We start from the raw sequence: 72,089 nt of genomic DNA on the forward strand, positions 1-72,089 counted from the left end.
ATGACAACGTTCAATCCATGATTCTTACGCCAATTGCGATTGATAAAACTGTAAGCTAAATCTCAATTTCCAACTTTCCATTGAATAACAACATCACTTCTATTTTGTAACATCACAAGCCGTACTAGAACCATTTTTCTGAATTTTCCTCGTGCATTAAACTTCCACAACAACAGCACATTACTGTTTCCACACAGTCTTCAAAATATTATCCTAATTATGATAATCTGCCCTTAACCTTAACTAGCAAAAAATTTGCCTTTTGAAAGGTATAACACGGAAATAGACCGCAAGAAATGAAGTGCAGCTATTGAAAGGTGGCTACACTGTGCCACTGCGCCAGAGAGTGCGCCAAAGAGTACTATTAAGCCGCCTCCACAGTGCATGTTAAGAGATCGTAGAAGTCAGTGCTTGGAGAGAACTCGTTGAGGAGAGTGCTTGTTAGGAGATCGGAGAGGACAGTGCTTGTTGAGAGTTCGTGAAAGTCAGTGCTAGTAGAGAGTTCGTGGATGTCGTGAAGTTGGAGTAAGATGTTGTAGTAAAGAGTGTTGTTCCATGTTTTATGCAGTTATTTGATGGGAGAGATAGCAGATGTTATTGTGTGCATTTCGTCAATATATATGAAGGTAAAAATTACAATGTTCTTTTATTATTTGTGTATCTGAAATAATGCGTCACTACAGGTTCAGTCAACAAAGCATCTGGCTTGTGTTCTTGTATTAGAGTGAATTCTGGTTTTCTTGCGTAATTATAGTTTTTCTAAATTTCTTTTGTCACGTCAGTATAGTTGGTATTTAAGATTTCTTGTCTTGTTGGAAAAGAACCGTGCCAGATGTGGACGTTGAGTCACACTCCCACATACAGAACAGTTACATTTGTGCTTGGATTTTGTAGGTTTTATAGTTGCTGGGGACTTAATTAATTAATTGTGTTTACGAAAATCTACTTCCATTGTTTGTTGCAGTCAGATAGCGTAATAATTCTAGTCAGGGCCAGCCGATTACGAGACACTGCGTAATCGGACGGACAGACAGCTACATAAATCATTTTCAATCAAATTTATTTAATTAAGCCCCCATGCACGTGGCGACCCTGCCAGGATACGAACCTGGAATCTTAGTTAAATTTGTCATTAAGAGTTCGCGTTATGATGGGTTAAATATCGTTTACGCAAAACCGAATTAACACCATGAACTATGAATATTGCCGTAGGCCTACTGATTGTCTGTGTAAAACATTTAAGAGGGTAAACCACATGAGGAGGCTGATTGAACGAGCATGGGGGCTTAATTAAATAAATTTGATTGAAAATGATTTATGTAGCTGTCTGTCCGTCCGATTACGCAGTGTCTCGTAATCGACTGGCCCTGACTAGAATTATTACGCTATCTGACTGCAACAAACAATGGAAGTAGATTTTCGTAAACACAATTAATTAATTAAGTCCCCAGCAACTATAAAACCTACAAAATCCAAGCACAAATGTAACTGTTCTGTATGTGGGAGTGTGACTCAACGTCCACATCTGGCACGGTTCTTTTCCAACAAGACAAGAAATCTTAAATACCAACTATACTGACGTGACAAAAGAAATTTAGAAAAACTATAATTACGCAAGAAAACCAGAATTCACTCTAATACAAGAACACAAGCCAGATGCTTTGTTGAATGAACCTGTAGTGACGCATTATTTCAGATACACAAATAATAAAAGAACATTGTAATTTTTACCTTCATATATATTGACGAAATGCACACAATAACATCTGCTATCTCTCCCATCAAATAACTGCATAAAACATGGAACAACACTCTTTACTACAACATCTTACTCCAACTTCACGACATCCACGAACTCTCTACTAGCACTGACTTTCACGAACTCTCAACAAGCACTGTCCTCTCCGATCTCCTAACAAGCACTCTCCTCAACGAGTTCTCTCCAAGCACTGACTTCTACGATCTCTTAACACGCACTGTGGAGGCGGCTTAATAGTACTCTTTGGCGCACTCTCTGGCGCAGTGGCACAGTGTAGCCACCTTTCATATGCCCCTCCTCCACAGGCCAGAATTTGATGGTATTTTTGCCAGCATTGGTGGTGAAAATACCACCAAATTCGTCCACAAAAATACAGACAAAAAATAAAAGATAATATTAATACCTAAATATCACATAATTAGTTAAAAATTTTGGCTTTGCACTGACCTTTTACTAACCTAATATATAAAGTACAGTAGGCAATACAAATTCTTTTCATACACGTGGCTTTACATAATAGTTTACACAATATACAAAAAATCAGTTTATACAAATGTTCACATAAAATGCTTTCAATGATTAGTTTATACAAACAAAAGGATACTAATAGGTGACATCTTTTCAGTAGAAGCAGTCCATCAGTTGCACCCAGTAAAGTTTAGCAGGTACAGACACCAACAAGTGACATCATTTCAGCTGAAACAGTCTATCAGTTGCACCCAGCAATGTTGAGAGCAGGTGCAGACACCAACAAGTGACATCATTTCAGTAGAAGCAGTCCATCAGTTGCACCCAGTAAAGTTGAGAGCAGGTGCAAACACCAACAAGTGACACCATTTCAGTAGAAGCAGTCCATCAGTTGCACCCAGCAATGTTGAGCAGGTGCAGACAGCAACAAGTGACATTATTTCAGTAGAAGCAGTTCCATCTGTGGCACCCAGTAAAGTTCAAGAGGTACACACAGCAACAAGTCACATTAGTTCAGTAGAAGCAGTCCATCAGAGGCACCCAGCAATGTTGAGTAGGTGCAGACAGCAACAAGTGACTTCATTTCAGTAGAAACAGTTCATTAGTTGCACCCAGCAATGTTGAGTAGGTGCAGACACCAACAAGTGACATCATTTCAGCAGAAACAGTTCATCAGTTGCACCCAGCAATGTTGAGCAGGTGCAGACACCAACAAGTGACACCATTTCAGTAGAAGCAGTCCATCAGTTGCACCCAGCAATGTTGAGCAGGTGCAGACAGCAACAAGTGATATCATTTCAGTAGGAGTAGTCCATCAGTTGCACCCAGCAATGTTGAGCAGGTGCAGACACCAACAAGTGACACCATTTCAGTAGAAGCAGTCCATCAGTTGCACCCAGCAATGTTGAGCAGGTGCAGACAGCAACAAGTGACATTATTTCAGTAGCATTTCAGTAGAAGCAGTCCATCAGTTGCATCAGCAATGTTGATCAGGTGCACACAGCAACAGGGGACATTTTTTCAGTAGAAGCAGTCCATCAGTGGCACCCAGCAATATAGAGCAGGTGCAGACAGCAACAAGTGACATTATTTCAGCAGAAGCAGTCCATCAGTTGCACCCAGCAATGTTGAGCAGGTGCAGACAGCAACAAGTGACTTCATTTCAGTAGGAGCAGTTCATCAGTTGCACCCAGCAATGTTGAGTGCAGGAAAGACACCAACAAGTGACATTATTTCAGTAGAAGCAGTCCATCAGAGGCACCCAGCAATGTTGAGTAGGTGCAGACAGCAAAAAGTCACATCTCTCAGCAGAAGCAGTTCCAAAAAATTCACTAGCACTGATCACACTGTTCATCAGAGTTTATGAGCAGAAATTAAACATGTCCTAGTGGCACCAATCATGTAGAAAAGGTACAAATAACAGTCCATAATTTTTTAGAATCACTGATCACACAGTTCTTCAGCAGAAATTAAACATGACTAAATGTCACACATCATGTTGAAAAAGTGCAGGTAACAGTTCAGAATATTTATCTTCACTAATCAGACAGTTCAGGCATGAACAATAGTTTGAATGCACATACAAATGCTTTTACAGTAACATACAAATCATAACAAACACACAAATGATGTCAGATAATTGTCCTATTAACTATTACAATACACAAATACCAGTAAACCTATAATATTTATGGGTGTCAGTGCAAGCCACTACAAACAAATAAAATAATATTTAGGAGATAGGTGGGTAGGATTAGTAAAGGAAAATACACAAAACACACTCACTCATCTTTCATCCACATTAGTGCTACTGTGTAATTGAATAGTGTTAATTGTGTAAATGTAATTCTGTCAAAATCTGATGTTCATCATGTGTATCAAGTAGTACTGGCAGCAATGTATAACAGTCAATAATAGTTAGTCAACGTCATAGTCATCATGTCAAGACCAATGTTTGCCAAGCCAGATCAAAATGTATTGTTGTTGAACAACTGTCAGCGAGCCAAGATATGCAATTACTTCCTCTCTCCAAAAAAAAGTATATACTGCTTAGTTATTTAACAAAGTGTGTGTATAGACTATCTTCCTTCTATTTTAGTGTTCTAGTCTGCTCTCTTCATCCTCCTTGTTCCATAAGACCAACAAAAAAAAATATGCTCCTCACTTACTTTACCTCTTATACACCAAAACTCCAATAATCATCAACTTAATCTCAATACGTCACTAATACTTCTTCAATACGTCGATACATATAACTCTTATCATCAATATCATTTACCTTACCTCTTGTCCACAAAAACTCCAATAATCATCAACTTCATATACTCTCAATACCTATAATAATACGTCGATAAATATAAACCTCAGCACCAATATCATTTCACTTCCATAACAACTCTTTCCTCTAGTCAGTCTCCTCGAACAAGTACAGATAAAATCCTAATGCAACTTCAATTCAGCATCCCATACAATCCGAAGACACAGTGTCCACACACAACCTCTGTGTAATCCATCTGACCCAAATTTTCTACTCATTATAAATTATAAGATACATTTTGGTTCCTTGTCCATCATTAAATAAAAGAAATGCATACCTGACCTCTAACAGACTTAGTTCGAATAACTCTCAGTAATTAAGTACGATTACGGAGTGTGAATAATCATAATATTTCACAGTGTGTACACCACTTCAAGAATCATAGCAGAAGCAAACATGTGGAGTATTTTTTGTGTCAAGTGTCACTTCCTATTTCAATTGCTCACGAAAAATGCAGTGTAATGACTGTCAATGGTCTAAACCTAGTTTCGGTACGTCATGTCGTTAGCTTCCTTCCTATTAGCATAAATTTATACAGCTTCCATAAAACCTCAGCTCATGTCACTTCCACGAAGTTCTTTGTATCAATGTCGTTCGTCGAATTATAGCAGTTCATTTTCTTATCTTAAAATATAAGGCACTGAGCGTAAGCAAAACAAGCAATAGCGAGTAAATATACCAGTAGTGAACAGAATGTCAAAAAGTGGATGCAGCACAAATCTTACAACGAGGCTCTGCCAAGCGAACAATCTGTAACCTATACCATAGTGTAACCTAAACTCTATGTTCATACACTGTACATCAGCATTGCTATATACCAAATTAAAGAGTAGTTGTGACAACAAACAGAAATGTATAAATATGCAATCCACACGCATAGCAGCAAACAGGCCATTAGCATCATATCAGCATAAGCAAATAAATGTTCATATGTCATCTTAGCAAGTAAACATGGAGGCGCAAGCAGATAAATCACAAAGTATAACTTACATACATATCAGCACAACTAATCAGGTGACAATTATAATTTAAATAAATAAGCACAGCAGGCACATAAAAAAAAAAACATGACATCAGTGAAAAAGCATAGCAGCCAAGCGATGCATAATATATACAAATAACAATCCTGTTCATTAATAATCATTGTCAAAATCAGTTAACGTACGCAAGCACGTCGCTTCACACGTAAATTCATAGAACATGAAATTAGCACAAAGTATGAATCACGTAATTGCGAGCAGCAAATTACGTCTAAAGTACGTACCTAAGTGGAAATATGTTACCTGAAAAATGAACTCAATTAATAGCTACCTTTTTTAGTTTATTAGTTTCTTCTTCGAAATTACATTCTTCCTGAAAATTTCTCGATAGCAAGTCCTCTTAACGTCGGAGACACACAGAATTTACCTGAAGTTCTTAAATATTTTATAGAACCGTTGTTGTTGTTGTTGTGGTCTTCAGTCCTGAGACTGATTTGATGCAGCTCTCCATGCTACTCTATCCTGTGCAAGCTTTTTCATCTCCCAGTACCTACTGCAACCTACATCCTTCTGAATCTGCTTAGTGTATTCATCTCGTGGTCTCCCTCTACGATTTTTACCCTCCACGCTGCCCTCCAATACTAAATTGGTGATCCCTTGATGCCTCAGAACATGCCCTACCAACCGATCCCTTCTTCTGGCCAAGTTGTGCCACAAACTTCTCTTCTCCCCAATCCTATTCAATACTTCCTCATTAGTTACATGATCTACCCATCTAATCTTCAGCATTCTTCTGTAGCACCACATTTCGAAAGCTTCTATTCTCTTCTTGTCTAAACTATTTATCGTCCATGTTTCACTTCCATACATGGCTACACTCCATACGAATACTTTCAGAAATGACTTCCTGACACTTAAATCAATACTGGATGTTAACAAATTTCTCTTCTTCAGAAACGCTTTCCTTGCCATTGCCAGTCTACATTTTATATCCTCTCTACTTCGACCATCATCAGTTATTTTGCTCCCCAAATAGCAAAACTCCTTTACTACTTTAAGTGCCTCATTTCCTAATCTAATTCCCTCAGCATCACCCGACTTAATTAGACTACATTCCATTATCCTTGTTTTGCTTTTGTTGATGTTCATCTTATATCCTCCTTTCAAGACACTGTCCATTCCATTCAACTGCTCTTCCAAGTCCTTTGCTGTCTCTGACAGAATTACAATGTCATCGGCGAACCTCAAAGTTTTTATTTCTTCTCCATGAATTTTAATACCTACTCCGAATTTTTCTTTTGTTTCCTTTACTGCTTGCTCAATATACAGATTGAACAACATCGGGGAGAGGCTACAACCCTGTCTTACTCCCTTCCCAACCACTGCTTCCCTTTCATGTACCTCGACTCTTATAACTGCCATCTGGTTTCTGTACAAATTGTAAATAGCCTTTCGCTCCCTGTATTTTACCCCTGCCACCTTTAGAATTTGAAAGAGAGTATTCCAGTCAACATTGTCAAAAGCTTTCTCTAAGTCTACAAATGCTAGAAACGTAGGTTTGCCTTTCCTTAATCTTTCTTCTAAGATAAGTCGTAAGGTCAGTATTGCCTCACGTGTTCCAGTGTTTCTACGGAATCCAAACTGATCTTCCCCGAGGTTGGCTTCTACTAGTTTTTCCATTCGTCTGTAAAGAATTCGTGTTAGTATTTTGCAGCTGTGACTTATTAAGCTGATAGTTCGGTAATTTTCACATCTGTCAACCGTATCCTGAAAAATACTGAATGTTAATAACATAATTCATCAAGTCACTATAGCTTTATACTGAATTTAATCGGAGAGATTAGACTGTGTGTTTGTTTACGGCTGTCAGTGCATTCGCACTGAGCGCTCGATCAGCTGTGGGCGCGTGACGTAGGAAGCTATTGTTCGCGGTCAACGACTGCCTTGTGCGGCGCGCAGACTTCACTGTTGCTTTGAGTATGTGCCGCCGCCAAAACACAGCGCGGTATCCTTGTACTCTCCGCATGTTTACATGTAGCTGTTACTTTCTCACAAGTATGTCATTCCACAAAAATTTTAACGTTTGATATATGATGTATTCCTTTAGAGCGTCCTGATTTAAGAGTCTCTACTTCGACAGTGTTATCATGAATAATTATGCGAATTCTGTATGGACCGTTATAAAGCAGAAAAAATTTGCGACACAAGCCTTTTCCTTTGTGCGACAAACGGTGGGACTTAATTAATACCTTCTGACCAACTGACAAGATTTTTAAACGACCAGGACGCTTAGCTGATTTCTCTCTTCTTGCAGCCGCAGACGCAATATTTGGTAGAGCCAGGTTGACAACTTCAGAATGCCGCAGTTTCCGTGAAGGCGGAAAAGGAACGATTTCAGAAATACGATTTGTCGGTGCTTTATTTTTTAGTATCATTATAGGCGGTAAAGAAGTTGAATCATTAGGAAGTTCATTCAGAATGTTTTGAAAAATATGAAGATACTGATCCCAAGTTCTGTGATTCTGATGACAATATAGACGACACAATTTATTGATTTCCTTCATCCATCTTTCTGAAGCGTTAGATTGAGGGTGAAAAAGTGAGATGAAGATTGGTTTAATTTTACGACGGTGTAAAGTACGAAGCCAAATTTTAGAACGAAACTGTGATCCATTATCTGATATAACCTTATCAACATGACCAACTTCTTTAAGAAAATGTTTGATGAAAGCGTTAGATACTGAACGAGCTGTTGCTTTGCGTAAAGGTGTAAAACACACATATTTTGATGTCAGTTCCACTGCTACGAAAATGTACGTAAAACCATTAGTAGATCGAACCACTGGACCAAACAAATCGACTGCAGCCATCTCCTTTAATTTCGCTGGAATGATGGGAAACAACGGTGCTCTGTGAGAAATCGTTGGAGGCTTAGCCATTTGACATAATTTGCATTTGGCAAGAACAGATCGAATACGTTTTTCCATATTACAGAAGTAGCAATTTTCTCGTAATTTGTGAAAGCATTTTCGGGGACCAAAGTGTGCATAACTGAGATGCTTATACCAAATCAATTTATTGACCCACTCATCAGGAATACAAACTAACCAAACGGAGTTGTCGACCGATTTTCGTTTAAAAAGAATGTCATTGCGAACTAAATAATGCTGTCTAATCGCTACGCTTTCCTTTCTCCTCCACTTCTCCTTAATGTCCTTCCAGATTGGATCCTTATTTTGCTCCTTAGCGATGTCCTGGAGCGAAGACGAAATAAAGTTCTCAAACGCAACACCTTGAATATACATCAAACAATAATTGTTTTCCTTGTAGTCCTCTTCAGCACTTTGTTTCAAACCCATAGGTGCACGTGATAAAGCATCGGCAACAATATTTGAAGAACCCTGTATGTAAACAACACTAAAGTCAAATTCCTGTAGGTACAACGCCCATCGTGACAATCTGCCATGAGTTAATTTTGTTGACATAAGAAATTCCAGAGCTCGATGATCGGTGTAAACCTTAGTATGTCTGCCAAACAAAAATGTACGAAATTTTGTAAAAGCCCAAACAACAGCCAAGGCTTCAAGTTCCGTAATCGAATAGTTCTTTTCGGATTTAGAGAGAACGCGACTTCCAAATGCAATAGTCTTCTGTACTACAACGCCGTTTTCTTCTATCTCTTGAAATAAATGTGCACCTAGGCCTTTGTATGATGAGTCCGTTGCCAAACAAAATTCTTTAGATAGATCCGGATGTGAAAGAAGTGGAGCAGCAACTAAAGCATCACGAAGCTGTTCAAATTCTGACTGAGCTTCCTCATCCCAACACCAATTAGATTTCTTTCCGGATAGTTCACATAAACGAGGTGTGGCCAAATCGTCCAAACTAACAAAGCGTCGAAGAAAATTACAGACACCAAGAAAACTACGAACATCACGTTTTGTGGTAGGAACAGCATAATTACGAATAGCGTCTAATTTTTCTGGATCAGGAAGAATACCTTCTGTAGAAATAATGTGACCGAGAAATTTCACCTGAGAACGACCAAATTCAGATTTTTCCAAGTTCACTGTCATGCCAACTCGTGCAAAGATACGTAATAATGAGTCCAAAATTTCGTTGTGCTCACTCCAAGAACATTTAGCAATAAGAATGTCGTCAACATAAGAAGTAATGTTGTCACGAAGATAAACAGGTAACATTTAGTTTAAACTGCGAATGAATGCTGCAATAGGTACAGTAAGTCCAATCGGTAATTTCCAAAGTCACTTTTGAGTAAAACAGTCATATCCGGTTATTGTTCACTTACTGTCTAGATAGATTGATAGTCGAAGAGTTGTTTTGACAGATGCAAAGAATAGTGAAAGAGTAGGCAGCGGTGCAGAAAACTAAAAGAGAAATAGCACCACTACAGCTCGGGGCCCTATGCTCGCTACGGCACATATTCACTTAGAGTAGTGAATCCCCTGAGGACATTAATAACTGCACATAATTTCTAGTTTGTGACTTTGTGGCACATCTGGCGGAAGTGCGTACATAAATTGATCTAACCATGCACATTGATGTATGTCATTCTTAGAGTTACGGAAGATCTTAAATGTCCGGACAGTCAAAAGGTGTTTATAGTCAAAGTTTTCGCCTCGTGTCGACAAAGACCTACCGCGTCTGTCCCAGTCCGAATGTCGATTATTGTCATGTTCGCGCGCCTGGCGCTCTCTTGTTGCATCTCGTAAATGAAATAAATTATTTTCTTCAAACCCCTCTGCTACCTGTGATTCTAAATTTCTTCTGCTATCTTTTCCTACAATTTCGCCTTCGATTTGTTTGACTTGCTTCCGTAATGCCTCAAATTCCTTTTTCACGCGTTCATTAAATTTTCCCTGATTCTCAACATGCTTATTTATGTTCTGATACTCTTCGGTTTCTGCAAATGGTAATGGGGCTGTATCATCCGAATCTCTGTCCCCATGTAAACTAAGATTTGTCAATTTATCTGAAATTTCCTCAACTCTTTCCGATAAGTCACCTATTTTTTCTTTCTGTTTGTTTACATCTTCCGTAAGTGTCGCGACTCGGGTTTCAGTATTGACACATTTGGTAGTTAACTGTTCATATTGTCGTGTTAGATTATTTATTCTGTCATTTGGTACGGATTCCTCGATTCTTTCAAATATTTCTTCCTTGTCTTGTGCACGTTGTAAATTTAACTCTGAAAATTTCTGTACTATCACGCGATCTCTTTCTTCCTGTTCTCTATCCTGTTCCCTTTGTCTGATTTCTACTGCAATTAATCTATTATTGTGAGAATTCAGAATCGGTTGTACTTCTTCCCTGATTTCTTTCTTTAATTCATCTTTCATATCTTTGAAACATGTCCCTATTCGTGAATCTAACCGTGTTTCCAAAGTTCCCATCTCTGTTTTAATTGTTCCTATCTCTGTTTTTAATTCAGATCCTAACCGTGTTTCCATTGTTCCCATCCGTGTTTCCATTGTTCCCATATCAGTTTTTAATTCAGATCCCAAAGTTTCCATTCGTGTTTCCATTTTTAATATAGCACTCATCAACTGCCCCATGGTAACTGTTTCAAAATTATTTTCGCCCCTAACATTTCCCGCAAAACCAGCTTCCTTCTGCATGGCTGTAAAGCTATCTGTGTTCGATACTATTTCAGAATCTTCTGTCGTTAATCTCGGATTCTGTGAATTTTCTGATTGAGAAAAATTTTGAAATAGTTCCGGACTATTTTCCCGACTTATTACATTGTTTTCAACTCCATTATCCACCATACTGTTGTCCTGTGTTGGCGAGTTCGCCATGTCAACAATTTCGTTATTCTGACTATTCATCATTTTCGCCTTTTTCATTGATCGCGTAATCATTTACAAAATATACAAAAGATTCGTCACTGTACAAAAATTACACACGGTGACTCTTTATCTCAACAATACCATTCAAATGCAATGACTCCCTCAAACACGATCAATCGAACAATTGAAATAATTGCACTAAATTGTCAAACCCGTTGACAAGACAACAAATTTAATTCTGAGAAAAAATACCATTAGAAGAATGACAATTACCAAATCTACACATGCAAAATAGACTACAATTACTAACTACAAATTACTACAACAATACTACAGTCTACAATTTTCACAATCAGAAGAATCCAAGGGACGATCCGAAGCAGCGGTCGCCACGTGCATGGGGGCTTAATTAAATAAATTTGATTGAAAATGATTTATGTAGCTGTCTGTCCGTCCGATTACGCAGTGTCTCGTAATCGGCTGGCCCTGACTAGAATTATTACGCTATCTGACTGCAACAAACAATGGAAGTAGATTTTCGTAAACACAATTAATTAATTAAGTCCCCAGCAACTATAAAACCTACAAAATCCAAGCACAAATGTAACTGTTCTGTATGTGGGAGTGTGACTCAACGTCCACATCTGGCACGGTTCTTTTCCAACAAGACAAGAAATCTTAAATACCAACTATACTGACGTGACAAAAGAAATTTAGAAAAACTATAAATACGCAAGAAAACCAGAATTCACTCTAATACAAGAACACAAGCCAGATGCTTTGTTGACTGAACCTGTAGTGACGCATTATTTCAGATACACAAATAATAAAAGAACATTGTAATTTTTACCTTCATATATATTGACGAAATGCACACAATAACATCTGCTATCTCTCCCATCAAATAACTGCATAAAACATGGAACAACACTCTTTACTACAACATCTTACTCCAACTTCACGACATCCACGAACTCTCTACTAGCACTGACTTTCACGAACTCTCAACAAGCACTGTCCTCTCCGATCTCCTAACAAGAACTCTCCTCAACGAGTTCTCTCCAAGCACTGACTTCTACGATCTCTTAACACGCACTGTGGAGGCGGCTTAATAGTACTCTTTGGCGCACTCTCTGGCGCCGTGGCACAGTGTAGCCACCTTTCACTATTCATGGAAGAAGTTAAATAACACACTTCTATTACTGCCGAGTTACTAACTAACTGTGTAGGGCGGAAAGCGGTCGTCACTCCAATGAGCTTCCACTACAATCTGTCAGACCAGTTAATTTTTGTGGGTTAACAGTGGTGGAGACCACGACTGTTGAAGGTAACATTAGGGGAAAACTGTTTCCACCTCAGTGTTGCTTCAGTGGTTTGTACACAGGGGCAATCTACCCTTAGGGAAGAGGGCAAGTGCAGTTAAAAATCGATGGAAAAAAATGCTATTTTGAGATGGAAAAGCTCATAAGAAAGGAGAAAGGACATTGATATCAAATTTGGAAACGATTTCCTAATCCACTTTCCGAGCACTGTTGGTTTCAAATTCCAGGCTGTCTGGCGTTGTAAAAAGCATACCCGTTGTATGCAGAAGAAACTGTAAAAACAATCTTCAGAATTTTAGTTTGTTTCCAACTAGTCGACTGTTCAATTACACTCATTGTGTGAGTACTTGTATAATGCTAACACGCTAAAGCGCTGCTCTGTCAAAGCTTGATCTCAGCTCTTCAAGAAAACAACTGGCTGCTCCATTCCGTACAGTGTGTTGTAGCGCAAACTCGGCTTAATTCCATTCGTCACGTGACTTACGCGTCGTTTCCAGACCTGATCACGAGTGATACTGTGGCGTGATATTATCTATTTGATAAGAGGAGCTTAACACCGAGACTTAATTTTGTATGTTTGAATAGTGGTTCAAATTTTCTTCGAGAAGTTCGGGCAATAACGTACACATTTCTATCCTGTTCTTATTTTTGGTTGACCGTTTTGATGCTCCATTTTAGATTAAGCAATATAGGATGTACTGCGTATTCTTGAAGCCTAAGGGCAACATATCGGTGGAAATATAATTAATTTTGTTCTAAATAATGTGCTTATTTCCTCTCCAATTTCTCATTTTCGAGGGTTGCCAACAATCGTCATTTGCTAAAAGAAGGTCTGTATCTCTATCTAAATACAACGACAGATCAAATACAGGAAGAACAGCTTAAGAGCTAAGAATACCTGTAGAAACTCCACCCGAATTTATTTTTATTGAATTTAATTTTTTATTTTATTAATTTTTATTTTCTGTGGGATTGATGTTGTGTTCATCTGTGAATCATAAACAAATTTACTTATTCTCATGTCGTTTTACTGTTGTCTACAACAACAGTCGCTTTTTTGTCTTGCCCACCCAGTGAATGTTAATGTACATATTAGGTAATCCACACGCTCTTTGTTTTATATATGATCCCAGAAAATGTTCAGAGTATCTTATTCCCATTACTTAACACAAGGCTTATAGAAAAGTAATCTCTATTAACCATCTGTTCGGTTAATCCCGGGAATTATTCCGCTGTGTAGTATTAAGGATAAAATTAGAGTTAATTTCTTTTGAAAATAAACGGTTCACAATATTTTATGAGTGTAATCCACATATGTACATTTGGCTAATCTATCATCGAACTTGTTCCTTTTTACATTTGAGAGTCTTGATGTAGTGAGTACATTTCTTTCCAGAAAGGAGAGAATATCTTAAGAATGTTATGGTACTTCTATTCCTTATCGCATTCTGGAAAGTAGGGTAAACAGATTTCAATAATTATTTCAAATAATGAAGAGATGGATGTTATTATTAGGAATCGTAAAGTACAGGTTTATATTACCACAAGAATTTTCCTTTCCTATGCTGATGCCCCATTCCGTACTCTGACAGCCATGATGCTTTATATTCCTTCATAAAAAGCTTCGGGTAGTCGTTTCATAATGAAGAAATGACGTATACGAGCATTTTAGCAGACCAATGAAAATAAAACTTTTATGTGGTTAGAAAATATAGTCAGAGTGTAAAATAATACTGTCTTTATAAAATAAAATGCGTGAACTTTAATTCAGTTGAAAAACCTTCAGTGTCAGTAATTACACTGAGCAAGAAATATGTTGAATTAAACTTCATATCAAAGACAAAGATCATATAGTAGTGTAGTTATCCATGGAGAAATGTTTAATACCTCCAGTTATTCATTATAATGTGCGACCCTGACGGTTTCGGAAGGTGCGTCAGTTGGACAGACGTCTCAGTTCCTATCGTTCCACAAACTTTGAAACCTTTGTTTCCATTTTAGGATCTCATCTGCGTACACAAATAACAAACGACACCCAACAACATACGAATCGCTCAGTTAACTATACAGCCATTCCTGTTTTTAGTATAGCAACTCTTCGTAATGTCGTTTTGAAGGAAAAGTTCTTAAATAAATAACGTCTTTCGTTTTTCGTCGAAACATAATTAATAAACACGCAGTGCGCGTTTAATGTTCTGATTTCTAAAATAGCGCACGTGAGAACTAATAAGGAATCAACGAAGTGACAAATAAATTAATATCTCTTATGTTCTTGTTAGAAATAAATATTTCAAATACAGTACGACGATCCAAGTTTATTTCAAAGAAAGGAAGGTTATGAATCAACAATCTTGATGCTGGATGTCGTACTCGTATTGAAGTTAAAAAAGTGAGCACGTTTAAAAAATAAGCCGGAATTAGATGTACGAAATTTTGATACAAGTGAAGGCTGTGTCTGTCTTTAATTTTGATAGACGCAGTACTTGTACCACCATGCAGATACGATTAAATCGAAGGTTCAGGATGACACTGACCCCAGTAATGGGGTTTCTTATTACCGTTAGAGTTGTTCATTAGTATACTAAATTTCACTTAAACTGCAAGAGAAAGAGATACGTATTCTAATGTAGTCATTTGGTGGGTGGAAGGGTGGGGGGTTGTAAGTATTATCTGAGAGTGCAGATTCGGTATCACTTTGTTAAAGAATACTGAAGTGGACTGACAAGGCAGCCATGCCACAGTGACGGGTAGCCGATAGAAAGGCACGCGTACACACTCACGCCGACGGGCGTCAATTCTGGAACAGGATAACTATTGAATGGTAGCAAGAAAAGTACGTAGCTGCTTTATACTTAACTTTATTATTTGATGACTACAGCATTCTTCTTGAGACATTTATACTATAACTCTCAAAGTAGGTAAGGCTAATGGCGCCTTGCTAGGTCGTAGCCATGGACTTAGCAGAAGGCTATTCTAACTGGCTCTCGGCAAATGAGAGGAAGGCTTCGTCCGTATGGTCGCTAGCAATCTCCTCGTACAACTGGGGCGAGTGCTATATCGTCTCTCGAGACCTGCCTTGTGGTGGCGCTAGGTCTGCGATCACACAGTGGCGACACGCGGGTCCGACATGTACTAAATGGACCGCGGCCGATTTAAGCTACCACCTAGCAAGTGTGGTGTCTGGCGGTGACACCACATTCCTCCCCCGCAAATCGGCGAACGGTCGTGAGATAAGGCTTCCGCCCGCCGTGGGGAGGACCCCATGTTGACGTATGCGACGAGGTGGGGAGCCTAACAACAGGCGAGGCTGTGCCACCCGCACCCGGCCATTCGGTCCGAGGGGAGCTAGGAAACGCCTGAAAAGCTAGTCCAGGGTGCACGTCAACATGCGGTGTATGCGCCCGTAAAGAAACATGAGGGGCCGAAGTGTCGAACTCCATTGCGTCGGGGTAGCCGACGCGCGATGACGTCATGTGGTCCGGAGCGGTCGGGAGTTCCATGGCGGAGGACAGCTGGTCACGGGAAGCGATCGGCGGCGCGTGACCCTGGGAGGCGCTTGGCGGCTGCAGCGAAGCGTCGAATGCGGGCGGCGCCGGCGGAAGAACAGGCGGCGGCGGCGGCGGCGGCGGCGGCGGCTGCGGCTGCGGCTGCGGCGGCGCGTCACCATGGGGCAAAATGGAAGGCATCGTCGGTAACACCTGGGGATGAGGCGAGCCAGTAGATGGGTCCCCAGGGCGCTGACGGACGGCACCGTCGCTGAAAGCAGACGGGGAGCGGCAGAACCCGTGCGACGACAGAGGCGCAGCTGATTGAGATGCCGACGCACCTCACCAGTGGCCCCCAAAACCAAATACATCGCGCGGCCGAGGCAGCGAAGAATGCGCCCTGCGAGCCAACGCCGTGAACCGCGATAGTTGCGATAAAATACAACGTCGCCTGGAGCAAAAGCAGGAGTCTGCCGCTGCACAGGAACCTGATGCGGCGGATGCAGCAAAGACATCAAGGTGCGATGAGGACGACCGTGGAGCAACTCAGCCGGCGAGCGACCATCTCGGGGCTGAGAGCGATACGAAGACAAAAAGAGCAACAATGCGTCCTCCCGAGAATGCGACTCTTTCAATTTCAACATCTGTGACTTGAAAGTCCGGACCAATCGTTCAGCGGCACCGTTGGACTGAGGCGAAAACGGCGCGGATGTCAGATGTTGAATACCATTGGCCTGGCAGAATGACTGATATTCTGCGGACCTGAATTGTGGGCCATTGTCGGAAACAATAGTCTGCGGAAGACCTTCAATGCAAAAGATAGCAGACAACGCTTGGATGGTGGCGGAGGACGTCGTGGAAGACATCCGGACAACAAACGGAAAATTACTGAAGGCATCGACCAGAACCAACCATCGAGCATTCCAGAATGGACCAGCAAAATCAATGTGCAAGCGTTGCCAAGGGGAAGTGGCTTTTGGCCATGCAAAGACTTTCCGCGGCGGTGCGGATTGTTGTTGGGCACACGCCATGCAAGAAGAACACATATTCGTAATCGCAGCATCGATTCCGAACCAAGTACAGTGCTGACGAGCAAGTTGTTTCGTTCGCACTATACCCCAATGTCCGTGGTGAAGAAGCCGTAAAACAGAGGACTGTAACGAACGTGGGACCACGACTCTTTACTGATCATTATCAGAACGCAACAACAAAACACCACGTCGAACAAAAAGTCTCTCCTTGTGAGCAAAAAATCGGCGAACCAACGGATCCTCGATCCGAGACTTTGACAAAGGCCATTGCGTAGCAACAAAACGTAAAACAGTAGCAAGGACAGGGTCAGCAGCTGTGGCTGTAGCTACACGACGAAAATCAATCGGAAACGATTCGACCACTTCATCGGTTTCCGAATCAATGAACATGCAAGCAAGTTCGGAAGAATCGAATGCTTTATCCTCAGCAACAGGCAAACGGGACAACGCATCGGCGTTTCCGTGCTTAGCAGTGGACCGATACAAGATATCGTAGCGGTACTGCGAGAGGAAAATAGACCAGCGAATGAATTTCTGCGCTGTACGTGGAGGTACAGGCTTGGTCGGATGAAAAAGCGATGTCAAAGGTTTGTGGTCTGTGATGATGGTGAAGTGACGACCATACAAGAAATCATGGAACTTAGTAACACCAAACACGAGAGCCAAAGCTTCTTTCTCTATCTGTGAATAATTTCGTTGCGCAGAGGAGAGCGATATGGACGCAAAGGCAATAGGGCGATCATGGGAGCCAACTTTGTGCGCAAGCACAGCACCGATCCCGAAATCCGATGCATCTACCATCAACAAAAGGGGTTTCTGGGGATCGAATGGCGTAAGGCACGTATTAGAAAGCAACGCCGATTTCAACTGGCGAAAGGCGCGTTCGCATTCCGTCGTCCAGACGAACGGAACACCTTTACGGCGTAAGCGATGAAGCGGAGCTGAAATGGAGGAGGCATTGCGCACATATTTATTGTAATAGTTAATTTTACCCAACACACTCTGTAGCTGTTTCACATTGCAAGGGGAAGGTAAATCTTGTATGGCACGGAGGTGCTCTGGACTCGGATGTATGCCTTGGGCATTGATGACATGGCCCAGGTATGCTAAGTCACGAGCAAAAAACACACATTTGTCCTTCCGCAAGCGAAGACCATTTGTCGCAAGACCTGAAATAATGTTCGTAAGTTCGCAAGATGATCTTCTTCTGTCTGTCCGGAGATCACTATATCGTCCAGATAGTTTGCTGCAGTAGGGACCGACGCACAAATACACTCCTGGAAATTGAAATAAGAACACCGTGAATTCATTGTCCCAGGAAGGGGAAACTTTATTGACACATTCCTGGGGTCAGATACATCACATGATCACACTGACAGAGCCACAGGCACATAGACACAGGCAACAGAGCATGCACAATGTCGGCGCTAGTACAGTGTATATCCACGTTTCGCAGCAATGCAGGCTGCTATTCTCCCATGGAGACGATCGTAGAGATGCTGGATGTAGTCCTGTGGAACGGCTTGCCATGTCATTTCCACCTGGCGCCTCAGTTGGACCAGCGTTCGTGCTGGACGTGCAGACCGCATGAGACGACGCTTCATCCAGTCCCAAACATGCTCACTGGGGGACAGATTCGGAGATCTTGCTGGCCAGGGTAGTTGACTTACACCTTCTAGAGCACGTTGGGTGGCACGGGATACATGCGGACGTGCATTGTCCTGTTGGAACAGCAAGTTCCCTTGCCGGTCTAGGAATGGTAGAACGATGGGTTCGATGACGGTTTGGATGTACCGTGCACTATTCAGTGTCCCCTCGACGATCACCAGTGGTGTACGGCCAGTGTAGGAGATCGCTCCCCACACCATGATGCCGGGTGTTGGCCCTGTGTGCCGCGGTCGTATGCAGTCCTGATTGTGGCGCTCACCTGCACGGCGCCAAACACGCATACGACCATCATTGGCACCAAGGCAGAAGCGGCTCTCATCGCTGAAGACGACACGTCTCCATTCGTCCCTCCATTCACGCCTGTCGCGACACCACTGGTGGCGGGCTGCACGATGTTGGGGCGTGAGCGGAAGACGGCCTAACGGTGTGCGGGACCGTAGCCCAGCTTCATGGAGACGGTTGCGAATGGTCCTCGCCGATACCCCAGGAGCAACAGTGTCCCTAATTTGCTGGGAAGTGGCGGTGCGGTCCCCTACGGCACTGCGTAGGATCCTACGGTCTTGGCGTGCATCCGTGCGTCGCTGCGGTCCGGTCCCAGGTTGACGGGCACGTGCACCTTCCGCCGACCACTGGCGACAACATCGATGTACTGTGGAGACCCCACGCCCCACGTGTTGATCAATTCGGCGGTACGTCCACCCGGCCTCCCGCATGCCCACTATACACCCTCGCTCAAAGTCCGTCAACTGCACATACGGTTCACGTCCACGCTGTCGCGGCATGCTACCAGTGTTAAAGACTGCGATGGAGCTCCGTATGCCACGGCAAACTGGCTGACACAGACGGCGGCGGTGCACAAATGCTGCGCAGCTAGCGCCATTCGACGGCCAACACCGCGGTTCCTGGTGTGTCCGCTGTGCCGTGCGTGTGATCATTGCTTGTACAGCCCTCTCGCAGTGTCCGGAGCAAGTATGGTGGGTCTGACACACTGGTGTCAATGTGTTCTTTTTTCCATTTCCAGGAGTGTAGTTTGTAAATATTGCTGAAACAATGCAGGGGCGGATGCACACCCGAATGGCAGTCTCTTGAACCTGTACAATCCAAGATGTGTGTTAACCACCAATACGCGCTGGGATTCGTCGTCCACCAGTATTTGCAAGTACGCATCGGCTAGGTCCAACTTTGAAAAATATTTTCCCGGGCACAGTTTAGCAAAAAGATCTTCCGGGCGGGGCAAAGGAAAAGTAGCAGTCACTAGTTGTGGATTGACTGTGGCCTTGAAGTCCACACAAAGTCTCAATTTTCCGGAAGGTTTTGGCAAAATTACTAAGGGTGAGGCCCAGAGAGAAGCTTGCACACGCTCAATTACACCCTGTGATTCTAGATCGTTTAATGTTCTTGCGACCTCATCACGCAAGGCGTGGGGAACATTGCGCGCTCTGAAAAATTTCGGTTGCGCGTTTACTTTCAGTTCCAAATGTGCTACATAGTTTGTAGCGCAACCTAAGCCTGGTGCAAAAATGTCTGCAAATTCGTCACATAAGCGAGAAACACTGTCTGAAGGCACAGTCTGATTCACTGAGAGGACCTGATTTACAATAGACATGTTAAACAACTGAAATAAATGTAAGCCAAACAAGTTCACTGCCGTAGAAGAACGAAGAACGATAAATGACACCAGTTTTGTTTGTCCCTTGTATGTGGCAAGAAGGCTGCACTGTCCTAACACAGATTTTGTCTGTCCTGAATATGTGGTTAGCTTAACATTTGCGGAACGCAACGGAGGTTTGCCCAGTTGTTTGTACGTGTCGTGATTGAGCAATGAAACTGCAGCTCCGGTATCGAGCTGGAATGGTATCACTTTGCCTTCAAAGTCTAAGTCCACAAAAAGTTTATTATTGCGCTGACGACAAGAGCGACTGTTTTGTGCAATTTGAACAGACACTGGTACAGAATCACTTGCTAATTGACGTGATTTCCGGCGACGTCGACGCACAGTTTTTGTGGGACGAACACAGTCACTGTTAGAGAAAGTGTCACTGGACGAATCGGAATTAACGACATGAATGTCCATGGGCGAAGGTCCACAAGCCTGAGTGTCCTTCGTTCGATTCCGGCGCGAAGCAAAGGGCCTGGAATGGTTGTGATTGTCTGAACGGAGCTTTTTCTGGCAAACACTTTGAACATGTCCTTTCTTATTGCAGAAAAAGCAAATAGCTTGGCGTGACGGGCAATGTTCACGCGAATGTCTAGTAGCACACCGCGGGCATGATTTCACTGCATTTGTGTGCTGGCGCGGCACACCTGGCTTAGCGCGCGGCGGCAGCTGTGCGGACGTATGCGAGGGCAGTTGACCGGGCCGCACAGCTCGAGAGCGCCCGGCGGGCCGGTTAATGTTACACACAGCTGGCGAAGTTTCAAAAGATTCCTGAGCACAGTCAAGTGTGTCCTGTCTATCCAATATGTCTATCACTTGTTGAAGGGAGGGATTAACTAGTTTCAAAATTTGCTCCCGTATGCGAACATCAGAAACGTTCTGTGCAATTGCATCATGCACCATTGTATCTGAATAAGAAAGACCACAGTCACATTCAAAGGCACAATCCCTAGTAAGTCCTTGCAATGTTGCTACCCACTCCCTATTAGTTTGACCGGCCGTACGTTTTGTACGAAAAAACGTATACCGTTTTGCAACCACATTAACTGTTTCTTTGAAATAGGCATCTAATGCAGACAAAATTTCCTCGTAGGACAGAGTTGCTACGTCTCGTCGGGGAAACAATTTCACTATCACACGGTAGGTGGACACACCGACACAAGAAAGCAAAAACGGCTGCCGCTCATTACCTTGAATTCTGTAGGCAGCGAGGTGGAAGGCAAACTGGCGGGACCACTCTTGCCAGGTCTCTTGGTTCGGGTCGTAGTGCCTAAAAGGCGGTGCAACGGCAGGTTGTGGCTGCGGTAGCGGTGAAGCGGCGGCGGCCGCATCGGTGTGCAGCGCATGTTGACCCTGGACGAGCTGTCCAAGGGCATTCAATAACGCCTGCGTCTGCTGATTCTGCAAGCGATAAAATTCGGACAGTACATCTGGAGAAGCCATGACACAAATAAATTAGGGTGGCGCCTTGTGGTGGCGCTAGGTCTGCGATCACACAGTGGCGACACGCGGGTCCGACATGTACTAAATGGACCGCGGCCGATTTAAGCTACCACCTAGCAAGTGTGGTGTCTGGTGGTGACACCACAAATACTATTGCATATGTGACCTACTTTTAATAATAAACATTTCATGTGCCTTGAATGGAATAATTTGTTTCTTGTAACTATGGAAATATCCCAAGATTTCATTTATTTTGGTGAAAAGAGATATAGATGCACTTGTGAATACGAACTACAATCATCTGTGTAAGGGAACGATGATAACGAAAACTGGTGCCAGGCCGCGACTCGAAACCGGGTTTCCCGCTTTAGGTGAGCGGCCGCGTCAATCGCTTTGGCTATCAGTGCACGACTGACGACTGGAGCCAGGCTTCCATATTTCGTTGTTCCGGCGTCACAACGTGTACATACATTATGTAATTCTCGTACACGGAACGACACGTTAATTGAATGTCGTTGCCTGGTGTCGGCGGATAAATCCGACAACAACTTCTACATCAACATCTACATCTACATTTATACTCTGCAAGCCACCCAACGGTGTGTGTTGGAGGGCACTTTACGTGCCACTGTCATTACCTCCCTTTCCTGTTCCAGTCGCGTATGGTTCGCGGGAAGAACGACTGCCGGAAAGCCTCCGTGCGCGCTCGAATCTCTTTAATTTTACGTTCGTGATCTCCTCGGGAGGTGTAAGTAGGGGAAAGCAATATATTCGATACCTCATCCAGAAACGCACCCTCTCAAAACTTGGACAGCAAGCTACACCACGATGCAGAGCGCCTATCTTGCACAGTCTGCCACCTGAGTCTGGTAAACATCTCGATAGCGCTATCACGCTTACCAAATAACCCTGTGACGAAACGCGCCGCTCTTCTTTGGATCTTCTCTATCTCTTCTGTCAACCCGACCTGGTACGGATCCCACACTGATGAGCAGTACTCAAGTACAGGTCGAACGAGTGTTTTGTAAGCCACTTCCTTTGCTGATGGACTACATTTTCTAAGGACTCTCCCAATAAATCTCAACCTGGCACCCGCCTTACCAACCATTAATTTTATATGATCATTCCACTTCAAATCGTTCCGTACGCATACTCCCAGATATTTTACAGAAGTAACTGCTACCAGTGTTTGTTCCGCTATCATGTAATCATTGAATAAAGAATCCTTCTTTCTATGTATTCGCAATACATTACATTTGTCTATGTTAAGGGTCAGTTGCCACTCCCTGCACCAAGTGCCTATCCGCTGCAGATCTTCCTGCATTTCGCTGCAATTTTCTAATGCTGCAACTTCTCTGTATACTACAGCGTCATCCGCGAAAAGCCGCATGGAACTTCCGACACTATCTACTAGGTCATTTATATATGTTGTAAAAAGCAATGGTCGCATAACACTTCCCTGTGGCACGTCTTCGGACATGCTTGTATGAAAAGTGGAGTTCACCGCCGGGCAAAAATTTCCCTTGTCGTCATTCCCTTACACAGCTGATGATTGTTCGTATTGGCAACTGTGAATGCTATCCTTGTACTTCATTACGCCTGTAGTAGCCGCAGTGCCTGTTCCTCCAGCACATGCATGCATGTCTGATGGACCATTGCATTGTTTTGGTTAACAATACAGGCGCTCAAATATCATAATTTTGTAAAGATGTTTATTATTAAGTGGCAACTGCCATTACAATATAATGGCCAAATTACATTGCAAGTGCCTTTCGTGTGAAACTTACGCTAATTGGCCAGATTTCGGTGATAGTAGGCTACATTCCCCTGTTTCAGAGGCAATAATAGGTTTACACATTTATTACAGGCACAAATACGTATTTCAAAAGGACTGTAATAAAGTTTAAACAGGTTAGACAAAACTCTAGTGAGAGATTCAAAATTTAATAAAAGAACTAATTAATCTTGTAATACATGAAATTTGAATATATAATTTTCACGATGTTGTCTCTCTGCATGAAAAAGAAAGCCTCGACTGGTGAGAAAGAAGTGAGGAATCAAAGTTCAAAATACTTTTTTCCAAGGTCGCACGTCAAAAAAATAGTTCAAATGGCTCTGAGCACTATGGGACTTAACTTCTGCTGTCATCAGTCCCCTAGAACTTAGAACTACTTTAACCTAACTAACCTAAGGACATCAAACACATCCATGCCCGAGGCAAGATTCGAACCTGCGAACGTAGCGGTCGCGCGGTCCCAGACTGTAGCACCTAGAACCGCACGGCCACCCCGGCCGGCAGCGACGTCAAATATTGATCTGATAACTTTAAATTCGGCGACAGTTGTTTAGGTGTTCGTTAGTCAGTTGAGCCTAAGTAAGCTGGCCGAAATAAGCTGGCATTATCGAAGACTCGTTATTGGCAGTCACCAGCTATTGACAGTGAAGTATCGTTTATGTAGACACATGCGATTGCAGTAGGTTTCCTGTACTTGACTTTTGGACGTACAGGGAATTCGGAAAATCCCGGTATAAACTTCTGGGACTTGTAGAGAATAGTGAGTGCTTGTAATATCTGTACTACCTCTCTGACCTGTTTCGAGCCTCATTCGCGTGTCTATGAGTGTTAGAGCAACATGGTTGAGTACGCGTTTCCAGCGACATGATCCTTCTGAATGGGGAAGATCACGGTAATGGAATAGTTGCTCGTTAGCTTTGTCAAGATCGTTCTCCACTACGTACGACTCGATCGCATACGCTTTTCTCCACGATGACGCAACGATTTGCAGAAATGGTATCTTAAACCGTTAGAAGGAGTGACTGCGAAGCTCCAAGGAGGCGCCGCACATCCTACTCGAAAAGGCCTTACAGCATCACGTCGAAGAGAACTCCTCAACAAGTACACGAGCAATGTCTTTAGTTATTAATGAGTCGAATTGTAAAACAAGTCATGTACTGCGTCAAGCCTTCTCAGTTAACGTGTAAACCGCAGAGACTGGCTGGACAGTGAAGGGGAAGGCGTGTTTACAGCGATTAGAGATGCAATAGTATAGAAGGAAATTGACGGAGATCCGAAATGTGAAATAATTTGGGTAAAGGTCACGGTTAAAGCAGGCTCAGACATGGTAATTGGATGTCTCTATAGGCCCCCTGGCTCAGCAGCTGTTGTAGCTGAGCACCTGAAGGATAATTTCGAAAATATTTCGAGTAGATTTCCCCACCAGGTTATAGTTCTGGGTGGAGATTTTAATTTGCCGGATATAGACTGGGAGAATCAAATGTTCTTAACGGGTGGCAGGGACAAAGAATCCAGTGAAATTTTTTTAAGTGCTTTATCTGAGAACTACCTTGAGCAGTTAAACAGAAAACCGACTCGTGGCGATAACATATTAGACCTTCTGGTGACTAACAGACCCGAACTATTTGAAACAATTAACGTAGAACGGGGAATCAGCGATCATAAAGCGGTTACTGCATCGATGATTTCAGCCGTAAATAGAAATAGTAAAAACGTTAGGAAGATTTTTCTGTTTAGCAAAAGTGACAAAAAGGAGATTACAGAGTACCTGACGGCTCAACACAAAAGTTTTGTCTCATGTACAGATAGTGTTGAGGATTAGTATACAAAGTTCAAAACAATCGTACAATATGCTTTAGATGGGTATGTGCCAAGCGAGATCGTAAGAGATGGAAAAGAGGCACCGTGGTACAACAACCGAGTTAGAAAACTGCTGTGGAAGCTAAGGGAACTTCACAGCAAACATAAACATAGCCAAAGCCTTGCAGACAAACAAAAATTAGGCGAAGCGAAATGTAGTGTGAGGAGGGCTATGCGAGAGACGTTCAATGAATTCGAAAGTAAAGTTCTATGTACTGACTTGGCAGAATATCCTAAGAAATTTTGGTCTTATGTCAAAGCGGTAGGTGGATCAAACAAAATGTTCAGACACTCTGTGACCAAAATGGTACTGAAACACGGGATGACAGACTAAAGGCCGAAATACTAAATGTCTTTTTCCAAAGCTGTTTCACAGAGGAAGACTGCACTTTAGTTCCTTCTCTAGATTGTCGCACAGATGAAAAATTGTTGGATATCGAAATAGACGAAAGAGGGATAGAGAAACAATTAAAATCGCTCAAAAGAGGAAAGGCCGCTGGACCTGATGGGATACCAGTTCGATTTTACACAGAGTACGCGAAGGAACTAGCCCCCCTTCTTGCAGCGGTGTACCGTAGGTCTCTAGAAGAGCGTAGCGTTCCAAAGGATTGGAAAAGGGCTCAGGTCATCTCCGTTTTCAAGAAGGGACGTCGAACAGATGTGCACAACTATAGAACTATATCTCTAACGTTGATCAGTTGTTGAATTTTGGAGCACGTATTATGTTGGAGTATAATGACTTTTCTGGAGACTAGAAATCTACTCTGTAGGAATCAGCAAGGGTTTCGAAAAAGACGGTCGTGTGAAACCCAGCTCGCGCTATTCGTCCACGAGACTCAGAGGGCCATAGACACGGGTGCACAGGTAGATGCCGTGTTTCTTGACTTCCGGAAGGCTTTCGATACAGATCCCCACAGTCGTTTAATGAACAAAGTAAGAGCATATGGACTATGAGACCAATTGTGTGATTGGATTGAAGAGTTCCTAGATAACAGAACGCAGCATGTCATTCTCAATGGAGAGAAGTCTTCCGAAGTAAGAGTGATTTCAGGTGTGCCGCACTGGAGTGTCATAGGACCGTTGCTATTCACAATATACATAAATGACCTTGTGGATGACATCGGAAATTCACTGAGGCTTTTTGCAGATGATGCTGTGGTGTATCGAGAGGTTGTAACAATAGAAAATTGTACTGAAATGCAGCAGGATCTGCAGCGAATTGACGCATGGTGCAGGGAATGGCAATTGAATCTCAATGTAGACAAGTGTAATGTGCTGCGAATACATAGAAAGATAGAGCCCTTATCATTTAGCTATGAAATAGCAGGTCAGCAACTGGAAGCAGTTAATTCCATAAATTATCTGGAAGTACGCATTAGGAGTGATTTAAAACGGAATGATCGTATTAAGTTGATCGTCGGTAAAGCAGATGCCAGATTGAGATTCATTGGAAGAATCCTAAGGAAATGCAATCCGAAAACAAAGGAAGTAGGTTACAGTACGCTTGTTCGCCCACTGCTTGAATACTGCTCAGCAGTGTGGGATCCGTACCATATAGGGTTGATAGAAGAGATAGAGAAGATCCAACGGAGAACAGCGCGCTTTGTCACAGGATCATTTAGTAATCGCGAAAGCGTTACGGAAATGATAGATAAACTCCTGGAAGACTCTGCAGGAGAGACGCTCAGTAGCTCGGTACGGGCTTTTGTTAAAGTTTCGGGGACATACCTTCACCGAAGAGTCAAGCAGTATATTGCTCCCTCCTACGTATATCTCGCGAAGAGGCCATGAGGATAAAATCAGAGAGATTAGAGCCCACACAGAAGCATACCGACAATCCTTCTTTCCACGAACAATACGAGACTGGAATAGAAGAGAGAACCGATGGAGGTACTCAGGGTACCCTCGGCCACACACCGTCATGTGGCTTGCGGAGTATGGATGTAGATGTAGATGTAGATGTAGAAAGTGGTAGCGTTTCGAACATGTTTTCAAATGGGTTTCAGTTCAAGGTATATCTGTCACTCCCCTCTGCAAGCCCTAGAAGTTAGCAAGGGGACTTTCCGAACACCCTGTATAGAGAAAGACTGCCATTTCTCCCTCCTTAACTTTAACAGACAAGTTGTTCGACTAAGAGAGGCTTCATTGTACTCTTTCCAGCTTTCCACTCTCTCCCCTGCGTTTAGCACTCTACGTACCATTGCATTAATAATGTTAATTCTTTCGCTTTTACTTTCACAGAGGCTGTTTCGACTTTTCCGTACACTGAATCACTCCTTCCGACAACCATTTTTTATTCGGCTTCTACGGGGTTTGCTAACAGCCACTTAATCTTGGGTCTCCTGCCCTTCCTATTCACCTAATTCCCAAGTGACTTATATTGCTGTGTTCCTCTGCTCCCTGAAAATTTTTGTAGTTTCTTCTTTCGCCAATCACTTGATATATTTCTACAGTTATCTTAGGTTTATTCACAGTTACCTCCCTTGTACCTCTGTTTGTCTGTGTAGCTTCTATAATAGCCATTCTCGGATATGTAAATTCGTTTTCTATTGAGCAGCCTAGTCTGCTACTCACTATCATAGTATTTACAGCCTTAGAGAACTTCATTATTGCTCATTATTTCTGTATCCCATTTGTCTCTACACAGATTTTTTTAAAACTTAAACCTACTGTTCATCGTTACATTGTTATCCGAGTCTTTGTCAGCTACTGGGTACGCCTTACATTCCAGTATATGATTTCGGAATCCAACTGGAATCCTCCTATGTCACCTGGCCTTTTCATGGTATACATCTTCTTCGCATGTTAATGCATTACTGTCTGAAGGAAAACAGCGTAATAATATCAGGTTTTGATAGTAAAATGGTTCAAATGTCTCTAAGCACTACCCATCTGAGGTCATCATTCCCCTAGAATAAGAACTACTTAAACCTAACTAAACCAAGGACATCACACACATCCATTCCCGAGGCTGGATTCGAACCTGCGACCGTAGCAGCATCGCGGTTTCGGACTGAAGCGTCTAGAACTGCTCGTCCACAGCGGCTGGCGTTTTGATAATATTTCAAAGTGGTGGAAAGATTAGCAACTTACATTCGATTTCCAGAAATGTAAAGTGCACCACAAAATAACACACACGCTGTGCGCTGCTAGCACAATACCGTGATAAAAATTTTATATGTGGATAAAACAATTTGTAGGGAAGAAATGAAATAATCGCATGAGATCTGTCTTAGGTATAGCAAGTGACTGAATTTGGTTCAGTGGTAGAATCCAGGGAAAATGCAGGCAGTGTACAAAAAGGAACTAGTTATAAACCAGAATCGTGATGGATTCTAGATTATTATTCAGGTGTGTGGGCCTCATGCTAAATTCTGCTAACAGTACAGAAACAGACTTGTTTGGCCTACTTGTGAGCGCCTCAGAGCTTTTGGAAGATCTGAATCGGCAGACATCTGAATATAAGCGCCAACTATCTCACGAAAGATTACTTAATAAGCTTGAAGAATCGGTTTCAGAAAGGGACCGCGGATTATAGTGCAACCACCTATACATCGCACTCATAGAGACTGCAAAGAGGAGAGTAACTACAGCCCGTATGATCCCACGACCACTGCGCAGATGAACTTGTTGGGAAGAACACACTAACTGGTACTTTATTGTGGTTTGCGGAATATAGCTGTAGAGAAACCTAATTTCTGTAATAGCTTTACATTATTTGTTTTATATTACATAGCGGCCCACAAGTGCAACACCATCGTTCCAAAACAAAACCCTGATGCATCGAAAGTCGTGATTTGTTATGCAATATGTGGTTCTCGTTTTGTTGCTCACTGCTTCATTCAGGATACACTTACTGCAGTCTATTCTCTTTAGTTTCTTAGACGAAATTGCACTGCTGTCTCTTCTGTCTAAGAACGGGACATTTCCTACATTCTTTCAGCATGACGGTGCCCGACCTCATTACGGGCTAGCTGCCCAGGCATGCCTGAATTTCTAGTCTGCCGGAGATGGGTAGGTGGCCGACATCTGGTGACGTAGTTGCCACGCTCGCCAGATGTAAGTCCACTGGAGGAGTTTTATCCGTTCAGACATGGTTGGTTAGTTGATTGCTTTGGGGGAGGGGACCAAATAGCGAGTCATCGGTCCCATCGGATAAGGGAACGATGTGGAAAGAAGTCAGCCGTGAACTTTCAAATGAACCATACTGGCATTTTTTTTTTTTTTAAAGGAAATGGTTTAAATGGATTTGAGCACTGTGTGACTTGACATCTGATGTCCTCAGTCCCCTAGAACTTAGAACTACTTAGACCTAACTAACCTAAAGACATCACACTCATCTATGCCCGAGGCAGGATTCGAACCTGCGACCGTAGCGGTCGCGCGGTTCCAGACCGAAGCACCTAGAAGCGCTTGGCCATATCGGCCGGCACCGGCATTTTAGTGAGGTGAGTTAGATAAATCACGGAAAACTTAAACAAGATGTCCGGACGCGGGTTTGAACCGTCTTCCTCCCGAATTGGAGGCCAATGTGCTACCCACTGCGCCACCTCGCTCGGTTTTGAGACTTATGCAGGGTACTGTAAATGTGATGAACGTCAGAAACCATTCACACCTCAGGCAGCAAACGGCTGACGTTTGTGTTTGCATTCCGCGAGGAGTTGGTGAGGCGGATGACAACAGTCTTAACAACACACTGGACAATACTTCGAGCACTTCCAGTAGCTTTTGTATTATCACCAGCCTTCGCCTTTGTCTGCAGAAATTGCCACATAGCTCCACATCGAGTAAGTATATGCTCAAATGAAATGCTCCGTTTTTCTCTCGCGTAATTCCCTGTGTGTTTGATACATGAATCATTTTTCATTAGAAAACTGAGAGTGGCAGCTGTAACACCTCGGTTTAGTTTACAGTGATAAAAGCTATAGAAAGAATAATTTAAAATTAAGAAAAGAAATTTTAGAGGGGAAAATAGTGTAGAATCAGAGTTCGGTAATTGCAGATCAAAATTATAGTATGTCAGCAAGTAGTTTAACGTCTAAGTATAGCAAAGCCACGGAAGCTCCGTCATGGAGAAGCAGTGACGTTAAACTCTTGTGATGAAAAACTTATAAAAGGGCCTGATCGTCATTATTGACGCCTTTCTTTTCCTTGATTGTTTCGTTAAATGGCGAGGAACTCGTGTCAGTCAGCGAGACAATAATTAGATTGGACTTTATCGTGTTAAGATTCACGATAAACTGTTAAAATATTACGGAGATTAAAAGTGATGTAGTGTACGATCTCTGACTGTTGGTAGCAACGGATTATTAAGGGGATTTTAGGACTTTAGTGCTAGATTTGAACTTTACGGACATATAGACGACAGAAACTCAAATTATCTGCTGATACGAGTGAATTCAGAGGTGCCGGTATTCAGATATTAACGTGTGGACTTTTGAAAGTGTCGTGTGCCGTTAGTTACGAATCTGTACGTAGAGCACGTGCATATCGGCGTTTTCGGACTTTAGATTCCTCCAGGCTAGGAACCTTTTAAATAGACCATCATCCATCACCATCTTAATCCTTGAATATAGAGTGAAAGTGAAATACAAGAGTGTTGTACTTATTTCATGTACCTAGTACTAATCAGTGAAGGTTTTACGGAACCAAAGCTATTCAGCAGTAAGTCAGCACCACCTAGCGGAAAGCGTAGGCATTAACGAACACGCTCACTGAAGTGAACGTTTACTTGTTATACGGACTGTTTATATGAATTTTTGACTCATTAACGTCCCCACTCCCTCCGAAAAGTGGCGCGGGCTGTCTTAATCATAAAAGAGGAGAAGATTACCCGGGAAAATTACTAAATAAAAGCGATATTTACAAGACTCGCAGTAATAGCAAAACACAAGGCTCGCACCTCATCGGAGAGTCGTCGCTGTAACGTCGGGAAGTAAAACAGGAAAAACTACCGACGATACGTATCTACGAGCAGACGTCGACGTGGAGTACCTAATAAGGGATCCACAAGAGAGTTGGGGATGCTTGACAGCCGAGATGGCTGCCGTGTTAGCAACGTAGCTCCATACATTTTCCACCTCTCCACGTCGGCTGAAGTAGCCGAGCGGTTCTAGGCACTACAGTTTGGAACCGCGCGACCGCTACGGTCGCAGGTTCGAATCCTACCTCGGGCATGGATGTGAGCGATGTCCTTAGGTTTAAGTAGTTCTAAGTTCTAGGGGACTGATGACCTCAGACGTTAAGTCCCATAGTGCTCACAGCCATTTGAACCAATTGAACCCCTCTCCACCTTACACTAATCAACTTTAGATTTATGTTCATCCACTTGATTTTGTTTAAGAGTGGTCGTTTCTCACCTGTACACCACCCCGTATGGCATAAGAAATGGTTGACGCAGTGTCAGTAACAAATGGGCTTGGAACCCGAAGAATTAATGGTCATGAACACGTCACCCCTAATTTTGTAATTTATGTAGTGCCAGAATCATTTTTCTGTTGCTAATTTATTGCCATCTCAGTAGATTTCATGTATCTTTAATTGAGTTTCGGACGTGTAAACTCCACCACATTTTGGTCAAGTTATGCATGATACTTGCTCCTTAATTTAAGTTGAAAGCAAAGTTACAACGCAGAGTGCAGGAGGCGGCTGAGGAGGAGAGACGGAAGAGCACAGGCAGCCCTTTGAGCCGGCCCGCCCGCGGGGCAGTAGCGGCCCTTTAAGGGCGTCCAGCCGCGGGCTTCCAGGCCAGGCGAGTCGGGGCCAGCCCGGCAGCCGCCTCCTCCGCTCAGGAGGGCGCGCCATTGTTTACCGGCCTGTGTGCGCCGGGCGGCGGCGCTCTCGACCCGCGCCCTGGGGTCCCGCCTTCGTTACTGCGCTCCTAATGAGCTGCGACTAAAAAACCGACCCCGCCCGGGCCCGGCGCGCCCGGCCAGCCTCGCGTTCGCGGCCCCTTTCTCAAATGTCGCCCTAATGAACGCTGAATAATTAATCTATATTTTCTTTATTCGTGCAGGGAAACGGAAGCTGCCGCGGTTCTCCGCGCCTCACCCACATTGGTGGGCTCTCATTACGCTAATGAAAAACGACGCCGGCTGAAGACCGCACCCCCAGCCCACCCTACCTAAATGGCTCGCTTCATTAAATTATGCACGTGCCACGTGGAGCAGGTATCTTTTTCCTCTCGCGCCCCGCTTTTGTTATGCGCACGCATAGGCTGGGAGATGAAAGTAAAGGAGAACTACCACAGCACCGTTTGAGTTTTGAATGGCGGCAGTAAGAGTGAACAATTCCTAGGACTGAATGAAGCTAGTGTGCTTACCGAAACATACGTATCTGTGTACTCAGATGAAAGCTTTCCTTTCAGAGCAATCACATTAGCTAACCCTCGGATTTAGGCGATAAACGGCTGCTCATTAAAATTAACACCACATTATTTCTATCTGCGGTTCGCTGTACACAGTCTCGACAGTTAAAGAAGCAATTAAAGCACAGATGAGGCTTATCGAATTGGCTATAAAGTTTTCCTTGTAGTTAATATGCGGCTTCCGTAGTCGAAATTACCTAAAAGACTAAGTTCTGAATAATGTGTCCAGTAACCTCTAATACTGCCACTCACAAAATTTAATTTTAGCTTAAGTCTAACATATGATTTCAAAAAAATTCTGAAACTGCCAGACCTGTTTTTCAACATGAAATACTTTAATGCTTTTTGGTAACTCTTGAATTAATATTGGCAATAATATAGAATAACAATAATGTAGTTCAGTTCATCAGAGATATGGAAATAATAATTTGTGTTTTTTGTGATATAGGGCTTTGATAAAGATTAGAAATGACATTACTATACTTTAATTGCGGTCGATTTCAAAGAATATCCATTAGCCAGCACACAGAAAAATTTTGGGTGACAAGCATATTACCATATAAGATGTAATGGGTTTAAGTGCAGACATTTCTAGTGTTGAGTGCGGACAGTGTACCGAATAACATTACATCACTATTTACATCACTTGCAGAATAATATCTAATGCAATTACAAGTCCCGTATTTTTCTATTGGGTTGTACCACCAAGTGCATGTGGCAAAAGCGTGCCATTAATAATTATTTTCTCCTGGATAGGAGGTCAGGTGTTAATGTACGGACACCGAATAGTTAGTCTGTACTGACAGGCGTCATTCGCATTGTAGCCCAGGTACAGCCAAGCAGAAAACGTCTCACTGTTCGACATAGAGACAAAACAACCAACACACTAATGTGTGTCCATATTAGGTTACCACATACAGCAATCTGCAGTTATATCAGTTACACCCCGTATACTGCCTGAAACTGCCGTATATGCAGTGTTATGCACGACACGTCGCTTCCTGGCGTACTATGGAACGCCAGTGCTTATCTAACTAGCAGCAATTATTTGTTTATTAACCTTTATAATTTCTGGAAGGTTCAGTACCAGTCCGTGTCCAGGAAGTAAGTTCATTTCTATCTGTACGTGGACGATCATGATAAACATGATCCTGTGCTAAGTTATGTACTTCATTGACGACTCTGCCTTCCGTTTTGAACTTGATTGTGGCTCCAATGTAACAATGATTTGCCGTCACGACGGAAGTTCAAGTATCTATAATACCGTGGCTCCAGTTTGGCAACGGAAGAGCTATCGCCTACATGAACAAGAACCGGAATACTAGCAGTAAATCGTTCCTCATATCCATATCTTCCGAGACAGATTGTACTAAACGTCAGTAAGTCACCTGCAGATCATTCATTCATCACTGTTTCCCAGAATGGCGGTGAGAACTTAAAGAAATGGCTGTCAGGATTCGACCCAGTTGCCTAACCTAACAAGTGACATGATGTGCTCGGGAAATGTGTACTTTTACTTGGACGAGAACAAAGAAGAAAAGCTCAGTACTTTGGAAAAATTATAAGGCGGAATGAAGAAGACAGATGGCAACAACCATCGCAAGTACGTTTAGCGGAAGTATACTTGAAGAACACGACCCAGTGTCATGGATAAAGAACCCAGTCGAACATACAGGTAGTTTACTCATCTGACGTATTGAAATGTATAAATATTAAGAGAAATGATTAAGGAAGCTGTATTTTATTGGGAGAAATGATTATGAAAGGCGCGTACATCATCTGAAATGGCAACTTGTTTGCTATTTCACAGTTTAACTGGGAATTTCACCACCGTAACCATCTCTGCATACCGAACACATCAGTAGTACGTATTTCATGGCCACAAGAGTTGGTATCACCGTTGAGTAGAGTTCATGTGAGCGATGGAGTTGGAAGCAGTTGTCAGCCAGAGAGCGAGATAGAGTACTGTGTCACAGTAGAGTGAGGAGTTGGAATGCGGATGTGCCGCACAGATTATTTTTAATTGAGGCTAGCGAAGTGTCCGGCGTTGACCGGTTATGCGGTTTCTGAAATTGTCTGTTAATATGTCTCCTCATTCCCTGTGCGTCCCTCCATCTCCGCCACCCTCTCTGTCTGTCCACCTCAACCTATCCCCCACTCTTTGTCCATTTCTTCCTGCCCCCTATGTCCATCACCACATCTTCCCTCTCTCTGTCAATCTGCTCCACCCCTTCTGTCCCTATACGTCTTCCCTCTTGTCCATCACCTTCTCTGCCCTCTATTTCCATTCCCTCCTCTAGCAGTCCATCTCTGTCGATCTCATCCTTTTCCCTACTTCCGTCCATTTCCTACTTCCCCTTTGTCTGTTCACCGCCTCCTACCCCATCTGTCTATCTCACCCTCCCCCTGTCTCCGACCATCTTCTCCTTTGTCTGTCCAGTTTCTCCTCTATCCATTTCTAACTTCTCTCAGGCGATTTCCCCCTCCCTTGCTTCTTTCCATTCCTCCCTTCCCACTAATTCTGTCCATTTTCTCTTCCTGCTTTCTGTACCTTCTCCCCCCTCGACATGTGCCTATCTCCTCATCCTCATTTCTCTCTCCACATTATCACCCTCATCCCAAGTGAAGGCTGGTGGTTCTTACCCCTACACTATTTCTCTACAGATTGCAACGAATATCCAGGGTGTTACAAAAAGGTACGGCCAAACTTTCAGGAAACATTCCTCACACACAAATAAAGAAAAGATGTTATGTGGACATGTGTCCGGAAACGCTTAATTTCCATGTTAGAGCTCATTTTACTTTCGTCAGTATGTTCTTCCACCTACGCTCAATGGAGCACGTTATCATGATTTCATACGGGATACTCTACCTGTGCTGCTAGAACATGTGCCTTTACAAGTACGACACAACATGTGGTTCATGTAGGATGGAGCTCCTGCTCATTTCAGTCGAAGTGTTCGCACGCTTCTCAACAACAAATTCGGTGACCGATGGATTAGTAGAGGCGGGCCAATTCCATGGCCTCCACGCTCTCCTGACCTCAACCCTCCTGACTTTCATTTATGGGGGCATTTGAAAGCTCTTGTCTATGCAACCCCGGTACCAAACGTAGAGACTCTTCGTGCTCGTATTGTGGACGGCTGTGATACAATACGCAATTCTCCAGGGCTGCATCAGCGCATCAGGCATTCCATGCGACGGAGGGTGGATGCATGTATCCTCGCTAACGGAGGACATTTTGGACATTTCCTGTAACAAAGTGTTTGAAGTCACGCTGGTACGGTCTCTTGCTGTGTGTTTCCATTCCGTGATTAATGTGATTTGAAGAGAAGTAATAAAATGAGCTCTAACATGGAAAGTAAGCGTTTCCGGACACATGTCCACATAACATATTTTATTTCTTTGTGTGTGAGGAATGTTTCCTGAAAGTTTGGCCGTACCTTTTTGTAACACCCTGTATATGTATCAAATTTCATTGAAATCTTTCCAGTGCTTCAGGATGAGCTGTTTACTCGTGGCTTTGCCAGCAAGTGTACATATCAGATATGTTTCTCACATAGTTAACATATTTCACGCTGATTTGTACACATACTTCACCTCTATGTCTAGCAAATTTCGCCCTGCACTTTCATTTTCACACAGCTCAATGACTATATCGTCGTACCTCCAGAACTATGTGTTGTAGAATATTTTTCGTGGTACATTCAGAGGCATATGTGGCAACCGTCTACGAAATGTGCCAAATGGAGTTAGTAGCAAAGAAGAAATAACATAAAACGTCAACCATGATACCGCAATTTTTTCTAACATCTCAGGAAGTAATGATATATCTCTTGAACTATGTGTCATACAATGATACTTTTCTAGGTAAATTCAGTGGAAGATGTGAATACTGCGATCAAAAAGTGTTGTGAATAGAGTTAGTAAAAACGAAATATGATGAAGTAATTTTTCACGCATCTCAGTGTCTACCTCATATCTGCTGAACGAAGTGTTGTAAAATGATGTGAATTTTCTGATACATTCATTGTGTATGCGAATACTGTCTGCAGGATGTGTCTCTAATACAGCTGGTAGCAAAGAAGTAAGAAATTCATACGTCATGTTCCATGTGGCAGTTTGCTGCATGAACAGCGAAAATATAGCAAGCGATTAGCTTTTCTTCTCTCGTCATAATGTGGGAGTCGTCAGCGAGAAAAAGTTTCGTACGTGTTTAAAATTGTGTGTAAAACTTGTTGTGAGTCTCTAAATCCTCTCGTTCTCAAATACTTGAAGACTAAATTATGGGTATTCTTGGGTTATGAGCTACACTACTTTTCACAATCGCCCCCACCCCTTTGATAGGTGGTTGTTTCTTACCTACACAGTGATTCTTTCCAGTGAGTAAATGCTACGCGTACCACGTTTGCTTTAAATCGGTCCAGTGGTTTAAGAGGAGATGTGGAACATTTATAAATTCGAGTTTATAATTTTTATGGATGTTCCATGACGAGTGATTAGGGATAGAGGTTGATGTGACATGTTTGCATAGAGAGACATCTCATTCGAAAGAAAAGAGAATTTCTGTTGTCTCAAATGGCTCTGAGCACTACGGGACTTAACTTATCTGGTCATCAGCCCCTAGAACTTAGAACTACTTAAACCTAACTAACCTAAGGATACCACACACATCCAAGCCCGAGGCAGGATTCGAACTTGCGGCCGCAGCGATCACGCGGTTCCAGAATGAAGCGCCTAGAACAGCAAGGCCACACAGGGCGGCGCTGGAATTTCTATTGAACTCTTGTTGCTGCAAGAACTAATTTAGCAATTACTGTAGGGTCAAGATTTCACCGTGCTGAACAACATCTATGAGTTGGTATCCAGGGAAAATCATCAGTCATACGTTCAGTAATCTAATGACTTTCTCACACCAAGATTAATTTAAAGATATTTGATTAGGCGTCTAGAAGAGCAAATTTTATATGATGTAAAAAGTGTCTGTTTGGTGACTCAGTATGTTCTACGATAATGCTGAGGGGATAATTTTAAGACAGGAGTGTAGTCCACATTAGTTGGCTCTGAGCACTATGGGACTTAACATCTAAGGTCATCAGTCCCCTAGAACTTAGAACTACTTAAAACTAACTAACCTAAGGACATCACACACATCCATGCTCGAGGCAGGATTCGAACCTGCGACCGTAGCGAGCGGGCAGTTCCAGACTGAAGCGCCTTTAACCGCTCGGCCACACCGACCGGGCTCCACATTAGTTCTGGTTCTTTTGTGTTACCAAAAGGTTTCATTCTAAATGCAAAATATCCTCTTATTTATTTAGGCAACATTTCGATGAAGCTTATCCTCGCTGCTTAAATGAAAAATGTGTTTGGTAAAAAGTTGCACTGTCAAGCTTAGCACCGTTGGGTGAAGAGTGATTTTGAAAGTAGAAAAAAAAGCCACTTGCTACAGCAGCTTAATTAATAAGATAAGAAGCAACTTGTCACACAGTGATGTATTACGTTTAACCATTCAGATGATCATTTTTGCAGTGCAGACACAGCAAAGCTGAGTTATCCGTTGCCGGGTGAGGAACTACTGTCAGGCTCACATAAATCTTTCAGAGAATATTAGAACCATTTTCATCCACAAAATTTCACATAAATTGAGTACATGTATTTTATAACAGCGCCTCATTTTTGTTATGCAGGAGTTAGCTGTTGTATGTGTTTCATGACAAAAACATTGTGAATATTACTGATAATCACTCATTAAATTGGTTTACAGACAGTCAGATGAGGTTTAGATTAATTGGCGACACATACATCGAGAATACTTTGCACAATTACGTTAGTGTTTGAACGTAGGTTGCAAAGGCAATCTAGCAGTCAATATAATTAGAACATAAAGGTACTAACTTTCACATCGTTAGCGAGAGGCTTTGGCACACACACACACACACACACACACACACACACACACAGTTTCCAGTCACTAACTAAAAGTAAAACCACGTTAGTTGCAGTAACTCCGTGCTGAATTCGTTACTACACTGCTCATGTCAACAGCGCTTTGACAACATGGTAATATATGCGAAAGGATTACTTTCGGATAACATTTTTAACATCGCCTGTTTTGGTAGTTGAGGCTACTCTTTAATATAGATTTTACACCGGAGACGTCACTTTTGTGATGTGACAGGAAGTGATCAACATGGGCAAGCGCTGATGCGAGTATTTACATGGTTAATACCTGCTAGATTTTTATTGTGGCTCTCCGACGAATGGTGTTTTATGGAGTTGAGAGCAGGCAAGCAATTTGGTCATTTAACAATAAATCTTGCACTGGACGATCTTGGAAGCCGTGTGCAGCTGTTACAGGAAGGAACAACTCGAAACACGTACTGGGGACAGAATGCTCTGGCAGGGATAGGGATGCAAGAGAAATATAGATCAGCCAGCCAAGGCCTTTTGGCAGTTTGTAAATACCATTTATGAAGAGATATGGCAGACATAAAAATTCGCAAGTTTCCACTTTCACCATGGTCCAGATGCTCTTGAGGAAGCTGTCAGGTGGTGTCAAGCCTGTGCCCACTGTTGGGAAGACTCCGGTTATCGCTACAATTTAGAATGTAACGCAACATTTATGGCGGCTCTGAAATGGTATACGTTGGTATGCAAAGGCATTTGCCTTAGCTTAGGCGAGGCCCCTGGTCCGACAGGCTGCACTTTTGGCCTGTCCAGATAGTGATCTCTGTGATGAATGAGTTCTTCTCTTTGGGGCTAAATGGGAACCCAAAACATGCTGTCCAAAGTGGCCATGGGAAAGAAAGACAGGAGCACGAGGTTTTCTTCTCTCTGCACAGGTATTTACGTACCAGAGATTGGTTGCTTCAACAGAAAATAGATGATTACTATTAACTTTGATTGGGATTGACTGACGGGTAGAGCAGACGAGTCAGAGGCGAGATGTGGAGCTCGTGGAGTCTTGTGATTGGAACAAAACCCTTGTGGTGGTGGTTGCGTGAGTGCTATTTTAGAGTTTACAGAGGTTTGATGTATGTGAGGAGTGGAGAAACTTCGACTTCTGTTTCAGGCTCTGGTCTGGAGAGGATTCTGGCATTAACTCTTCTCATGAGTGCATTGCAATTGGGACACTCGTTCTGACCTATATTTTGCACTAGCATTGGTCTTGACTGTGGCTACTATGGTGAGGACGAAGCTGTACCGACAGTTTAGACGTCAATCGCCTCGGACCATTTGCTCTGGTAAGGGCAATCTTAATATGAGAAATGGCGAAACATGGTTCTAACATTCTGCGTGGATTCTGTTTGTTCTAAGTCGTGTCTCCCTACCACTTTCACGTAACGACGCTCTGAGCGTGTTTGTTAGGGAATTGACTAGTTTGAACCTGGGACCAGTTGCCGGTAAGGAGACGCCAGACCACACATGCCATGTAGAGTTCAGAAGAGTTCAGACTAGCGATGATATAATCAAATCCTTAATGATTTCAACGTCAGCTCCGCTGCACTCCCTGTAAAAGAATCTTAATACTAACTAAATTTAGTGCAAGGGGTTCAAGGCTTTCCTATTTTTAGTTAGCTGGTAAAATGACGTCGAAAAAGCAATTAAGTTTACCATTGGAATTTTTATTCTACTCGCAAAACATTGCTTATAACTTGCACTATTGACAAAAGGATATATTTTAATACAGGATGATAAAAACCAACTGTGTTTAACAAAAATGTGGACGAATATTCCCTGAATGGGTTTCCAAGTTATACAATGGATCGAAGGATGACCTATGCCATATCACATCTATAATCTCGATTTAAGTTAAGTTTCATAAAAGATAAAACTATCAAAGTGGTCTACAGAGACCCTCAATTATCTTTAATTACTTATTTAACTTGTCGTGAAGTACAGTGGCTGATGTGGCTTCTCAATTATTATATAACAGAAAAATCATCGCGTTTCAGATTTTTACTTCACGTAGCAAATGTGAATACCATGAGCTTTAATTGATGATCGACACTAGTATTACGCAAAACGGGGATGTAACAGATGAGACTTCTGCAGTTCTGAGTGAAGCCTTACGCGCTCAAAGATTCGGCATCGCGTGCGTTCATTACCTTGTCGTTGGTTACACAGCGTCAGAGGGCGGCGGCGACGCAGCTCCATACAGCTCGCCGTCTCGGAAGCAACCCTTTCTAACTTATCCTTACTACAATTTACCGAAGTTGGTTTAAAAAAAACTATCTGGTTGTGTTTTCATCTGACCAATCAGGGTCTCAATGTTAACCTTAAGCTCCGTCTACAAAAATTCTCTCTATCCAATGAGAAACGTTATACTTTTCGTGGTGGGCCAATGTTTTTAACGTTTGCAACGTAACGAAGACGCGAAAAAGTCTCACGCTAAAAGTTGCAACTGGTGTGGCCCTTTTAGTGTTATCGTAAGATCTGTACTGTTCTTATGGAGGGCTCTATCTTTCAACATGGGCTGGGTGTGGTCCTGGTGGTTGGCTGGCGACGTGGGTGTCCGTCCCTTGTCGTAGGGCCTTCTAGCTTAACAGGGTTCTGCTCTCGGCTTCTGTTCTCATTTCTTCCCTCGGAACTGCGTCTGTCTCACGGTGGGAACGTATGACATGCATTTAGGCATTCTTGTATTAGTCTGTGGCATTCCATTTGCTCACTCGTTACTCGTATTACTTTGGTTAATTTAATGTCACGATTTATTCGGAGCTATGTGACATACTGCTGGATTTGCTTATAATGTCAGGGTTTTCATGGAAGGTGTTGGATTTGCCTGACACCTTACATGGTCTCCTGATTCAGACTCCAGTCTGGAGAGGGAGCCAGTGCTGAGGACATAGCTGTGCTGACAGTTTAAACCTCAGTCATTCGAACAATTTGCTGTGCTGAGGGCAATCTTATTCAAGACAGGTCCACCACCTTAACGTTTGATCGCCTTGTCTGGACTACCGTATAACTGAGTCACATTGGTCCATGGTATGACAGGCGAGAGAAAGTGTCACACGCTGGCATCTGCTGAAATTGCAGGGTTCCATTATAGAGTAATTGTGATCCATTTAACCCATCTCCAGCAGTGACTTTGCATATCTTGTGCCTGCGATAACGAATTACAAGCACCGTCCAATGCTACTCTGGATACACTTGCACCATGATCGTCATCTGAGATAGTGCTACACGTCGAGAAAGGGGTACAGCATTGCTGCTCCAACTTGTTAGGACGAACAGAATCACAGTCTCGTCACTTGTTCTCGACTTAACAATGCAGTAAAACTTCTGCGTAGAATAAATCCATCGAAGTCTTTTCGGCGTTAGATAAATTCAGTTGTGTTACGTCTGTTTTAAGCCTGAGTATGTTGTTTAATGAGATAAACGTTAGTCTTCGCTAACCAATCGCCACCCATCGGAGTGTCAGCAATTCGTTGAATCTATTTGTGTTGCCAACAGTTCATGATTTATTTGCCATCATGGCAGGGCCACAATTTCATTAAATTTTTTCAGCATTCAAGTTCATTTAAATTCTGATAAATGTGATAACTTCTAATGCAGGCTGAAAACAACAACCGCTGTCAAAGGACAAAATCAATATAACAGATGCATGGATCAGATAGACAAGTGTTAGGCTTACTAGTTATAGTAACTGCTGTCAAGGCATGAACTCATAGTCGCATCTAGCCCTTCAAGTTGTACCGCAAAACCAGTGCAGTCTTGGATAGTAACCTGCAAGAATTGTAAGTGCCTGCATTCTGTGCATCGACTTTAAATATTCTACATTCATTAACTGTGTATCAAGTGTTAATGAACCGATTTAAATACACTTCATCATTTTGTTAGTTCAGAACATTAGGCTGTTTTGCATAGCAGGCGAATAGATATCACGCCCTAGGTTACTTAATTTTAGTGGCTTTGTTTTACTTTAACTATCTGTTGATAGGAGAATGCTTATTATCATAAGTGTCTACCTTCGTTTCTATTTGTATGGGGCATCCAAAACCCCTGAGAATTTCCAAGTGCTGACAAGCAATATTGTAAGAAGGAAAAAAAATTCGGTCACTTAAGTTCCTATTGAGCACACATTTACCGGGGCACGTTATGCAAACAAATTCTGACCGGCACGGTATGTAGCCAACACGGCTGACCCGAATGTTACACAGGCCCAAGCTGTGCGCTCACTGACGTAGTTTCGGGGGGCACTGTGTCGTTTGTCCCGTGCTTAAGAATATATTCAGCTCTGCTCTTTCTTAACAGGTTCCGTGTGGATCCAGACTTGATTTCCTCGCTTTGCATCTTCCATCTGGTACGTGCATTCATAGGTTTACACCATTTCACTTCATGTTGTTGATTCTTCTAGACGTTTCTGATACAGTACACTTTTAAAATTTATTCCATTTTATTATTTTAAACAGTTTTGAACTTCTCGAGCCCTGTTTTACCGACAGAGATTCCTTAATGCTTCGTATAAGCCCAAACATTTCTCAGGACATCTGTTTAAGGAGAGTTTTAGCAACCAGCGAGGTTTTATTGGCTCTGAGCACTATGCGACTTAACTTCTGAGGTCATCAGTCGCCTAGAACTTAGAACTAATTAAACCCAACTAACCTAAGGACATCACACACATCCATGCCCGAGGCAGGATTCGAGCCTGCGACCGTAGCGGTCGCTCGGTTCCAGACTGGAGCGCCTAGAACCGCACGGCCACTCCGGCGAGGTTTCATTTTCCTGCTAAATTTGACGGATACTGTGAAGATGTAGCTCAAGGAAGACTATATAAATACTGATTTATTTTATTATTTTTTGTTCAGTATGTTTAGCCACAAACGTCAATACGTTGAAAAATTACAAAAGTGCGAACGTTTCAAGCTATCTGTATGCATCTTTGCCAGTTTTTACTACATAAAATGGACAATCTAATTCTGTGGTTTGACGAATAAGAGACGCTGGCTCTTGATGTGGCGGCATCGCTAGTGGGTTGATTTGTCGTGCGTAGACAAGTACAAGAAATTTCAAGCAATTTGTGGAACTCCTCAGCGTCAACTTCAGAAAACCATCTATTAATTTTGAGGGAACTGTGAATTGTGCGCTGCTGTTTTATGCGTGGATGAAACAAGATAGTTTCCTCGTGTGCAGCGAACGGAAATCAGTGGTTCACTGGTGAAACAGAATGTGCACGGTATCAGATTTCAACAGTTCGAGGGCTGTACCATGAAGTGAGTGAATAACACTTAAACTTTGTCGCATCACTTACTGCACTAAAACAGTTTCGCGGATGGCACAGAGTAAGATACTGTACGAATATAGACGAATAAGGACCGTAAATATGTCAGCGCAGCGTTTTCAAATTGCACTAGCTCTAGAACTGCAACCCCGCGAAGTAAAGCTCATGACGGATATTGTTAGTATTGTCTCTTGCTGTAAATAGCGGTTTTGAGACATTATTCTGGGACTGCGTGTACTTTACGATACCTAACGCGTATAGAGACCTATTTTGAACGGAGAATCGTGATATGACAGCACGGCGCGTCGTCATTGCCACACTGTCTGGGAATTCTGCAACAAGGCTGAGGTGCACGAATGTGGATATTTTTCAAACAGTCTGCTAAATATGATCAGGCTCTAAATTACAAATGTCTTACACCGTTCTCTATATAAGTTAAATTATGCATAAATGTAATGTTTGCTGCAGTTCTCTCCCTGCAATATTTCAGTTAATTATTAAAATACTAGTCATTTGCCATATTCCATGGAGTCACGTAAAAAATAAATTACTTTATTAAGAGACCAAGTTTTCAAACCGTCGGTATGTGGCGTGCTCACATTGATCAGCACTTTGCGGTTATAAAGGGGTGATGAATGTGAGCACTTGTAATCGGCGCAGTAATGTGTTTGTACATAGCTCTTGTCTTAATATTTACAAGCCGACTTCAAATGTAGCTCACGATAACAACATGGACATATATTGCACAGCGCGAGAAGGTTACCTAGATGAAAAATTATTTTAGCGATGTAGCCACTTGAAAATTTATTCGATGTTCATGATACTAAATGAATTGCAAATTCGAGTGAACAATAACAGTGTGGAGTTGTATCAGTAAAACTATGAACTGAAATTCGATTTCACTTACAAATTATCGTCCTACTGTGCCATGTAACCTGTTTACCGATGCGTCAATGCACTGTCAACCAAGCCTATGCACTTGCTGTGTGGCACGTACACCGTCTGTTACAGCTCAGGTGGGGATATACATTTCTGCAGCCACCGCGCGAGATACGAAACAGACACATTTTATCACTTGAAAAAAAAAAATACTTTCAGTTTGTCGTAGCAGCTAAAGTTTTGATGTAGTATTTCTTTCGATATTTCGATAGGATTGATTTAGACACGCTCCAAGACCGTAGATGCTATCTTGTAGTAGACGCCATTTCATCTTGATCTAAATCGTAGCAACCTGGTTGATTCGGCTGCAAAGCGATAGAGCTACAGTTGTAAAAATACTTTCCAGGGATGTTAAAAAAGTTATTACCTGAAACAATTTAAGTGTGTCAAAGGATTCAGGTGGGAGTGGTATTTGACTGGAGGCCATGTATGCTAGGGCTTCTCAACAAATGCTTTGCTATATTAACAACAGTTTACAATGCTAGAGCGATTACAAAAATAAGCAAGACAAAGACTGGCACTTGGTCTTGAAATCAGTTAACTTCATCAGACACATCAGTTTAAAAAAAATGGAGCTCTATGAACGTACGCTAGTATTTAATCTAAGATCTGTGCCTACAAGTAATTCATAACTGGTGATATAATCACGGAGCTTATCTCCGTAACACAATTAGGCACACCATTGTTTCACTGTGCCTTTCGCTTTTAATTACAATTATAATACAATCAGGGTACACAAAGGTCTCTATGTGCCTTTTCAATTCAAGCATCACTATGTAACCATTGATGTACCAATACTGGCGCATCATAGACCTACTGTATTTTGACAGTTCAAATCTTTATCACGCGCTAACGGCAAAACACATGCTGTTGTGGGAACAGTAAATGGCACAAGTCATTTGTGTATCCTGTTGTAGAAATGTTGAAACGAAAACTTTCTGGCACTACACCTCACTGGCAACCAAATGCCGTTTCCTCTAAATGAATGGAGGAAACACTGTATGCTGCCACAACTAAATAGTATCTGCAGGACAGCCAGAGACACTCCACGATGAAAGTGGCACTCCCACCGTTTTGCTGCTTGCACTGTTTGCTCCAACTCCACGGCAGATTCTGCGTCTCCAGGTGTCAGATACCATAGCTTTCCTTCCTCATCCACAAGTCAATAAAATACAATTACAGCACGAAATAGTAGGAGGTTAGGAAATTAATAATTTTTATTACAACGTCATACGACTCTCACAGCCAAAAATGAAGTCATTCCAGAGACATAGGTGGAAACACTGACGTGGGATAACACAGGCCAGAGGGAAAACAAGGGATCTGAGGATAGTCAGCAATTTCGGAACGGTGAGGATGCAGAAGGACAAATTCCCCACAATCACAGGGCACATATGAGAGGCGCGGATTTTAGGACTAGACAGAATTCTTGCAGCAGGAGACTCATGATTTTCAGAGATCTAATTAGCACAATTTATTAGCGATCAGAGTAACTACTACACTGAAAGCTAATTGTAAACATTGGTTTAAATCGTTCAAATAGCTCTAAGCCCTATGGGACTTAACATCTGAGTCTCCTAGACCTAGAACTACTTAAACCTAACTAACCTAAGGACATCACACACATCCATGCCCGAGGCAGGGTTCGAACCTGGGACCATGGCAGCAGCGCGGTTCCGGCTGAAGCATCTACAACCGCTCGGTCAAAGCAGCCGGCTCTAAACGTTGAAAAAACCCAAGGAGGAACTTGGGACGGACTACAGAAGTCAGTGTCTGAATACATGGGGTTATGCGCTAAAAGATGAAGCGAACATTAGCAGCATGTTAAGTACAAACTTGAAAGCAGCATCCCAACAGAAAATAATGAACACGTACTCGGCAACCCAACGATCTGACTGAGAACTCACTCTGAATTATTAAATATTGGTTTTTAAAGAAATGGGGTGGCGCACTACTTTTCTCTTCCTGTAGTCGACCCAACGGTCCATCAGCACTTCGCAAGCTTCGGCCAATCTGGCGAGTCGCTCTGTACTTCTAGGGAGCCTCTGGACCGCGTTCAGATTCCTCTCCTTCACCTACTCGGTAGGTTACAAAGTTCCTGGACTTAACATTTAGAAACTCCAATTTCGCTAACAACAGCGCTCAGCTAAAAGCTAAACGTCACAGCCATTCTTATTGCCGCCAGCAACAATAGTGTTTTACCTCACGTGGCCCCACCTTAAGTCCTTTTGTCAACGGAGTTTGCTGTAGTAGCAGTCCAACTTGGGTAAACCCATTTATGGAGTTCTCAGAAGCAAGTGTCAAGCTTGAAGCCTTTGATAAGACCTGTCACTTCCTGGCCATCCTCTACTGTGACGCCTTACGACAGTGTCTAGAAGGTGGATGGAGTTACCAGTTAATTTTCTGAAATGAAACTTCACCCCTGGGACGGCTGCACAGAGCCTCTGCAATTTGCAAGGCTCTAGTGTTAGTATTCAGCTCCGGTAATCTAAACGTTACACTTTAGCCTGCTTTTTGCAATGTGTCTTCGATTTCCTATCTTGGAGTGCCCTTGTTGGCTCTCAACAGCCTTAAACGTAACAACGTACAAGTCATTATGTCGGCCAGATATGACGTCCCCACTACTGGAAAAATTTGTTCACAATTATTTGCCTATAAATTTGTAGTCTAGCTTCTTTTGTAGTCTAATCATCTTAGCTCTAGAAATGAAATTGTAGATATTCTTAGTCAATGACTCTAGTTCCGTTTATATTTAGCACTTTGTAAAGTTCGTATTTCATTTCGCTTTACCACACATGTAAACATTAACATAAAACTTAGTTTAATTTTTCACTGCATATATATATATATACACTCGCCTAGAAGCATTGTTGTAAAATGTTGGTTCATTTTTCGTGAAAACATGCAATACATACAACATAAGTTTGGCTAGTTAACTTATTCCTTTTTTACATTACAGATCAAATACACATCAAATATTAAATCTTTTTCTCTCTTTCTTTTATGTTACATGTACACGTCCATATTTATTCATATATTTTTCTTCACACCATTTAAACATATAAACACACCAGATTAAATATCATCATTACAGTATCAAATCTGAAAGAGAACACACAGTCATACAAAATTCTTGTTTACATTTCACAACAGTAATTTCTTAAGTACTAACGGATTTTTGGATTGCCTTGTACTACATCTACGTCTACGTCTACATAGATACTCCGAAAACGACCGTACGCTGCGTGGCTGAGGGTACCCTGTACCCCTATTAGTAATTTCCTTTCCTCTTCCATGTGCAAATAGAGAAAGGGGAAAACGACCGTCTAGATGCCTCCGTAATGAGCCTTAATTTTCGTATCTTATCTTCGTGGTCCTTACGCGTGATGGATGTTGGCGGCGGTAGAATCGTTCGGCAGTCAGCTTCAAATGCCGTTTCCCTAAATTTTCTCAATAATGTTTCTCAAAAAGAACGTCGCCTTCCTTCCGGGGATTCCCATTTGAGTTCCCGAAGCATCTCCGTAACACACACGTGCTGTTCGAACCTACCGTTAATAAATCCAGCAGCCCACATCTGAACTGCTTCCTTCACCACCACCTGGTACGCTTCCCAAACAGTGGATCAGTACTCAAGCATAGGTCACATCAGCATCCGATATGCGGTCTTCTCTATCATAAGATTCTCCGATAAACCGAAGCGACCATTCGCCTCCCCTACCACAGTTCTCACATGCAAGTTCCGTCTCATGTCGCTTTGTAACCTTACGACCAGGTATCTAAACGACTTCACTGTGTCCAAAAGGTCACTAGTAATGCTGTATCCGAACATCGCAGGCTTCCTGCCCAATTGCAATAACTTACGTCTTTCTGCTATTCATTACACCAACTGGAACTTTTTTCTATGTCGTGTCTTCCTGCACTCATTCAACACTTTACAGAGTGGCCATGCGGTTTGAGTCGCCATGTCACGGACTGCGCAGCCCCTTCCGCCGAAGGTTCGAGTCCTCCCTCGTGCATGCGTGTGTGTGTCGTTCTTAGCACAAGTTAGTTTATGTAGTGTGTAAGTCTAGAGACCGATGACCTCAGCAGTTTGCTCCCTTAGGTATTCACACACATTAGAAGATTTTCTTCAACACCTAACCGTACACCAAGAATCATCTGCAAACAACTTCAGATTGCCGCCCACCCTGTCCGCAAAATAATTTATGTATGCAGAGAACAACAGCGACGTTATCACACTTCCCTGCGGCACTTGTGACGATTCCCTTTTCTCTGATGAACACTCGCCGTCGAGGACAAGATCTGCGTTCTATTATTTAATAAGTCTCCGACCCACTCACATATCTGTGAATTTATTCCATATGCTCGCGTCTGCAGGGTGTCACGGTGTCAAATGCCTTCCGGAAATCTAGAAATATGGAGTCTGCCTGTTGCCCTTCATCCATTGTTGGCAGTATGTCATGTGAGATAACGGAAAGCTGAGTTTTGCACGAGATTTACGTTCTAAAACCATGCTGATTCGTGGACATAAGCTTCTCGGTCTCCAGAGAGTTTATTATATTTGAACTGAGAATGTGTTCAAGGATTCTGCAGCAAACAGTAGTTAGGGATATTGGTCTGTAGATTTGCGCGTCCGTTCTTATGTACTGTAGTCACCTGCGCTTTCTTCCAGTCGCTTGGGATTTCGGGCTGGGCAAGAGATTCAGGACAAAAGCAAGCTAGGTATGCTTTCGTTTTGCTATCTTCAACTGCAACACCAAACTGGTCAACAACTTTCTGAATGTAAGTCTCAGACCAGCTCAGCGATTTTAAACAAAATCAGAATTTTCTCTGGTCCCTGCCAGATCTTTTGCTAAGATGTGACGGTGGTACAGGCTGTACGCTTCGCGCATAGATCTTTTCACTCTCGCACGAATCGCTGTTAACCTTTTCTTTTCGTCATTTGTGAGCTCCCTTTTGAACAGAGAGTGAAACAGCTTCTACTTCCTCAGCATCCTGCCAATTTCGTTATTAGGCCGTGGTGGGTCTTTCAAATCCTTTCTGCACTTACAAGCCACATAACCTTCCTGATCAGGATTTACAGTCTGCTTAAACTTTGCACATCTTACTGGAACTAAGTAATGCCAGTTCGCTGCTTTGATGCTAATAACTGCTTATCTGATATGTCTACTTGAATAATTTACTAACTTTCGTAATCATAGTTACTATAACGATATATGATCAGTAATCCCCGTTCGATAAGGTCTGGCCCCTCCACCCTCCCCCCGGGAACGTCTCACACCAGACGAGTGTAACCATAATGTTTGCGTAGCAGAGTATCGATGGTGTACGTCTACGTGGAGATACTGTTTGCTCAGCAATAGCCGACATGGTGAAACTGAGGCGGAACAAGGGGAACCAACCCGCATTCGTCGGAGGCAGATCGAAAACCGCATTAAAAACTATCCACAGACTGGCCGGCACACCGGACATCAACGCTAATTCGCCGGCCGGATCCGTGCCGGGGACCGGTAGGGTTTCTTGCCTGGACAGCAGTGCGTTAAACCCCACGGCTAACCGGGCGGGCTATAGGAGGCATACTATTCACCTGAAGTCCCTAACAACGTTTCATTAATTTCACCCACAAAATCGAAGACACCTCTTTTCCTATGTGCATCTAGTCTGGCTAATCGTTAAATTAGACCTTGCTAATTGTGGATCTTTTTGGCATACCATTCTAAGGATTACTCCACAGGGGTACATTCTTCATCATTTATTCTCAAACTTGATAATTTCTGTTTAAAATATCCTACCGATAATTCTTTCCCATCAGTTTTTCCCTGAAGTCCCCCCAGCGTAATATAACAGGCGATTTTCTACGTCAAACTGTAGATTTGTACCTTGTCAATAGTGTCATAAAATGTGCCCGTCGATGAATGAAACTTCTCTATGCTAAAACCTTGGAATAGTCCAGGTGTCTACAATGCGGCAATAAACTTCACTAGGTGCAACACTTCCTCAGTTTCCTCATTTGAAACTGAAGAAAAAGTTCTGTTTCTGTAGAACTGCGTTAATCTGTTGGCAAGTAAAGTAAAAAATTTGTTTCTTTTTAAACAAATGATCACATTTGGTTATTTGCCGTTACTACATTGTATGGGACACGCCACAGGGTGTTTAGCTTACGGCTTCTGTCCGTTCTAACGCTTTCATCGTACAATAAGGCTCTATGATCTGTATTAAAATCTTTCGGATTCTGTCCCTCTCATAATATTCTTTATTCTTTTACACGGTTTGTTATCACCTCTGTCTCAATTATGCATTTGTCTCGCTTTGTCTTTTAATTTGGGTACTTTGTAAGTAACACCTTCAGGATCTCTCTGCAATTTACCTGGTATGTTACATGTTCCACCGAAAAATAATCATCTAGTGTATAATTCGTAGATCTGTGGGGCGAGGTATTGAACATGAACACCGCGAATGGAAGCCATTTTTCGCAATGTGATTGAGCCCTATTGAGATAGTGTCTCAGCAATTCTGTTACAGTTCGGAGTGATTTTTCTAACGCTCCATTCGATTGGGGATGGAAACAAGACGCCTGTAACATATCAGTCATTAACAGTCTGCACCATTTTTTTTAGTGTGTCACTTAAAAAATTGCCACCTTTGTCACTGAGTGCTAATGAGGGTATCGAAATATCAGAATTAATCTTTCCACCAGGATGCGAGCTACTGTATCTCCGTCCTGTTTTTCTATCGGTCCTGCTACAAAGAACTTTGTGTTATACGAGTATCCTGGAATGTCAGTATATATCAATTATTTCTGTCACCGTCAGTAGACTGACGGTATGAGTATCACACCTATCAAGCACTTCTTATAGAGTTCGTGTTACAGCCAACGGCATTTTTCTCTTATTTTGTGTTATTTTATTCTTTTTGAGTACTATCGCGTTTTCTGATATAGTCCTCAATATCCTTTTCGATACCGGACCACGTTCAGTATTTCCTAATTCGATCGTAAGTTCTTACGATCTCTTGTTCATCACCTATGGGTGCGTCATCTCATTCCCGCAAAATTTCCGCCTTTCCTTCGTCGGTTATCTCATGCTGTCCGTTTTCCTCAACTACTGGCATTTCTGGCATTTCCTCACTTTCATTTGTCCCTGTTTCGGTATCAGCTGGCTGTATGTCCCTCATCCTCGACAATGCATTTGCTACACAACTGTTGTTGTCTATTTTGTATGCAGTTTCATAATCATATTCCTCTAATTTCAATATGAAATTCATTAAGCGTGAGGACGGATTGCTAATATTTCAAAGCCACTGCTGTGGTTTATGATCTGGGCAAATGGTAAACTTGTGACCAAAAACATAATATTTCAAAGCCACTGCTGTGGTTTATGATCTGGGCAAATGGTAAACTTGTGACCAAAAACATATGGTATGAATAGTCTGACCGCCCGAACTACGGCCAATAAATCAATTGTCCGGTAATTCCGCTCTGCATTGTGTTCTGGATGCATATACAATTTGAAGGTCTTTATCTACTTCCCTTTGGCTAAGAATTGGACCAACAGCATCCTGGCTCGCGTCAGTGGTTATCATAAATGAAATGGTAGGAGCTGGAGGGGAATGGTAAGGTGCCAAGCAACCTCAGAAACATACATTAAAAACCTACTTCTTGTTAGTCTCTTCAAAACTTCAAACAGTTGAAAACAGATGGTCAGTTCACAAAACTTTAAACAGACTCTGAAACCAGCACTAAAGAATATTACTAATTTTATAGACTTGATTGCTGACAGTAAATTAACAATCACAATAAGAAATTTCTACCAAGAATTCCAAGAATTTTCAACTATGACCTTTCCTCTTTAAGACATAATTACAACTCAGTTTCCCAAACAGCAGACCTGAGAAATCACTCAACGCAATCAAATAAAGAACAGATACAGTCCTTGCAAATCCATTGACAACAAAGCGATAAAGAACAGCACTTAACTTGTGTGGTCTTTTTTTTTTGGGGGGGGGGATTATGAGCCTTAATATTGATATTATTGTTACAATGGTAGGTTCTTCGGTGCACTTACTAGCTTTTCTCTTAGCGATAATCCACTCTTGGCCCTTCTGGCTAGAATAACTTACGATACCTGTAACGTAAATCTTTTAGCACCAGGCCCAGACAAGAAGTCAAAGCGATTAATTAACATGTGTAATAACAGATGTAGCACTAAGCACATACACACTCACAAACTCTCTCTCTCTCTCACACACACACACACACACACAAACACACACACATACACACACACACACACACACACACACACACACACACACACACACATACACACACAAGGAATTTGCATTAAAAAGAATTTGTAAGTGTTAGAATGATCCCTTGGTATTAAACTCCACAAATCCATTTAATTTGAACCTATAATTTAGTCTTCTGTGAATTAAGCCAACTGAAGATTGCTCCCGCACATACCAACTTAACAAATCAACAATTTGAATGACTGCAAGACACTTCAAGTAAAAAGTAACTATTTGACCAATGCAAACACGAACATTCGAGTTTGTGAAACAATTCGGGTTCAACAGCAGTGCACATAGTTTAAACCAGTTACTCGTATTCGACATGCACTCCGTAAGTAAACGTCTAGTTCACAAACACCTTCTCGGTTTACGAGAAACAACAATATCCGCCCACTTGAACGCTCTACAATTATAAACGTTCATTGGTCATCCATACAGCTAATCCATAAGTAATAGTTAAGTAAAAGAAACTCCCTTCAAAGCAAAAAATATCTGGAGTGCGGTAAAACAACAAGAGCACATCATAGTTCTTTAAATATGCACACCGTGCTAAATTACAGCCACCTGAAGTCAAGAATTTTCTTATCGGGCGAAAGAAACTTGAACAGTATAATGTCGACAAATTACTAATATCAAATCACGTAGACCAACCAGCTGTTTCATAACATACACGTTCAGTAGTGCAATCCGCTGTATAGTATATAACAGCGTAACTGCACTCTTACTTCTACTGTAACCAGGCTGTGGGGTACGCTAATGCTTTAAACAGCGTTTTAGCCACCAGACCAGACAAACTAACAGTCACCGCTGTTTGTGAACACCAGTGCAAATTGGCCCCTCAGACTCGAGTACAGTACTCTCTCGTCGGACTCAACCCAAGGACCAAGCCAGCTCCGATCACACCAAACAACACGTCCTTCACAGTAGCGCCCGCTCGCTCTCTCACTTTGCCATCAGCCACGTGACCCGCCAACTCGCGGAGCACCCTCGCACCACCGAGGAACAAAACTTGAAGGACTTGAGAGCAAGCGACACGCCGTGCGCGTGTAAATAGTCCAGTCAGAGACCCTCATAACAGCTTCTCTGATCGGAAGACTAAACCACGGACGACCATCGATAACCAGATGGGTACTACCCTGCTAGTGTGCACAGCTCAACAAACTTTTTTGAAAAACCTGCGTACTATAATACTGAGGGATTGTGTAGTTTCTGTTGTAGCACTTGGAACTCCTTTTCCTGCTTGTCGCCCCATTCACACTTAACATTTTTTTGTTCCAACTCATGTGGTGTTTTTGCCACTGTACTAAAGTCAGAAAAAGTGTACAGTACACGATCAATCCGAGGAAACGTTTTAACGCTTTCGTTGTATTGGGCTGTGGATATTCCGCCACTGCTGTCAGTTTGTTTCGGTCTGGTTTTAACCAATCTTCCTTTATGACGTGTCCCAGATATCTGACCGCCTTCCTTAAAAATTCTTATTTATCCATCTACATCTTGCAAATTATGTTGCCTTAGCCTCTCAAAAGCCTCTCCCAATCGGGCATTGTGTTCTTCCAGCGATGGACCGAGAATTACTACGTCGAATAAATAAACGAACATATTTTCACCCTGTAAACCCTCGATAACCGAATTCTTAAATTTTGGAAAGTGAAAAACGCAGAACCGAGTCCCATTGGCATTCGTTTTATACATCTAATGAGCATATGGGGTGCTAAAAGTTGTAGGCTATCGGTCTTTTTCATAGAGTAACACCAGTTAATATCCCTTAGCCAAGTCAAGCATTGAAACATGTTCTGCCTTATTCACTCTGTCTAAAATTTCATCTATACATGGAAGTGGAAAGACTGTGTTGACAGTAATATCATACAGTTTTCTGTTAGCAGCTGTCACTCTCCATTCCCTTTTACCAGATGCATCAATCTTTTTGGGAATCATGAACAACTGGAAGTTATAGGTACTTGTTGAAGGCACTATTATATCGTTCTCCAGTATCTGATTTATCTCCTGTTTTAATTCTTCTGTTTGTGTTTCTTTTATTCTGGCAAGGACGAGAGCAAATTAATCGTCCCTCTGTTCAGGAAATCAGTTTTGTTTGATGCCAGATTATATCTGTATATGTCAACTTTTCCCCTGGCAAATGAAACATATCATTACACACTGAACACAACTCTGTTATGGACTTTTTCTCCGGCATTTTAAGGATCTTGTAACAAAGTTTCTTTTAATAAGCTGTTCGTCAATTCTTTCTCATGCGAGACCTTTTGCACCATGCGCACAGTCTCCGTGGAACTTGGGATAAACGATGGAACTTCTTCCACCTCAATGCGAGCCATCTCCATAAAAACCACCTCTTCTTGTGTATCTAAAAGGATAATTAAACAACAGATTTTTCTTACTCCCACCAACGCCTGAGGTAGGTACACGCCTTTCTTCAACTCTTGTTTCCTTACAGTGCCTTCTCTTAGGGTAGTAGTTGAACTTTTATCCTCAAAATCCTCTCCTCGCTAGGACCCAGCTTTATTTTAGCCACCTGGCCTGCCTTAGACTCTTTAGCGTCCGTTCCCTATAGGTAACACGTGTCTCTACCGGTACCTTAATGACATTCCCATCTCTTCGGCGTACTGTTGTTTACTGGCCCTTCTGAACAGCTCAGAGAACTACGAACTCCACTACATTGACACCTTGCAGTTTCAAAATCTGTTGTGGCTTTCTAAGCACCTGCCTCTGTATACTTGGACACGGCGCTTCTATCTCCGAACACAGTCAAAGACGCCTACCCTTGATCCACGGGATTCCTTTGGAGTAATGAATTACTACACCATGCCTCGTAAACATGTCTCCGCCAATAAAACCGCCGTAGGGGATGTCCAATTCCCTTTGTACCCGATGAAATTCATGTTTCACTCTTAGTTCGCGATCTATTCCAAGATCTGGAACTGCCGTCCCATACTTACATATGGCAGTCCTTGTGATACCTTTAACCTTTATACTGGTTTCACTGATCATACTGAACAAGTTAATTTGTGCTCCGTTATCTAGAAGCAATTTTAATGGACTTTTATAATCTGTGGGCAATTCAGTTCTACAAACTTACTCTTACTTCCACAGTCAACTCTGAATTCGTTCCCTATTACAGCTTAAGGCGACTGTTGTCTTAAACTTTTCTTTCGTTTCCCGGCTTCCTATTTTTCACAGAATATCCTAGATTCTCAGTACACTCTTTAGCCATGTGCCCTGACCTATTACATGCGAAACACACAACTGGCTTCCCTTTTTTACAAGGACCTTTATGTCCCAGTAAATTGCAACTGCCGCGCGGGATTAGCAGAGCGGTATAGGGCGCTGCAGTCATGGACTGTGCGGCTGATCCCGTCGGAGGTTCGAGTCCTCCCTCGTGCATGGGTGTGTGTGTTTGTCCATAGGATAATTTAGGTTAAGTTGTATGTAAGCTTAGGGACTGATGACCTTAGCAGTTAAGTCCCATAAGATTTCACACACATTTAAACATTTTTGAAATTGCAACTTTCGCACCTGACACTCTTTGAAGCCTCTGACTCTCGACGACCTTGTGCCGATTCTATTTTGTGAATTCTATTCTCAAGTCGGCAGTCTCGCATTATATGACCTAATTTGCCACAACATTTACATCTAACATTATTTCTGCAATCCTTAGACGTGCGCCAAACGCGTCCCACTGAGAAACACTTAAGGGTGACCTCCCGCGTCTTGCCTCGACGACTTTTATCACTAAATCCTGTTTCCTTAGCGGACATAGTTTCTTGCTCTTCCGTCAAAGCTACCTCCACAATTTCATTGAGATTAATGTTTTCAACCCTTGCAGGCACAGTTGTCTGTAAGCGCTCACCATAGGTGCCCTGAGTGAATACTGCTCTGCTTCATTTTCCTACTAACGACTAAGCTCCCAGCAGTTCTATGCTCGTACTGAGCCTTGGATAGGTTCACGAAACTGATTTCGAAGTATATCTGCTTCATTGACCCAATCTGCAGTCGATACTCCCTTTGACTAACCACTAGAAAACACATTACAAGCACAGTAATCCAAAGTACGCTTACATGCATAATTTTACTAAAAATATTTCTAACTTTATCGCACGTGAAAGATAATTATCTGTGTCATGACCTAACACGGGATAGAGGGAAAATAGGAGGTCTGAGGTCAGTCTGGAATTTTCGAGGGGTAAGGAGCAAAAGCAGAAAGACAAATTCCCGGTGAAAGCGATGCTGATGACTTGGACCAGAAACAAACACTGTCAAAGGGCACATGCTAGAGGCACAGATGCTTGCAGAAGATGTACGGAATTCAGAGGACTGACTAACAGTACTAATTAGAGGTGAGACTAACTATTACACTAAAAATAGTTCAAATATCTCTGAGCACTACGGGATTTAACTTCTGAGGTCATCAGACCCCTAGAACTTAGAACTTCTTAAACCTAACTAACCTAAGGATATCACACACATCCATGCCCGAGGCAGGATTCGAACCAGCTACCGTAGCGGTGGCCCGGTTCCAGACTGTAGCGCCTAGAACTGCTCGGCCACTCCTGACGGCCTTTTACACTAAATGCTGATTCCAAACATTAGAAAAAGCAAAGGAGGCTGCTGACTGAACAATAGAAGCCAGAGTCTGAACCCAGGGGGTTGTGCGCTAACAGAAGTAGGGAACACTAGCAACATGTTAATGACAAACTTCAAAGCAGCAATCCAGATGAAGAAAACCGACATATTAGAGCTTACCTAGGCTGGCCACGAGCGACACGGAGTCGGCACCCCAACGCCCTGACTAAGAACTCTCCTTGAATAAAAATATGATTTTTTTAAAAGAATAATGGCGGCGTACTGTTTCTCCCTTTCTATAGTCCACCCACCCATCCACCGTCTCGCAACAAGCCTTGGCCAACCTGATGAGTCGTTTTGCACCTCCGAGGCAAATCTGGCCAGCCACATTTAGATTCCTACCCTTCTCTTAGTCAACAGGTATAGATTTTCCAGACTTTACATTGACAAATCCCAAGTTTCCTAACAACAGCGTTCAGCTGAAAGCTAAAAGTCACTGAAACACTTATTATGGATGGCTACGACATTGTTTTATGTAAATTGGCCCCGCCCTAGTCGTTTTGTGAGTGGAGTCTGCTGCAGTAGAACTCTAGCCTATGTAAGCGCATTGATGTTCTAGTTCTCAGGAGCAAGTATTAAGCTTGTTGCCTCTGCTAAGAGGTGCCTTTTAGTGGCCATCATCTACTGTGACATCTTAAAACAGTGTCCAGCTAATAGATGGAGTCAGCACTTAATTCTCTGAAATGGAACGTCTGCCCTTGGACGGCTGCCCAGAGCATCTACAATTTGCTAGGCTCCGGTGTTACTAATTCAGTTCAGTAACCTAAACACTATCACTTTTACCTATTCTCTGCATTGTTCTTTTGGTTTCCTATCTTGAAGTGCCATTGATGGGAACCACCAGTCTTAAGCGTAACAACTTGCAAGCCATTACGTCATCAGTATATGACAGAAGGGAGTGAGCCGGTATATCGCAAGGAGGCCAGGCCCTCGGCACATTATGACATGTCCACTGAGTGAGAATATGAGTTAAGGAGGAAGGAGACTGCGCCAGAAAACCAAAGGAAATGAGACAAGCATATTTGTTAGCTCGAAAGACATGGTGCAAGGAACTCTATGTCTTACACAAGAGGACGCAGTGAGGAACTGACTCAGTAGTTAGCAGCCTGTTAACTGAGTATTTCAGAATACGGACGACACGTGCGGGCACTTGAACTGAGATTCTTGTCATAGCCTCACGCTAGCTCCCTTTAAATACTCCAGTGTTCCAGCTCTCGCCATGAGATTATCATTGGAATCGGTGGCGCTCGATTCCACGATTATTATACTGTGTAAATCTATGTCCTAGATGCTCCATCACAGTCTATGAACTAGACAGAGTTGCACTCAAAATAATTGTCCTCATCCTCACCTGACAAACTTACTGCAGCTCGCCATCCACCGTTTACTGATGGATAAACTGTCTGCTGACAACACCACACGGCAGAGTGCTGCCAGCACTAACTTCAATGTGGAAGTCAGTAACAAGGCATATTGGAATCACATTCCTGTTCAATATCCAGGTGACTCCAGGTGCAGAAAAACACGAGGGTGATAGGGAGATCATTTGATCACACGATACCAGGTACACCTCTGATGTATCATTAACCATCATCGTATAATTTGGATCCACATCGAGAACACTCCACTAGCAAGCACAAGACCACTTCGCGTTATGCAATGGCCACTCCTGCTCGTCAGATACCTGCCACAGCAGTGAGGTCGTTAACACCACATCTGGACATGCAGATGAGGAGCTGATGCGACAAATATTAGCTAGTTAGAACTGAGCGAGCAACAGCCGAGCTAATGCGGAAGTATGACGAATTCTAAACTTTGTGAATACGCGGTTGAACTCTCATAATGTTTTTCGTGTCTTGAATAGGTTTCACATGTTCCTAACAACTGCCGGACTTCAAGAAAAGGTGTTGCCATTCATCCCGCTGTAATATCACGACGACAATCGGTAACTGTGTCGCACGATCTATTAACAGTTTTGCACCCTGTTTTGCTTAGCGTTATTTGATACACTTTGCGAGACTATGTCAATCATAGGTAGATAATTATTATTAGTTTCATTAAGAAATATGCTGAGTGCGATTCATCCTTGTCAAAACTTTTTTTGACTTGGGATTGTGCAAGATCTTTATTACGTTACACGCAAAGTGCAATTTGGTCCCGTATTTATTGTTCAAAAGACCTTAGAACAAATCACCAATGATAAACTCATTTAGAAATGCGTTGCGACTACACATTTTTAACATCTAAGAATGTTATGTACTGCCGAATAGTAACAGTTCTTTAATATGCAAATGACTGCCCCAGCAGTACTTGTGCTTTAGATATATCTGTTCTCAGACAGTTTCATGAAAGTGATAATTTCATTATGATTTTCAACAACATAAAAAGCTTTCAGTTATATTCTTACGCTGATTCGCATCTCACTTCAACTTTTTTAGGATACATCGATACGGATAACGATTGTAGATGTGTGTTGTCCTATTGTCTTCGAAGCTAGCTCTGTCGATATGATGTTTTCTCTTTACTTCTCACTTTGACAGTTCCATGTTCACTTCTGGTTGTCAAGTTGTATTTTAGAAGTGGACACAGTCTCCACCGGAAAACATTTTTGATGGTAACCGATTTTGCTCAGTTTTTCACCATCGTCAGACGCATCCTCACACCATTATGAAGGCAGTGACAGTGAATGGAGCGGGTGTTGTAAGTCCAAGAAGGTCAACTTCTGCCGTTGACGCTTGTTGAGTTATAACATCCACTCCATTCACCTCCACTGCCGACCATCACGGTATGAGGGTGCGTCTGATAATTGCCAAAAACTTACCAAAACCGGTTGCCATCAAAATAAATGTTCTTGCGGTCGAGACTGTTTGTGTCAATTTTTAACGTACGTTCAGCCAGACAGCTGTTCTTCACGAAAAACGTTCTTACGAATTAATAAGTTGTATTTTGTTAACCGCGGGAATGAAACAAGTTAGTTACAGTAGTACATGTTTATTCCTGAAAGATTACTGCTTTAATGATGGAAGAATCCAGTAAATTGGTGACCCCTGACAACACGCAAAAACTCTTGGCCGTATTCAGAATGAAACAGGGACTTCACTAAGTTAAACGGGTACATACGCATAAACAGCTGTTGCGACTGCAAGGGGATCCACAAAAGCAGGTTAGCGACCCCAAACTCGAACTAAAACAGGGACTGACACGTTAGATTTAGCTATCATGTGGAACAATTTGTTTTAAATGAACACACCGCCATTTGACTGTATTGCGTCCCAGGTTCCGGCCTTTTATGCAGTTTTCAGGCGATTTAGTTTATGTCATTAACGTATATCGCAGAACATCAAGCTCAAAATTGCTTCTCGATTTCCTGAAATATATGTTAATGACATAAACTCGAAAATAGCATAAAAGGCCGAAACCTGCGTCATAATTAAATAAACAACAATACTGTCAAAGGGCAGAGTCCTCATTTAAAACTTTTTGTATGACTGTTGCTCAGGAGCTACAAAAAATGTTTTTTTGCGAAAAAATATTACTAGCGACCACAACAAGTTCACTGTAGCAGTTAACAGTTTGAATATCCCGGTGGTCGGAATGGTTTCGGTTATTAATGAATAGCCGCAGAGTTTTTTTAGAACTTTGTTAAGTTCACACGTGTTGTTTCAGCATGTCTATGACGCCACTATCAAGTGCATCTGAAAGTTATGCCGTGGAGAATCAACGTCTGAAGAAAGCAACTAGAGAGTCTTTTCATTAATTGAACATCAGTTGAAGAATGTCCGCCACCGGTAGCTCAGTGGTCAGCTAGACAGAATGTCAATCCTAAAGGCCTGGGTTAGATTCCCGGCTGGGTCGGAGATTTTCTCCGCTCAGGGAATAGATGTTGTCCTAATCATCACCATTTCATCCCCAACGACGCGCAGGTCGCCGAAGTAGAGTCAGATCGAAATACTAGCACCTGGCGAACGGTCCACCCGACGGGAGGCCCTAGTCACACCACATTTCAGTTGAGGAATCTGCAGTATCATACATACCGGTAGAAACTAGCATTATATTAACATCAACATCGCAACGTCAATATCTCAGCTATACCACCACTATGGACATTTTAGTCAGCTGGATGTGTAAATTGGTGGATTAACGCATGCAACATGTATTACAATTTGAGCCTACTGACGACAAAACGCCGTCTGAAATCTGATGCCACGTAAGGAGCATCATCGAGGATGAAATAACATCAAATGAAGCGCCGTCACAAACTACCTCTACAACTGCCCGTACGGAGAGAGCTTGTGTAAAAAGCGAGATTAGTTCTTTGATTCAGACAAAGGGCACGCTATGGTAGAAGAGGCGAATACTTAGTTAGTGACGTAAGCAGATTATGACTTCACCTAGGAGGATACAACCGTTATACGAGAGGATCAACGAACCATTGTTAACGAACAGCTTGGAAGCCTTAAATGCCAAATATACATGTTATAGAAGTAGCTATTAGCACGTAAAGAAAACTTTACCAGGCAAATAAAAAAAAAAGAATATAGGCATTGATCCTAATAGCATACTCAAACATAGGGGAAACGATGTAAGGGAAACAACATCATCCAGGTTCATGGTTCCACAGGTGGGCGATTATCAGGCCACAAGGTGCGCGTCTCCATGTGCATTCCCCGATGTCCTCAGAGTTGCTTTGCAGCTTTCCAGTAGGCCTTATTTTACCACACTAGCGCCAATAGTAAACGACAGAGCCGCCACTAGACATGGAAGCACTGTCACTAGTGTGTTTAAAAATAACCAATCCATTGTGCTCAAGATTGGCCCAATTACTGGCGACAAATGACGATGCTTATTTACATTAAGCCGTTTGTACGTGAATGACACGAAAGCAAACCGCTGCTACCTTATAGACTGAGGTTCTGGTGTAAGTACACAGGACAAAACCACAACAAAGTGTGCATTTCTCCTCTTTACAGCAGCCGACAATTCGTCCAATGGTGTTTGTGATAAATAATGTTATTCAGGCGTATCGGGAATGAATTTCATTCACCAGCAAAGGCTAGAAATCTGTCTCAATTCGGCACATATTAAGATAGGCAACGAGGTGGTCACGGATGCTTTGGGTAGAAGTACCGTCACCTCACTCCGTAGTTCGGCTGTAAGACAGCTGACAGGAAGATGCTGGTCACGCAGTAAGGTACTGCATACCATGGTACACAGTATCAAGACAATATCCAGATAACCAGATGCTTAATTGCCACAGAGATTATCACCTGAACATTGTCCTGCAGAGTTTCAGAAATATTGCAAGCAGGCATCTTGCGCAGACCTGACAGCCCGTGGGCATCACCTTTACGTTTAACGGGGAAGAAAGACGGCGCTCGGAGATCCTGTGGGTATCACCACCCTTTAAATGCACAGACCACTCCCGACTGCTACCAAGTTCCTAATACAAGGGATATATTGAATAATCTAGTCGCAATCTTCTATGTAATTGACTATAGAAAGGCGTATACTCAGCTCCCCATGGCAAAAGAAGACATCCACTAGACGAGAGCGATAACACCTTTTGGCCTCTTTGAGTGACCAGTAACGACACCATTTTGTAGATATTGTGCTGATGGGGGTTAAATTTCTGTTTCATCTTTCTCGATGATATTTAGATATTTTCCAACACTGAGTCGAGGCACCACGGACAGCAGCACTCCCAGGTAACAACACCACAGACCGACACTCCCTGCCATTGACGCCAGAGATGCAGCACGCCTTCGAAAAAATAAAAGTTAACTTGCTAAGACCAACTCTTCGGTCCTATCCAGTCTGTGATGGGCCATTATCAGTAGTGGTAGACGCTACCCCAGCAGGCAATCGGCGCAGCTCTCAAAAAAATGGTTCTAATCGCTCTAATCACTATGGGACTTAACATCTGAGCTCATCACTCCCCTAGAACGTGTTTTTGTTGTTGTGGTCTTCAGTCCGGAGACTGGTTTGATGCAGCTCTCCATGTTACTCTACCCTGTGCTAGCTTCTTCATCTCCCAGTACCTACTGCAACCTACATCCTTCTGAATCTGCTTAGTGTATTAGTCTCTTGGTCTCCCTCTACGAATTTTACTCTCCACGCTGCCCTCCAATACTAAATTGGTGATCCCTTGATGCCTCAGAGCATGTCCTACCAACCGATCTCTTCTTCTAGTCAAGATGTGCCACAAACTTTTCCCCAATCCTATTCAATATCCCCTCATTAGTTATATGATCTACCCATCTAATCTTCAGCATTCTTCAATAGCACCACATTTAGAAAGCTTCTATTCTGTTCTTGTCCAAACTATTTATCGTCCATGTTTCACTTCACGCTCCATACAAATACTTTCTGAAATAACTTCCTGACACTTGATTCTATACTCGATGTTAACAAAATTCTCTTCTTCAGAAACGCTTTCCTTGCCATTGCCAGTCTACATTTCATATTCTCTCTAATTCGACCATCATCAGTTATTTTGCTCCTCAAATAGAAAACTCCTTTACTACTTTAAGTGTCTCATTTCCTAATTTAATTCCCTCAGCATCACCCGACTTAATTCGAATACACTCCATTATCCTCGTTTTGCTTTTGTTGATGTTCATCTTATATCCTCCTTTCAAGACACTATCAATTCCGTTCAACAGCTCTTCCAGGACCTTTGCTGTCTCTGACAGAATTACAATGTCATCAGCGAACCTCAAAGTTTTTATTTCTTCTCCATGGATCTTAATACCTACTCCGAATTTTTCTTTTGTTTCCTTCACTGCTTGCTCAATATACAGATTGAATAACATCGGGGATAGGCAACAACCCTGTCTCACTCCTTCCCAACCACTGCTTCCCTTTCATGCCCCTCGACTCTTATAACTGCCATCTGGTTTCTGTACAAATTCTAAATAGCCTTTCGCTCCCTGTTTTTTACCCCTGCCACCTTTAGAATTTGAAAGAGAGTATTCCAATCAACATTGTCAAAAGCTTTCTCTAAGCCTACAAATGCTAGAAACGTAGATATGCCATTCCTTAATCTTGCTTCTAAGATAAGTCGTAGGGTCAGTATTGCCTCACGTGTTCCAATATTTCTACGGAATCCAAACTGATCTTCCCCGAGGTCGGCTTCTGCTAGTTTTTCCATTCGTCTGTAAAGGATTCGCGTTAATATTTTGCTTCCATGACTTATTAAACTGATTGTTCTGTAATTTTCACATCTGTCAGCACCTGCTTTCTTTGGGATTTTAATTGTTATATCCTTCTTGAAGTCTGCGGGTATTTCGCCTGTCTCATACATCTTGCTCACCAGATGGTAGAGTTTTGTCAGGACTGGCTCTCCCAAGGCTGTCAGTAGTTCTAATGGAATGTTGTCTACTACCGGGGCCTTGTTTCGACTCAGGTCTTTCATTGCTCTGTCGAACTCTTCACGCAGTATCGTATCTCCCATTTCATCTTCATCTACATCCTCTTCCATTTCCCTAATGTTGTCCTCAACTACATTGCCCTTGTATAGACCCTCTATATACTCCATCCCTTTCTGCATTCCCTTCGTTGCTTAGAACTAGGATTTCATCTGAGCTCTTGATATTCATACAAGTGGTTCTCTTTTCTCCAAAGGTCTGTTTAATTTTCCTGTAGGCAGTATCTATCTTACCCCTAGCCATCCCTGCTTAGCCATTTTGCACTTCCTGCCGATCTCATTTTTGAGACGTTTGTATTCCTTTTTGCCACAGTTCGACCACAGTGGCCGGGCGCAGCTCTCCGCCAGTATGTCGAGAAGGGTCAACGGGAGGGGTTCCATAGGTTTTATTAAGCGAGTCTACGATTATCGAGATATGTGACATAAATGGCCAGATATTTTGATTGCATGGACCTTGTATTACATTTACTACACCGACAATGTGTCATAATTTCGACTTGGTATATCCAACCATTTCTGACAGAAAAGGGTCACAGCTGACGGACGGACAGACAGACAGACGAGAACAAAGAGCGAAAAGAATTTTGTTCGTGTGAGTTAGTTATAAATTAATAGTTATCTATTTTTTTCCTTTACTTTTACCTTGAAATTGTGCTTCGTGCCAAATTTCATGATTCTTGGCCACCTAGAAGTACCCTACACGTAATGATGAATGAGGTTTCCAGTGTCAATGTTTGTGACGTAAGTTGCCGTATCTTTTTATTGTATTGACTTAGAACCTTGCATTTATATCGACGCGAGGAGGCCAATGACATCAGTATCTGACATGAATTTCAACGTGGTACGTTTTAGTGTTCGTGAGAAAGATTGGCCTTGACACACGGATGGACAAATGGACAGTCGGATAACAAATGACAAATTTTTCGGATTTCTTCTCTCAGTTTCGCTGTGAAATCTTACTCTTACCAAGTTTCATGATTCTAGATTAACGGAAAGTACCGTATTTGTTCAGGTGAGTGTGTCTGTGAGTATCAACATATCTGATATGTATGGCCGTAACTTTTGATTACATTGACTTAGAAGATGCAACATTCAGACTGCCAAGGGACCGTGCATCTTACTATGCGACATAAATTTCAACCTGGTACTTTTTACCCATCCTGATAAAAGGGGATTTTAACAGTGGGACAGACAGACAGACAGACGGACGGACAACAAAATGGTCCTATGTGATTCTGTTTTTAACGATTGAGGTACGGTTCCCAGAAAAAGGTTGTCGCCAGTGGGAGTGAATGTGTGTAGCATGTCAACAACGGAAAGTTTATAAACATATACACAATCCAGTTGGAGAATTTCTCGAAACAATTGGTCGTTTCCCCTACTTATAGGTAATTCATGTTAGCCGGCTCCCCAGATTAGAGTATAACTTACATATTGAACGCTTTCAACAGATACACTCATTGTGCGGAGGTAACACCAGTCAAAGACATATCAGCATAAACAATACCAACAACATTCCTAACTGCCTGTCTTTCCCGTTTCAGCCGTCCAGCTCATCACATGAGAGATTAGAGCGAGCCGGCAAGTTGAATCGACACTCTTTCTCGAATTGTCCAAGCAGGAAGGTTTCCAGCACCATCATACGACCCACAACAACCAATAACAAACGCATGATAGAACGCTAGCATCGAACAGTAAAAACTACTGGTTTTCCTGGGCTATTTACAGCTTTCATGCCAAACAGTGTAGCATCGACAGCAGAGATGATTTATGGGGAGGGGTTACGCCTGCCACATTTAGTGCAACGAGCCAAGCTCCAAATTTCTAAGCTACGCACTTCACCAGTATCCCGCAATTGAAAACAGAAAATTTTCGTCCACAAAGACCTCTAACGCGGTGGTACTTGATGTAAAGGACAAACACAGTGCGCCCAACATTACAACCGGTATACACTGGGCCATTCAAGTTTCTAAAACGTGATTAACATGCAGCTCAAGTGGTGTGTAAGCACAAGAATCTGAGAGAGACAATGGAACGAAGAATCTTATAACTTTAATAATTTTGTTGCCTGCCATAATTATTGTTTGAATCTTTCCCATATTAGAAACAATTTCACATTTAAATCTAACTTAGCAAAACCTAAATACACTATTACATCATGAAGGATCACATATTATTTTAATCAGTAAAACTCGTACACTGACGGGAGTGGTGTTGAGTCAAGAAAAAGTAAGAGTCTCACCACTTCTCTAACATTTCCGAACTGAAATTAGTAACCACGAAAACTAAAACGAATAATAAAACAAAAATCAGAAGTAACCTACTTGGCATCGCCATTTTTCAATCTACCAGGCAAAATTGGATCTTTTGCTGATGAGACATTGCCTTTTACCTATCTTCGAAAATCTCCTAATATGAATTTACGCAATATACTGCCAATCCTACCCAAATCCAACGTCTGGTTTGACAACTGAAACAGTCTCCTATACCACCATCCAGAGTTTTAATATAAACATATACAATATTATACAAGACCATATTCCAATGGCTGACACCAACTTCAGACTCTCTAAAAATTAATATATATCATCTGACTACCGACAAAAGAGTGTCTATTAATTCCTCACTTTCGTTATAATACTAAAAGCCATTGCCGATAGTGCTCTTAGTTTACATTCATGATATTTTATCACTCACCAGCATCTGCTGTCACGGTTATGTCTGCTGCTGTCACATGTCGCTCACACCATGTATAACACATCTCACTTAACAATTAAATTCACTATTAACGCACATTTACGGTATGGAAGTTAATCCTTTTCCTAGTTCTTAAAAGAAATTAATTAGCTGGTCGGCATTCTCAGTGCTGTGGATGTGCAAAAAGGAAACACTCACTGAAATTAGGAGAGGAAGTTATATCTTACAATGATTCCCCCATTTCCATACTAACAATGTCGAGTATCGCTATTTTCATAAAAATAAAACAAATATTGTTACATGAGTGACCCAGTTGTTTATTGTGTTGGAATAGCAAGATCTTTTATTACATAACGTTTAAGTAGCTCTTCAAATTATCATTTTATCTAGTGTCTTATCATTTATCTCTTTGCAAAAACCATTTATATTTTTAGAAGTCTGAGAAGTGTTTCTTACCTCTAGCACTTTACCTCATAGTAAATTCAGTCTTCTTGTCAAACGAATGGTTATCTTCATCTGTGTGTCTGCAAGCATCAGCTGTTTTGGACAGTAGGTGATAACTTCGACTACCATACGCTCACTATATTGACTTCAGTTCCGTAGTCAAGCTACAGTAAATTAGAGACAATTTACATTAATAGTTTCGGTGAAGCTCAGTCACCAATATCAAATGTAACAAATATGAAATAAGTCTGCTATTAATTACGAGAATCTGAAATGTAATTAACATCTAACAACAACATAAGAAGCAATACTGTGAATTTGTCATACTACGTTAAACCTCGTTATGCAGTAATGCCAAGAAAGCTAATCATTGCAATTGATCGCTGTAAAGCCTTCATCTATGTGGAACATTAAAATCTTAAGCTAATATAATTTGGACTAGGATCGGCGTTGTCCAACTACTTATATAAGGAAGCTGACAAGTGAAAGTCTTGTCTTATTAATCTTAGCAGTTCCACTGTTATTATGAGTATAAGGTGGAACCCTTAACTGAAGTATCAGAACGCACCTTCAGGAAGTTCATAAAATAACAAGATCCATGCATGAATACTATATATTATTATCTGTATACGTCGTCTCCAAATCAGTTGGTCACCTCCGAGATAAAATTCTCCACATCTCAACGTCTTAACGTTGAAAGTACGTAACTTGTAATCTTCACAACAGCAGTAAATACCTTTTGGATGTTTATATGGCTCGTCTGATACGGCTATCTCTTCGGTCAAGAATTGTACGCATTTTCCTCTCAGCTTTATAGTGTACTTGTACGACGGCGTCTTAGTCTCTGTAGACTAGTCACTGCTTTTCCATAATGGTTCAGCTGTTATTACAAAATATTTCTTACTTTAGTGATTCCACTCACATTTTTTTTATTATTTGTGAAAGGTTCCTAGACAGTACACGGTCTCTCAGTAAAAACAAAAAGTCACCGTGGGAACAGGCCTAGGAAGCCCAGTGGTACTGACTGGACAACTTACTATCCTCTGTCTTAGGCGTCACCGGATGCGGATGTCAGCTCACCACTCTCCCAACAGTTGTCAGATTTCATGGCAAGTGCCGCTACTTCTAGTCAAGCAGCTCCTGAATTCGCTTCCCAAAGGCTGAGTGCACCCCGCTTGCCAACAGCACTCGGCAGACCAGATAGTGAGCCTTCCAAGAGCTGGCGATGCCCGACTGCGCTTAACTTCTGCGATCTGACGGCAATCGGTGTTACCACTGCGGCAAGGCCGTTGGTCATCAGTAGATACACCTTTACCATTTTTACCACTAGAGGTACCTTAATTGCCTCCGCGTGATTCAATAAAATGCTTTCCACAATTCATTAGATCTTTTCTTAGGAAATTTTACCGTATGCTCCATTTTTTTCCAAGTGATTAATTTTACATCCTCAACAGGTAGCTCGTTCGATGAATATATGCAACTTTGTTGTACGGTACTGCCATCTCTTATCCATTTCTGAATTACTGTTAGTTCCAAACATACTCGATCCATAAAAATAACTGGTTTTAGACGATGGCATTCACGACCGGGTGACATAGCTGCTGGTAAATCTTTCGGGATGTGAGGTCTTGGCGCAAGAAACTCTTCTGTTCCTAACGTTTCGTTCAGGACTGCGCTGGACCTCCTCAGAGGCTCTCCTCCTTTGTGTCTTGCCGAGTCGGCAAGAATCAGCGGAGGAGCCCTTATGAAGATGCCAGCGCAGTCCTAGACGAAACGTTAGGAACAGAATAGTTTCTTGACCCACGACCTCACACCCTGAATGGTTTACCAGCAGTAACTGGTTTATCTGTAACGTAATATTCAGAAGCTACATTCAGAGTTGAAGTACCGATTTCGTTTGTTGGACGTGAAACCATTTCATCTCTTGTTTCTCTTTGTTATTTTATCTGTACTTTATTTCTGCTGCGTCTGAGAAGCGGAGACTGATAATATTGAACAAGTCTGAATCTGGCCTAATCTCTTGTGGTGAAGGTGTCATGATCCTGGACATTCGGCTACAGCTGATAAATTGTTTGTTTCGTACGTTCGTGCATTATTTTGAGTTTATACCTTACATTTGTTGAAATTCAGAGAACAATCATCACTCTGACTATATAGATTGAAGAAAATGAGTCCACATCAAGAAAAGTAAAGAAAAATGAACAATCCCGCCATTTATCTGAAGATATATAGGTTAATGTTGCACGCAAACTTAAAATGTGCTTTACACAGTTACATGTCGCCAAAATTGAAAATAATCAAGGCACAGGAGGCAATTCAATTCACCAGATTTTGAAACTGCTAAGAACTGGACAATTCGCACGGAACAAAGTCTCAAAGACACTTTACGACCAGCCACTGAAACCACTGAACGAATCTCTTTATTAGGAAAAAATTATCGGGAGATAATGACCAGAATTATTTTTGACTCAAACACTTCGTATTAAAAAATTAAATGTGGTGCGGTTTCATCTCCTACACCACGCAGTCTGAACTTACAGACATCAATCCACGGACAGTTATCAGTCTACCATTAGTTTAATATGTCTCCGGTTCATACCCAGGATTTAGGACCTTCTCTTGAAAAACGCCTTTGACAGCATTATCTCGCCATGTATCTCTTATTAGACCTTAGTCCAACATTGTGAGTTTTGCCTCCCAATCGAGCTAAGTAGTTTTGTGCTTAACTTTGCCTTAGGGATGGTCAGGATTCTTTGCGCTCCAACAAATGGAGTCGTCGTACTGCCCTGACCTGCCTGCCAATTCATTCATTGCCATCGACTTCTTAGTACGCAGGGACTCACAGAAGGTTTACCTTTATACTTTCCATTAGTCTCATAAGCATTTCATTCTACTCTGCAACGATCTTTGACCTCGCTGAAAGGGCTGATAGAGATTACAGAGCTGCTTGGGTGCCTGAATGAAACTAGATGCGACGATTCTTGTCGCACGTGTGTAGATTGTACTCCGCGCACAATATGATGGCACATACCGCGGCCAGCATCCCAAGAGAGAGACTGATCTTTCTATTCTGGGCTGTACGCTGTGCACTCCGACCCCAGCACCTTCGTCTGTTTTCGATCAGCCAGTAAACGAGAGTACGTTTCCCAATTGGTATCGAGGTACGTTCTACTTCTGTTCCCTACTTCCACGTATTACCTTGAAAAGTTTGTTGAAGCAGCTGATTGTTGTTGTATGGTCATCCAGAATTTCCCTGATCTTTTCTAGATTTACCACATTCACTACACTGGTGTGGGACTTTTGATTTCCTGTTATTACCAGACTTGAACCGTATGCCCCTGTTGCCGCCCCCATTGTAACCCAAAGATGTAATGGGGCATGTCCGGCATGATCTCCATCCCACCTATGGATGTGCTGCTGGCCGCTGTGGCGGTTCTAGGCGCTTCAATACAGAACTGCGCTGCTGCT

Source organism: Schistocerca serialis, chromosome 8, assembly GCF_023864345.2.
Source record: "Schistocerca serialis cubense isolate TAMUIC-IGC-003099 chromosome 8, iqSchSeri2.2, whole genome shotgun sequence".
Classification (NCBI taxonomy): Eukaryota; Metazoa; Arthropoda; class Insecta; order Orthoptera; family Acrididae; genus Schistocerca; species Schistocerca serialis.